General features: G+C 45.6%; 1 protein-coding gene and 2 long non-coding RNA genes across 3 annotated transcripts; 1 reads left to right on the forward strand and 2 right to left on the reverse strand.

Annotated features, from left to right (window-relative positions):
• Positions 1 to 4593: 4593 nt before the first annotated feature.
• Positions 4594 to 12237, reverse strand: LOC306936758. Its single transcript, XR_013791528.1, has 3 exons — positions 12109 to 12237; positions 10002 to 10116; positions 4594 to 6085 (listed from the first exon to the last, which is right to left on the reverse strand). It is a non-coding gene; the product is annotated as an uncharacterized lncRNA (long non-coding RNA).
• A 17221-nt stretch (positions 12238 to 29458) lies between these two features.
• Positions 29459 to 32371, forward strand: LOC306937272 (uncharacterized protein; the record flags this gene model as incomplete). Its single annotated transcript, XM_079520938.1, has 3 exons — positions 29459 to 29588; positions 30290 to 30428; positions 32233 to 32371. Exons 1-3 carry the CDS (start codon positions 29537 to 29539, stop codon positions 32369 to 32371), a joined length of 330 nt encoding a protein of 109 aa, XP_079377064.1. The 5' UTR covers positions 29459 to 29536.
• Positions 32372 to 41120: 8749 nt separating this feature from the next.
• Positions 41121 to 46860, reverse strand: LOC306937687. The gene is made up of 3 exons (XR_013791636.1): positions 46733 to 46860; positions 44613 to 44727; positions 41121 to 41222 (listed from the first exon to the last, which is right to left on the reverse strand). It is a non-coding gene; the product is annotated as an uncharacterized lncRNA (long non-coding RNA).
• Positions 46861 to 61110: the final 14250 nt, after the last annotated feature.

Below are 61110 nucleotides of genomic sequence, written 5' to 3' on the forward strand. Positions count from 1 at the left end.
GAGCCATTTTCTACCAAAAATAAATTCTAAATCTATCTGGAGCCGCAAAGAAAATGTACGCATTATAACACGGCTTGCCAAGCTTTATTATCTCCCGGGTTGCAACGAAACTAGCAGAATTTAGCATGCTTTCCCTGGAAATGTCTTTCAACGTTACTTTTTTTGTTGTTTGATAGCTTCTCACTGCAGATTAAACATACAGGCAGCCAATCTGCATTGTGTTTTTCGTCGGCTATCTTTCTTTTTCTACAGGGTAAACATTATACATTTCCATCGATTTTTTGTAATGCTACAGGGAGCCACTAGGGGTGTGCTCTAGAGCCGCCTGTTGCAGACCCCTGTGTTAACCATATACCAATGTGCAAGCTTTGACAATCACTGTCTATGCTTGCTTACACATCTAGTACATCTTAACACACCCATTAGGCCTGCACTGCAGTACTAGCTGCAGCCGTGTTCTGTTCTTGGGTGGTTCTTTTCCGTTTACTAGACTGCCATGTTTTTGAGTGGTGCTACCACTCCCTTACGGAGTTATGTGGGTGCCTGGCTGGCTGGGTATGAGTACCCAGAACAGCATGGTTGTTTTTCACCACCTGTGCGCAACCTAACACACACACAAACACACTCGCACATATTAACTGTATATATGATGATTTTGGGTGTGCCAGTACAGTACAGTGACAGTACAGTACAGTAGGCTACAGTACAGTAGAGGGTACAGTAGAGGGACCGGCACACGGTAACTCTGTCATTTCTCAACCGTTTCAGACGCAGGGTGGCACGCTGGCCCGGCCCGCCCCCCTGGGCGCGTTCCTGGGGGTCTGGATAATATATGTTTTATGTGATATTTATTTTTACGGAAAAAAAAATCAATTAATTAATCGATTAATAATCGGGAGAGCTGTCAATTAATCGATTTGGCTGATGGTCAGTTGCTGGCATCCCTAGACCAGACAGCACTGCATCTCACTCACCAGGTTGGAATTGGTTCTTATATTCAATACTTTGGTGATGCAAACCTCCTCGACGTCCCCAAAACCAAACTCTGTACGTGGGGTGACAGAGCTTTTGCATTTGCTGCCCCAACCCTGTGGAATGCCCTCCCTAAGGCACTCAGAGATGCTCCCACACTCCAAACTTTCAAAACCGCCCTCAAGACCCACCTCTTCAATATTGCCTTCCCTAGCTAACCCTTTTCACTGTCTTTTAATGTTCTTTAGCTTTTAGTGTTTTTTTTTTAATTTATTTTTTCTAATAAAGTTGTTTTTATTTTGTTGTTACCTCTGTAAAGCCCCCCCATGTAAAGCGTCTTTGGGTACTCAGAAAAACGCTATATAAGTTTGAGATATTATTATTATTATTATTATTGTTCTCCACAGGTGAAGCAGCAATATTATGACACATTTGATCCATGCCAGATACTGCGAAGGTCTGCGAAGGATTAGACTGGGGATTACAGCCATCATCACAGGCCACAGCTAAAATGAACATGTGCACAAACATACTACTAGGTCAGGTGACTCACAGTAGACACGCCATTCTATTTGTGGAGCACATGTTCTCCTGTCTACCACATGGTGGCAGTATATTAATTAGTACACAGCTGAACAGTGACACGGGGAGGTATTAGTATAGGCTACTTTTACTTCTACACAACACCACTACATCTTAGAGGGAAATATAGTACTTTTTACTACTAAAACACACTACCACTTCAGCCGCACTATTTATTGTTACACTTTGATTGCCCTTTCTTGCACTCTTTGCTGTGTTTGCTGTGGTTTTGTTGTTTTGAATGTTATGCTGTCTATGCTGCTGCTTTGTCTTTAAGGAAGCCAAACAAAAACGTTTACTCTTATGTACCTGTACACAATAAGATGGAACAATAAAGTACAACCTTGACCCTTGCTATATATATATATATATATATATATATATATATATATATATATATCGGCCATTTGGAAATAGCAGATCTGCATGTTCACAATGTGACACATTGTGAACTTGTAGATTTGCCATTTGCAAGATTTTTGTATACATTTTGAACTTGTGTAATAATGGGACAAATTCTGCACAATGAGTACTTTTACTTTTGGTGCTTTAGCTATGTTTTTGTTGCCAATACTTTCTTACTTTTACTCAAGCACATTTTCAATCCGGGACTTGTATTTGTACAAGAGTAGGCTGTAATCTACATTGCAGTGTATGTCAGTCGTTTTCATGTCAAGGACTCCCAAAAATAGAATGCATTTGGCCACCGACCCGTATCTGAAAAGATGTTGTTCCAGGGACCTCCCCCAGAAGCAAAGATTTGAGTTAAAAACATTCACTATGAAAGAATATATATATTCAAAGATTTGCGCCACATTTTCACGATTTAAAAAAAAATAGCAGACCTACAAGCTCGTAGAGCAGCTTGTAGATCTGCTATTTTTCAATAGCTAAAGTATAACAGTATAACATAATGCTTAAAACACCAAAAGGGGTTCCCGCCCGAAATGGGTTAAGTAAAACGTTTGAGTTTGAGTACTTTTCTTCCATCAATCATTACTGTTGTCCACCCTGGGAGGATAACAGATAGATTTGTAAATAAAAGTTGGAGAATGCAAACCATAAACACACTCAATAACCATATAGATACAGCAGACAGTGCACAATTCTCTTTATAAAAGTATATTTATTTATTCATTCATTTATCACTATGGATAAAGCAATGCGAGATTCTCATTACAAAAATTATAGTTCTGTCTCTTTGCACACTTGAAATTTGCTCTTTTCTTTTTAAACAATATATATAAATAAATATATATACTCTATCTGCTTCATAATTGCATATTTTCCACTTCCAAATATAGCGACTAAAACAATACATGTGTATGGTACCGTCAGTGAGTTCAAGTTTGCCCTTTTGTGTGTACCGATACTGACATTGTTTTATATGCATAACTTAAATGTAATGATTCAAAATCAGGCGGAAATTCTTTTTTATAAATGACTGCCCTATTTTTATTGTCGCATGACGGTCACGGGTACACGCCGGCATTCCGAAGCCCATTATTCCAACGGATCGCCATTCCGACTCGCCACATTTACGAACCCTGTCCCTAACCCGATCTCGGACCCCAACCAAGGACTATTAACCCATTTAGGCCTGCATGACGTCGAAATTTAAAAAAATGTCTTCTAAATTCTGATATGTTTCTGTCAGAGGTGCTCAATATTTCATGTCAAGGATCCCAAAAATTATATGTAATTGGCCACCGACCTCCATCTGAAAATATGTTATTCCAGGGACCCCCCAGAAGCAAAGATTTGAGTTAAAAACGTTTGCTCTGAAAGAATATATATTCAAAGATTTGAGGCATTTTCACGACTTTTCAAAAATAGCAGACCTACAAGCTCGTAGCGCGGCACTCGGTGCCGCGCTATGAGCTTGTAGATCTGCTATTTTTCAATAGCTAAAGCATAACATAATGCTTAAAACACCAAAAGGGGTTCCCGCCCAAAATGGATTAAAGGAGGACAGGAAGCGAAGACCGTACGGTGGACTCCATGTTGCTCCCTGGAAGGAAAGAAGACCGTACGGTGGACTCCATGTTGCTCCCTGGAAGGAAAGAAGACCGTACGGTGGACTCCATGTTGCTCCCTGGAAGGAAAGAAGACCGTACGGTGGACTCCATGTTGCTCCCTGGAAGGAAAGAAGACCGTACGGTGGACTCCATGTTGCTCCCTGGAAGGAAAGAAGACCGTACGGTGGACTCCATGTTGCTCCCTGGAAGGAAAGAAGACCGTACGGTGGACTCCATGTTGCTCCCTGGAAGGAAAGAAGACCGTACGGTGGACTCCATGTTGCTCCCTGGAAGGAAAGAAGACCGTACGGTGGACTCCATGTTGCTCCCTGGAAGGAAAGAAGACCGTACGGTGGACTCCATGTTGCTCCCTGGAAGGAAAGAAGACCGTACGGTGGACTCCATGTTGCTCCCTGGAAGGAAAGAAGACCGTACGGTGGACTCCATGTTGCTCCCTGGAAGGAAAGAAGACCGTACGGTGGACTCCATGTTGCTCCCTGGAAGGAAAGAAACATGAGCAGTTGAGACCAACATTACTGTCTGTGTGATGATGATCCATGCTGGGTCTTACTTATCCACTTGCTGTTAAAACGTTAATATAAAAAAGGTAAAATACAATGACGTGACATGATATACAAGCATCTCTCCTTTCAGTGGCATCACGCCATCTGCTGGGGCCATTTAATTTGTGCCATATCTATGATTTGTCATGTACAACTTCCTGGTCTCAACTTGCGCATGTTTCTTTCTTTCCAGGGAGCAACATGGAGTCCACCGTACAGCTTCCCGTCTTCTTTAACCCATTTTGGGGCGGGAACCCCTTTTGGTGTTTTAAACATTATGTTATAATTTAGCTATTGAAAAATAGCAGATCTACAAGCTCATAGCGCGCCACCGAGTGGCGCGCTACGAGCTTGTAGGTCTGCTATTTTTGAAAAATCGTGAAAATATTTATTTCAGAAAACTGGAGGATTTAGAAGATTTTTTTTAAATGTTGAGGTCAGGCCTAAATGGGTTAAATAGTCCTTGACGCTAACCCGGGAAAGCCAACGTAGTCTGAATGGCGGTGCGTCGGAATGCCCGCTCCGTCCCCGTCGTATGGCAGTGTCACACGACAACAAGTCGTGAAAATAGCTGATCTACAAGCTCACAAAAAAAGTTTCACTGACAAAAACAAAATAAAGACTAAGCTAGGATGACACAAAAACAATGAAAATATCATAGAGATCCAGTAGAGACAAGTCATTCCACATTTCATTCAAAATGCAAAAGCACACAAGCCGAGGTTACTTTAGGTAGGTAAAGATGGTGTGTTTATGCTAAACCTGAAATATTATTGCAAGCTAAAGAAACCGCTGACCTGACATGGACTGGACTGGTTAGAGAAGTGAATGATGAATGACTTGCTTATCTTATAGTTTGTAAATTAAAAGATTGATTGATATGCTGAATGAGTGTAAATGTTCCACCGTTCTCAAATTGAAACGCATATTAAAACAAGTGAAATTCACGTTTGCAAAGAATGCACGTTTGAGAATAATCCGTCGACTTAAATCAACTGTAAATTTAGTCGCCCACAAATTATTCGGTCTACTAAAACCAAAACATTTCAGATGACTAAAATATGACTTAAAACTAAACTGCATTTTATTCAAAAGACTATGACTAAAACTGACAAAATTAGGCACTGTAACCAATGAAACTAAAACGCTTTTAGACATCGTTATACAGCCCAATTCCTCTCTTTTCATGTCGAATGTCTGTATCAGCTTTAGCCGTTTTCTATTTGCATCCGTTTAAATTGTGATTAGTTTCCCTTGGTTTTGTTTCAAAGTGTAATTTCTCTGTGCAGCACTTTGTGACTTCCGTTTGAGAAAGGCGCTATATAAATAAAAGATTCTATCATAAAGTTATTACACAAGGTTTCCGCCCGAAAGCCAAGACAATTATGTGATAGACTGATCCTGTTTAAATTAAATTATGCTAACCGATTAGCTGTGCGTGTCTGTGTGTGTGAGTGGTCTGTCGCTGCAGCCCAGAGTCTGTGGCCTTGTGGTTAGAGTGTCCGCCCTGAAACTGGGAGGTCGGAGGTTCGATCCCCGGCCGGGGTCATACCAAAGACTGTAAAAATGGGACCCAATGCCTCCCTGCTTGACACTCAGCATCAAAGGGTTGGATTGGGGGGTCAAATCAACTAATCAAATGTTTCCAGAGCACGGCACGGCTGCGGCTCACCGCTCCAAGAGATTGGATCGAATGCGGAGCAGAACAAATTTCACTGCGGTAACGTGTGTGACAAATCGTACGACTTTGACTTTGTGTGCGCGAGAGTGTTCTGTCTCTGCGGTGCCAGAGGGGTCCACGGTCCATCAGAGTCCTGGGCGTCCCAGCGAGGGGCTTTGTCCCAAAACCCATCATCCACTGTCCCCGACGCTGAGCAGAACACACATCAGCTCCGTCCATCCATCCATCCTGGACCTCCATCAGCTCACCTTACTGTCCATCCACCTTGTCTGTGAACAACAGGAGAGGATAAACACACATCATTCACCTCACCTTACTGTCCATCCACCTTGTCTGTGAACAACAGGAGAGGATAAACACACATCATTCACCTCACCTTACTGTCCATCCACCTTGTCTGTGAACAACAGGAGAGGATAAACACACATCATTCACCTCACCTTACTGTCCATCCACCTTGTCTGTGAACGACAGGAGAGGATAAACACACATCATTCACCTCACCTTACTGTCCATCCACCTTGTCTGTGAACGACAGGAGAGGATAAACACACATCATTCACCTCACCTTACTGTCCATCCACCTTGTCTGTGAACGACAGGAGAGGATAAACACACATCATTCACCTCACCTTACTGTCCATCCACCTTGTCTGTGAACGACAGGAGAGGATAAACACACATCATTCACCTCACCTTACTGTCCATCCACCTTGTCTGTGAACAACAGGAGAGGATAAACACACATCATTCACCTCACCTTACTGTCCATCCACCTTGTCTGTGAACAACAGGAGAGGATAAACACACATCATTCAGCTCACCTTACTGTCCATCCACCTTGTCTGTGAACGACAGGAGAGGATAAACACACATCATTCACCTCACCTTACTGTCCATCCACCTTGTCTGTGAACAACAGGAGAGGATAAACACACATCATTCAGCTCACCTTACTGTCCATCCACCTTGTCTGTGAACAACAGCACCAGAACAACCATGGATGTAGTTGGAGCAGAGGACCAAATTACGTTGTTAGGAAAATTCTATACTATCATGCGGTGATATGGAACTGCTATATTAAGAATGATGAAACATGTCCAACATGTACAACGTGTTCCCTCCTCCGCGTCATCAGTGCCCATACCCGAGGCGGGGTTGGCGAAAGGGCCTTTCTGTGTGGAGTTTGCATGTTCCCCCCGTGTCCCCTAGGGTAGGTACCCTCACATGTTCTCCCCGTGTCCCCTAGGGTAGGTACTAGTGATGCACCGAATATTCGGCCACAGAAAATATTCGGCAGAAAATGGCTAAAAATGCATTTTAGGCCTATTCGGTTTCGGCCCGAATAGGCAGAAAATATATCACCGAATAGTGTATGCAATTAATGCATTCAAAAGAGCTGAATAAATGTTGTATGGACCCATAATAGTGATTATTATTTAAGTTAAGTTTTGCCATAACCATTACTTTTGCCATAAATCAGGTAGCTTTAAGGTACGGCCATGACAACAATGGTAGGAAAAAAGATATATAATATTAATCATATTCGGATATTCGGTATTCGGTTTTCGGCCAAGAATTTCCCTTTCGGTGCATCCCTAGTAGGTACCCTCACAAAAAACATGCAGTAACCCCTGGCCAGCCGGGGCGCCTGATGGAGGGGAAAGGAACTGGTTGGAATAACGTGTTCCTTCCACGCGCCATGTCCAACCAGGGAAACTCCCCCATGTCAGGTGTAAAAGGAGCAACTTGGACACTCAGGCATGAGTTCAAGTCCGTTGCTCTCCCCAGGTTGGCGGAGGGTGTGTAGAGCCCAGGATCACATTAGATAATTGACACAGGGGTGAAATGGGTTACAAAATCGTGGGATAAAAATTAAGAAAAAAAACAAAACAAAAAAGAACATGATGACACATAATGACATCTGGAAGGTGACCAGCTACTGGTCACTAAAGGTTTTAAGATGAGGAGACCGGAGATGTTAGGGACATCAGGATATATTAGGATATCGGATATGAGGAAGGAAGAATGGATGCAGGATGCTCAGAAGTTTAAAAACACTTCTTATTGGTAGATAAGAATAGATTTAATTCTGTCTGCCTGGATAAGGAAAGAAAGAGGCTATATATATAAGCAGCCTGGATGCTCTCACTTGCTTAGATTAGACGGAACAGAATACTCGTGTTTGTTGTAAAAACCCACCAAAATGTCCCTCCCCCTTTCCTTTTCTTACCCAGTAGGACTCCAGCAGTTAACCATTAACCCCATTTTGGGCACGTCGTTAAATAGCAGTGCTACAAGCTCAACACTGCATCACAATGTGACACATTGAGAGCTTGTAGATCGGCTATTTATCCACATTCCCTCTGTTTCCCCCACAGTATTATCAACATTTCTGCCATAATTATCACATGCACAAAACAACATGGATGCCAGGCAGTGTTGTTTTCAGTCGACTAAAACTAAGACGAAAAATGTTCGTCGACTACCTTTTTTCACTGACGAAATGTCAATTTTAATGACTTTTTAAAACGCTCTTAAAAAAAAGTAGTCTCTGTGACACATCTAGGGGCCGCAATCTGCATCCTAGAAGCTTTGTCATTGGTCGATTTGCCTGTCTACTTCCTGATTGGTTAGTCATTTCGACCGGGTTTTTTCCCACCAATGACAACGCTTCCAAGAACATATTTGAATGCAGATTGCGGCCCCTAGATGTGTCACAGAGACAGAAAAGAATGTTTGGGAGCGTTGTACTCATTGATGGCTAGCTGTCTGAATCCCCCCCCCCCCCCCCCTCTATTTTAGCATTAAAGCTAAAATAGAATCTCACGACTGACGTTGGTACTGTACTGTACTGTACTGTACTGTACTGTACTGTACTGTACTGTACTGTACTGTACTGTACTGTACTGTACTGTACTGTACTGTACTGTACTGTACTGTACTGTACGGGGCGGCGGTGGCTCAGGGGTAGAGTGCCTGGATGGTAACCGTAAGGTTGCCAGTTCGAACCCGGGCTCCCGCAGAGTTACTGTCGAAGTGTCCTTGAGCAAGACACTGAACCCCTAATTGCTCCCGATGTGCTAGTTGGTGCCTTGCATGGTTTCCGCTGCCATCGGTGTATGTATGTGTGTGTGAATGGGTGAATGTAATGCACAATCTCTGTAAAGTGCCTTGGATAAAGGCGCTATATAAATGCACCATTTACCATTTCTGTTACTGTATGGCCAACTCCTAATGTGTGATTTGTGAATCCATGTGAAAGGAGCCTCCACTCCTACAAAATCATGTTTTAGTAACAGTTCCTGCTGTTAGCCAATTAACTAATTAACCAATTTGGTGAATAATTCACAGATTGAGGGTTTAAACCTGTAGCACTACAATAAACAGTGGCAGGTGCACCTGGCCTGGACTATTAAAATGGCATGGAAGATGTTTCTGGACATATTGCTAGTTTTACGACTTAAAATGCCCTAATCTTAAAAGAACCAAAAATAGCTTATCTACAAGCTCTCAATGCGTCATTGAGCTCTTATAGGCTATTTTTGCTGTGCAACATGCTTCCATAGAAGTACATGCTGGCTTCTATGGAATCCAAATGACGGAGAACAGTCCTGGCGACTGAGAACTTGCATCCATGTAGATAGTAAAAGGAGGAGTAGATGGTAAAAGGAGTCTGCTGGCTATATACTGTAAATGCACTCCTACACCAGCATGCCTATTAGAGCATTTAGACCTGAGGACGATTCTACAAAATGTCTTCTAAATCCTGTTCTAAAAGAAACCTACGTTTCTGTGTCAGTGGTGCTCAACAATTTCATGTCAAGGACGCCCAGAATTATCCGTATTTGGCTGCAGACCCCCATCTGAAAATATGTAGTTCCAGGGACCTCCCAGAAGCAAGGATTTGAGTTAAAAATGTTCGCTCTGAAAGAATACATATTCATTCTTGCACCACATTTTCACGATTTTTCAAAAGTAGCAGACCTACAAGCTCGTAGCGCAGCACTCGGTGCCGCGCTATGAGCTTGTAGATCTGCTATTTTTCGATAGCTAAAGTATAACATAATGCTTGAAACACCAAAAGGGGTTCCCGCCCAAAATGGGTTAGAGCATGAGCCTAGATATAGTGACATTTCTTTCACATAACCACCATCTCCACAGAAGCAGACCGACCGCTTGTACCTTTAGGGACGAACTTCAGTGAGCTGCTGAAGATTCAGAAGCGTGACTGTCCTCTGCCCGGGCCGTCGTTCACAAACTCGTGGCCCAGTCCATTGCCACACTTCCCACAAAGCACCTGGAGAGACATGAATGAATGAATGAATGAATTTATTTGTATAGCACCTTTCCAAACATATAGTTACAAAGTGCTTTACAGACAGGTTATAAAACAGGACACATGACACCAATGTAAGGACGTATGTGTTTGCATCACAGTGACAAAATATTACTCGTCATGTGACCACCGCGCTCTGACTTGACCCATTTAGGCCTGCATGACGTCGAAATTAAAAAAATGTCTTCAAAATCCTGACAGTCTTCTGAAAACCCTTATGTTTCAATATTTCATGTCAAGGACCCCCAAAAATGTAATATGCCCCCCCCCCCCCCCCCCCCATCTGAAAATATGTTGTTCCAGGGACCTCCCCAGAAGCAAAGATTTGAGTTAAAAATGTTCACTCTGTAATAATATATGTTCAAAGATTTGAGGCACATTTTTCAAAATGTTTCAAAAATTGCAGACCGGCACTCGGTGCCGCGCTATGAGCTTGTAGATCTGCTATTTTGCAATAGCTAAAGTATAACACCAAAAGGGATTCCCGCCCAAAATGGGTTAAGGTGCGTTACCCGTTCAAATCATATCATATAAATAACGGTAATGGGTTGCACACACACCAAGACTGCATTTCAATAATGTATTCTTGCATGTTGGACAGGAGACAAACGTTTCGGCTATCCAGCCTTCATCAGTGTCTGATGAAGTAGTAGTAGTAATAGTAGTAGTACAGTAGTAGAAATGAGATACAACACCATCGCTTAGACAAGAATTAAACATGGTGGAAAAGGTTAGGAGACACGACGAGAGTTGAAAAAAGAAAGATAACGCGGAGCCAAACCGAAGAGCTACAACATGTCAGCTCCAGGAGTGAGCGCTGCTGACAATATGCCAGGTTTCCACCGAGGACAAAGAAGGAACCCTGACAGTAAAGGCTTTGTTCAAACCACGTGAGACAAAGCTGCACGTTTGTTTCTCAAAACCGATCGTTAAGACTGAGGTGACTGTCCACACCAGTGTTGTTTTCATCGACTAATACTATGACGAAAAAATGTTCGTCGACTACCTTTTTTCACTGACAAAAACTAAGCCATATGATGACTAAAACTATGGCTAAATATACTGATTTTGTCAACAAATAAAAACTAGACTAAAATTTGAGGAAGGGACTAGTGGACAAGAGATCCAGTATAAGTCATTTTACACTTGGTTGCATGCTGAAAATAGACGATCTACAAGCCCACAACGCGACAGCAAGTCATTACGACGGCATCAAGGCCCGCCAAAATACATTTTGTTCGACGAAAATCAACTGTAGATTTAGTCGACTAAAATCTTATGACATTTAGTCGACTAAAACTAGACTAACAGTAAAACATTCCAGGTGACTAAAATGTGACTAAAACTATTCAAGAGACTGTGACTAAAACCAAAAACAACACTGCAAGGACCCCCCCCCCCCCCCCCCCCCCCCCAAAAAAAAGTATTTGGCCGCAGACTGAAATCTGACAAAAATCGTATAAACCCCACCCCCCCAAAAAAACAGACGCACAAGCTCGCTGTGAGTGTGAGCTTGTAGATCTGATATTTTTTGAAGAGCCCAACAAATAAATGGATACAGTGGTTTTGAAACGATTGTGATGCTGTATATATAACTAATCTAATGTAATGCATGAATTAATTAATTGGACGGCTGAATGAATGAGGGTATGGATAAATAGTAAATGGTGAGTTGGTGACATATAGCGCCTTTCTCCAAGACGCTTTAGATAGATTGCATTACAGTCACCTATTCACACACCGTAGGCGGAGGAAACCATGCAAGGCACCAACCTGCTCATCGGGAGCAATTAGGGGTTCAGAGTCTTGCTCAAGGACACTTCGACACTAACTCTGGGGGAGCCCACAGGGATCGAACTGGGAACCCTCACTGTTCCCATCCGACTGTCCGACTCTACCCCTGAGCCATTGATGAATGAATGACTGAACGAGTGTGTTGTCAGATGAAGTCACCTTATAAGCACCCGGTCTCTCCTGGTGTTTGGAGACACTGTCCTCGAGGATGGTCTCTGTGAAGGCCGGCCACGGGGACGAGTGATCATACTTGGACCTGCTGGAGAACAGCTGGTGCTCACATTTCACACACACATACATGCCTGCAGAGAGAGAGAGAGAGAGAGAGAGAGAGAGTGAGAGAGCATTGATTGATTGATTGATTGATTGATTGATTGATTGATTGACAGTACTACAGAGCAGTGATGTAAATAGGTTTCCAATGTAATGAGTCCCGTGATGCAGGGATGGTCTTTTAGAAATGAGTCCCAGAGACATTTTATGAGTCCCCACTTTAACGACGTTAGGAGTCATATTTTGCCAGTTTTTCAAATTGCAGCATTTAACTCCCATTTCATTTTATAATGGTTATAATGTGGTTTTATTCATGTAGAAAACAGAAGAAGAAATGATTATTATAACTAAAGCTAACAAAATATCGCAATTATTTGTTACGTGTATTATTGTGTACATGCCGAGTACAGTAGTGCATCCCGTGGATGCAGAGGTCGTTGTTTTATTAACTAAAAACTATGTTATAAACTGCGTTTTGGGATGCAAAATGCACCCTATTTTAATACAGGTTAGTACAGTCAAACACTTGGTCTAAAAGTAGAGATGCACCGATAATCGGCCACCAATCGGTGATATTCACTCCGAATGACTCGATCTGTGATCTGCAATTTACCCTATCTGGAGAAACGGATCTTTTTACACCATTTAAGTGGTATAAACGTCAATCAGTACGAGCTGCTGCAACCTGCTGCTGCTAGCAACCTGTGTACCCAATTTACATGAGCAGACCAAACGAGACACGGAACATGACTTTGACTCTTCAAAATAAAAGCATTACAACTTGACACAAATACATGAAATAATGTTTTAAACGTAAATGTGACTTAATTATGAACTTCTTCATTATGAACTTGGAGCTTTTAGGAATAAAGCAAACTATATCACCTATAGTGGCAACAGTTACAATATGAATGTGTTTAAATGCCAGTGTAGCTGGTTGTAGCTGCACACAATGCAGCAGGCATTAGACAACCTGACAGCCACCAACCTGGCAACCCTGAATGAGCCAATCAGCTGCCAGTCTCTGGTGTGTGTGTGTGTGTGTGTGTGTGTGTGTGTGTGTGTGTGTGTGTGTGTGTGTGTGTGTGTGTGTGTGTGTGTGTGTGTGTGTGTGTGTGTGTGTGTGTGTGTGTGTGTGTGAGTGTCACAAGTACTGTGTGGTATCAAATCCCTTTGATGTGTGTGTGTCGTCTCGGACGAGGAGCAGGAGAAAAGAACAAACTCTACCCTAACGTCACTAAAAAGTACATTCAAACCCTTTTTCCTTTCCAAAACAAACACAACGTACATTATGACAATATTTCACCCTTTGCATTGGTAAAATAGACTTTATTTTTTTTTGTCTTCCCTTCCAAAAAAACAAAAAGATAAAATGACCCCAAATCCATGGTTAAGAGTATTCCACGATGGCTCAGTGGTTTGGGCAGCTTCCTACGGTGCCTGCCAGAGGATGCTGGTTCGAGTCAAGATTCGGGACCTCGGACCAAGGACTAAGGATCCAGAATGAATAAATCAAAATAAATCACTCTTTACCTTTTAGTCAAGTAAATGTACTATTGGAATGTATGTTGGCGGACGTAATCCAAGATAATCCACTCTGTCAACTTGTAACAGTCAGCAGTGCCAGTTGTTGCCACAGGGTGGTGCACTGCTCCCTTTTGTTTTGCTTTGTGTAGAAGATCTGACGTCAATTCCACCTCTTGCTATAGATAGACATGACATGACATGATGTGTGTCAAACAATTGTCACACATGGATGGATGATTAGCCGTGTTTATTTATTTATTTCCGGGGGGAATGAATGAATGAATGACTAACCCTGTAAAACCCGGATTAATTTCTACTTGCAAAAAAACGATTTCAACCTTACTACTACTTTTTACTACTAGGACTTATCAGAGGAAATCATGTAAAATAAATTATATATATATTTTTGGCACATTTATAATAATTATTAAAATAATAATAATAAATTAATAATTTACATTTGGGGGACATCTTTCACAATAATAAGGATAAATCCAAATAAATCACACCTTTTAGTCAACAAGTCAAAAGTCAAGACAAGGACTAAGGACTAAGGACTAAGGATAAATCAATCCCGGCCCCTCCATAGGGCCGGGGGTCCGCCGGGGGTCCGCGGAGGGGGTCCGCGGGGGTCCCCGGCCCTATCTCGGCCGTCCCTTGTCCGTTTCGGACGGGGGGAATCTCGTTCGAACCGGGCCGCCGTCCCGGACGCGCTCCCGGGGCTCTCGCGGTGGCAATAGTTGGAAATGACACGTCCACCAAGGGGAAACCTTGACCAGGCTATGGTGAGTATGCCAGTATGGCCACTATATGCGTGTACTATGTTGGCAGCAGTGCTCCGTTCACGTTTGTTTATTATATTAGTGCTGTCTGCCGTGATACCTGGCTTAATATGGTCAATACTGAATCAGTCTAAAATATGCTTTGGCGGACCCCCCCCCCCCCCCCCACCTCTTGCTATAGACAGACATGACTTGACATGACATGACATGATGTGTGTCAAACAATTGTCACACATGGATGGATGATTAGCCTTGTTTATTTATTTATTTCCGGGGGGAATGAATGAATGAATGAATGAATGAATGAATGAATGAATGAATGAATGAATGAATGAATGAATGAATGAATGAATAAATAAATAAATAAATAAATAAATAAATAAATAAATAAATAAATGGATGGATGGATGGATGGATGGATGGATGGATGAATCATATATTCCCGGGGGCATTTCTCTCCAGGTGAGGACAATGCCATCCAGTCAACCAAATATGGATGTCAGACGATCAGGCATCATCTCGTATGTATTACTTCTAATAATACTACACACACACACCCAAACACGCAAATGAAGGGGCATGGTTCCGGCTACTTTGTGGGATTGCTTTATGCAAATGAAGGGGCGTGGCATGCAAATTAAGGGGAGTGGTATGCAAATGAAGGGGAGTGGTATGCAAATGAAGGGCATGTTTCGGCTACTTTGTGGGATTAGTTTATGCAAATGAAGGGGCGTGGTATGCAAATTAAGGGGCGTGGTATGCAAATGAAGGTGCGTGGTATGCAAATGAAGGGGCATGGTATGCAAATTAAGGGGCAGGGTATGCAAATGAAGGGGAGTGGTATGCAAATGAAGGGCATGTTTCGGCTACTTTGTGGGATTAGTTTATGCAAATGAAGGGGCGTGGCATGCAAATTAAGGGGAGTGGTATGCAAATGAAGGTGCGTGGTATGCAAATGAAGGGGCATGGTATGCAAATTAAGGGGAGTGGTATGCAAATGAAGGGCATGTTTCGGCTACTTTGTGGGATTAGTTTATGCAAATGAAGGTGCGTGGTATGCAAATGAAGGGGAGTGGTATGCAAATGAAGGGGCATGGTATGCAAATGAAGGGGAGTGGTATGCAAATGAAGGGCATGTTTCGGCTACTTTGTGGGATTAGTTTATGCAAATGAAGGGGCGTGGCATGCAAATTAAGGGGAGTGGTATGCAAATGAAGGGCATGTTTCGGCTACTTTGTGGGATTCGTTTATGAAAATGAAGGGGCGTGGCATGCAAATTAAGGGGAGTGGTATGCAAATTAAGGTGCGTGGTATGCAAATGAAGGGGCATGGTATGCAAATTAAGGGGCATGGTATGCAAATGAAGGTGCGTGGTATGCAAATTAAGGGGAGTGGTATGCAAATGAAGGGCATGTTTCGGCTACTTTGTGGGATTCGTTTATGCAAATGAAGGGGCGTGGCATGCAAATTAAGGGGAGTGGTATGCAAATGAAGGTGCGTGGTATGCAAATGAAGGGGCATGGTATGCAAATTAAGGGGCATGGTATGCAAATGAAGGTGCGTGGTATGCAAATGAAGGGGCATGGTATGCAAATTAAGGGGCATGGTATGCAAATGAAGGTGCGTGGTATGCAAATGAAGGTGTGTGGTATGCAAATGAAGGGGAGTGGTATGCAAATGAAGGGGAGTGGTATGCAAATGAAGGGGCATGGTTCCGGCTACTTTGTGGGATTAGTTTATGCAAATGAAGGTGCGTGGTATGCAAATGAAGGTACGTGGTATGCAAATGAAGGTGCGTGGCATGCAAATGAAGGTACGTGGTATGCAAATGAAGGTGCGTGATATGCAAATGAAGGGGCATGGTATGCAAATGAAGGTGCGTGGTATGCAAATGAAGGGACATGGTATGCAAATGAAGGGGAGTGGTATGCAAATGAAGGGGCATGGTTCCGGCTACTTTGTGGGATTAGTTTATGCAAATTAAGGTGCGTGGTATGCAAATGAAGGGGAGTGGTATGCAAATGAAGGGGCATAATATGCAAATGAAGGGGCGTGGTATGCAAATGAAGGGGAGTGGTATGCAAATGAAGGTGCGTGGTATGCAAATTAAGGGGAGTGGTATGCAAATGAAGGGGCATGGTATGCAAATGAAGGGGAGTGGTATGCAAATGAAGGGGCATGGTTCCGGCTACTTTGTGGGATTAGTTTATGCAAATGAAGGTGCGTGGTATGCAAATGAAGGGGCATGGTATGCAAATGAAGGTGCGTGGTATGCAAATGAAGGGGAGTGGTATGCAAATGAAGGGGAGTGGTATGCAAATGAAGGGGCATGGTTCCGGCTACTTTGTGGGATTAGTTTATGCAAATGAAGGTGCGTGGCATGCAAATGAAGGTACGTGGTATGCAAATGAAGGGGAGTGGTATGCAAATGAAGGGGCATGGTATGCAAATGAAGGAGCATGGTATGCAAATGAAGGGGAGTGGTATGCAAATGAAGGTGCGTGGTATGCAAATGAAGGGGCATGGTATGCAAATGAAGGGGAGTGGTATGCAAATGAAGGGCATGTTTCTGCTACTTTGTGGGATTGGCTTATGCAAATGAAGGTGCGTGGCATGCAAATGAAGGTACGTGGTATGCAAATGAAGGTGCGTGATATGCAAATGAAGGGGCATGGTATGCAAATGAAGGGGAGTAGTATGCAAATGAAGGGGCATGGTATGCAAATGAAGGAGCATGGTGTGCAAATGAAGGTGCGTGGTATGCAAATGAAGGTGCGTGGTATGCAAATGAAGGGGCGTGGTATGCAAATGAAGGGGAGTGGTATGCAAATGAAGGGGAGTGGTATGCAAATGAAGGGGCATGGTATGCAAATGAAGGAGCATGGTATGCAAATGAAGGGGAGTGGTATGCAAATAAAGGTGCGTTGTATGCAAATGAAGGGGCATGGTATGCAAATGAAGGGGAGTGGTATGCAAATGAAGGGCATGTTTCTGCTACTTTGTGGGATTGGCTTATGCAAATGAAGGTGCGTGGCATGCAAACGAAGGTACGTGGTATGCAAATGAAGGTGCGTGATATGCAAATGAAGGGGCATAATATGCAAATGAAGGTGCGTGGTATGCAAATGAAGGGGAGTGGTATGCAAATGAAGGGGCATAATATGCAAATGAAGGGGCGTGGTATGCAAATGAAGGGGCGTGGTATGCAAATGAAGGGGAGTGGTATGCACATGAAGGGGCATGGTATGCAAATGAAGGTGCGTGGTATGCAAATGAAGGGGAGTGGTATGCAAACGAAGGGCGTGGCGACACCCACTAATTTGCATAAGCGACACCCACTAATTTGCATAGCCCTCACCCACAAAGTAGCCGAAACAACGCCCTTCACATTTTCATAACCCACTCCCACAAAGTAGCGGGAACATACGTACATGTCCCCCACATGATGACGTACATGTTCCATTCGCGACGACGTACATGGTCCCTCCACGATGACGTACATGTTCCCTCCACGATGACGTACATGTTCCCGCCACGATGGCGTACATGTCCCCTTCACGATGACGTACATGTCCCCTTCACGATGACATACATGTTCCCGTCACGATGACGTACATGTTCCCTACATGATGACGTAAATGTTCCATCTACGACGACGTGCATGTTCCCTCCACGATGACGTACATGCTTCCGCCACGATGACGTACATGTTCCCTCCACGATGACGTACATGTTTCCTCCACGGTGACGTACATGTTCCCTCCACGATGACGTACATGTTCCCGCCACGATGGCGTACATGTTTCCTCCACGATGGCGTACATGTTCCCTCCATGATGACGTACATGTCCCCTCCACGATGACGTACATGTCCCCTTCACGATGACGTACATGTTCCCTACATGATGGCGTACATGTTCAATTTACGACGACGCGCATGTTCCCTCCACGATGACGTTCATGTTTCCTCCACGATGACGTACATGTTTCCGCCACGATGACGTACATGTTCCCTCCACGATGACGTACATGTTCCCGCCATGATGGCGTACATGTCCCCTTCACGATAACGTACATGTCCCCTTCACGATGACGTACATGTTCCCCACATGATGATGTACATGTTCCATTCACGATGACGTACATGTTTCCTCCACGATGACGTGCATGCTCCCTCCACGATGACGTACATGTTTCCTCCACGATGACGTACATGTTCCCTCCACGATGATGTACATGTTCCCTCCACGATGACGTACATGTTCCCTCCACGATGACGTATATGTTCCCTCCACGATGACGTACATGTTCCCTACATGATGACGTACATGTTCCCTCCACGATGAGGTACATGTTCCCGCCACGATGGTGTACATGTCCCCTTCACGATAACGTACATGTCCCCTTCACGATGACGTACATGGTCCCGTCACGATGACGTACATGTTCCCTACATGATGTACATGTTCCATTCACGATGACGGACATGTTTCCTCCACGATGACGTACACGCTCCCTCCACGATGACGTACATGTTTCCTCCACGATGACGTACATGTTCCCTCCACGATGACGTACATGTTCCCTTCACGATGGCGTACATGTTTCCTCCACGATGGCGTACATGTTCCCTCCATGATGACGTACATGTTTCCTCCACGACGACGTACATGTTCCCTCCACGATGACGTACATGTTCCCTTCACGATGGCGTACATGTTTCCTCCACGATGGCGTACATGTTCCCTCCACGATGACGTGCATGTTCCCTCCACGATGACGTACATGTCCACGTCACGATGACGTACATGTTCCCTACATGATGGCGTACATGTTCAATTTACGACGACGCGCATGTTCCCTCCACGATGACGTACATGGTCCCTCCACGATGACGTACATGTTCCCTTCACGATGACGTGCATGTTCCCTCCACGATGACGTGCATGTTCCCTTCACGACGACGTACATGTTCCCTACACGATGGCGTACATGTTCCCTACACGATGACGTACATGTTCCCTCCACGATGACATACATGTTCCCTCCACAATGACGTACATGTTCCCTACACGATGGCGTACATGTTCCCTCCACGATGACGTACATGTTTCCTCCACGATGGCGTACATGCTCCCTTCACGATGACGTACATGTTCCCTACATGATGACGTAAATGTGCCATCTACGACGACGTGCATGTTCACTACACGATGACGTACATGTTTCCTCCACGATGACGTACATGTTTCCGCCACGATGACGTACATGTTCCCTCCACGATGACGTACATGGTCCCGCCACGATGGCGTACATGTCCCCTTCACGATAACGTACATGTCCCCTTCACGATGACGTACATGTTCCCGTCACGATGGCGTACATGTTCCCGTCACGATGACGTACATGTTCCCTACACGATGACGTACATGCTCCCTACACGATGACGTACATGTTCCCTCCACGATGACGTACATGTCCCCTTCACGATGACGTACATGTCCCCTTCACGATGACGTACATGTTACATACATGATGACGTACATGTTCCCTCCACGACGACGTACATGTTCCCTACACGATGACGTACATGCTCCTTTCACGATGACGTACATGTTCCCTACACGATGGCGTACATGTTCCCTACACGATGACGTACATGTTCCCTCCACGATGACATACATGTTCCCTCCACAATGACGTACATGTTCCCTACACGATGGCGTACATGTTCCCTCCACGATGACGTACATGTTTCCTCCACGATGGCGTACATGCTCCCTTCACGATGACGTACATGTTCCCTACATGATGACGTAAATGTTCCATCTACGACGACGTGCATGTTCACTACACGATGACGTACATGTTTCCTCCACGATGACGTACATGTTTCCGCCACGATGACGTACATGTTCCCTCCACGATGACGTACATGGTCCCGCCACGATGGCGTACATGTCCCCTTCACGATAACGTACATGTCCCCTTCACGATGACGTACATGTTCCCGTCACGATGACGTACATGTTCCCTACACGATGACGTACATGCTCCCTGCACGATGACGTACATGTTCCCTCCACGATGACGTACATGTCCCCTTCACGATGACGTACATGTTACATACATGATGACGTACATGTTCCCTCCACGACGACGTACATGTTCCCTACACGATGACGTACATGCTCCTTCCACGATGACGTACATGTTCCCTACATGATGACGTAAATGTTCCATCTACGACGACGTGCATGTTCCCTACACGATGACGTACATGTTTCCGCCACGATGACGTACATGTTCCCTCCACGATGACGTACATGTTCCCGCCACGATGGCGTACATGTCCCCTTCATGATAACGTACATGTCCCCTTCACGATGACGTACATGTTCCCGTCACGATGACGTACATGTTCCCTACATGATGATGTACATGTTCCATTCACGATGACGTACATGTTTCCTCCACGATGACGCACATGTGCCCTCCACCATGACGTACATGTTTCCTCCACGATGACGTACATGCTCCCTCCACGATGACGTACATGTTCCCTCCACGATGACGTGCATGTTCCCTACACGATGACGTACATGCTCCCTACACGATGACGTACATGCTCCCTACACGATGACGTACATGGTCCCTCCACGATGACGTACATGTTCCCTCCACGATGACGTGCATGTTCCCTACACGATGACGCACATGATCCCTACACGATGACGTACATGTTCCCTCCACGATGACGTGCATGTTCCCTTCACGACGACGTGCATGTTCCCTCCACGATGATGTACATGTTCCATTCACGATGACGTACATGTTTCCTCCACGATGACGCACATGTGCCCTCCACCATGACGTACATGTTTCCTCCACGATGACGTACATGCTCCCTCCACGATGACGTACATGTTCCCTCCACGATGACGTGCATGTTCCCTACACGATGACGTACATGCTCCCTACACGATGACGTACATGCTCCCTACACGATGACGTACATGGTCCCTCCACGATGACGTACATGTTCCCTCCACGATGACGTGCATGTTCCCTACACGATGACGCACATGATCCCTACACGATGACGTACATGTTCCCTCCACGATGACGTGCATGTTCCCTTCACGACGACGTGCATGTTCCCTCCACGATGACGTACATGTTTCCTCCACGATGACGTACATGGTCCCGTCACGATGACGTACATGTTCCCTACATGATGACGTAAATGCTCCATCTACGACGACGTGCATGTTCCCTACACGATGACGTTCATGTTTCCTCCACGATGACGTACATGTTTCCGCCACGATGACGTACATGTTCCCTCCACGATGACGTACATGTCCCTCCACGATGACGTACATGTTCCCGCCACGATGGCGTACATGTCCCCTTCACGATAACGTACATGTACCCTTCACGATGACGTACATGTTCCCTACACGATGATGTACATGTTCCATTCACGATGACGTACATGTTTCCTCCACGATGACGTGCATGCTCCCTCCACGATGACGTACATGTTTCCTCCACGATGACGTACATGTTTCCTCCACGATGACGTACATGTTCCCTACACGATGGCGTACATGTTCAATTCAAGACGACGCGCATGTTCCCTCCACGATGACGTACATGTTTCCTCCACGATGACGTACATGTTCCCTCCACGATGACGTACATGTTCCCTCCACGATGACGTACATGTTCCCTCCACGATGACGTGCATGTTCCCTACACGATGACGCACATGATCCCTACACGATGACGTACATGTTCCCTCCACGATGACGTGCATGTTCCCTTCACGACGACGTGCATGTTCCCTCCACGATGATGTACATGTTCCATTCACGATGACGTACATGTTTCCTCCACGATGACGCACATGTGCCCTCCACCATGACGTACATGTTTCCTCCACGATGACGTACATGCTCCCTCCACGATGACGTACATGTTCCCTCCACGATGACGTGCATGTTCCCTACACGATGACGTACATGCTCCCTACACGATGACGTACATGCTCCCTACACGATGACGTACATGGTCCCTCCACGATGACGTACATGTTCCCTCCACGATGACGTGCATGTTCCCTACACGATGACGCACATGATCCCTACACGATGACGTACATGTTCCCTCCACGATGACGTGCATGTTCCCTTCACGACGACGTGCATGTTCCCTCCACGATGACGTACATGTTTCCTCCACGATGACGTACATGGTCCCGTCACGATGACGTACATGTTCCCTACATGATGACGTAAATGCTCCATCTACGACGACGTGCATGTTCCCTACACGATGACGTTCATGTTTCCTCCACGATGACGTACATGTTTCCGCCACGATGACGTACATGTTCCCTCCACGATGACGTACATGTCCCTCCACGATGACGTACATGTTCCCGCCATGATGGCGTACATGTCCCCTTCACGATAACGTACATGTACCCTTCACGATGACGTACATGTTCCCTACACGATGATGTACATGTTCCATTCACGATGACGTACATGTTTCCTCCACGATGACGTACATGCTCCCTTCACGATGACGTACATGTTTCCTCCACGATGACGTACATGTTTCCTCCACGATGACGTACATGTTCCCTACACGATGGCGTACATGTTCAATTCAAGACGACGCGCATGTTCCCTCCACGATGACGTACATGTTTCCTCCACGATGACGTACATGTTCCCTCCACGATGACGTACATGTTCCCTCCACGATGACGTACATGTCCCCTCCACGATGACGTACATGTTCCCTACATGATGACGTAAATGCTCCATCTACGACGACGTGCATGTTCCCTACACGATGACGTTCATGTTTCCTCCACGATGACGTACATGTTCCCTACACGATGACGTTCATGTTCCCTCCACGATGACGTACATGTTCCCGCCACGATGGCGTACATGTCCCCTTCACGATAACGTACATGTCCCCTTCACGATGACGTACATGTTCCCTACATGATGATGTACATGTTCCATTCACGATGACGTACATGTTTCCTCCACGATGACGTACATGCTCCCTCCACGATGACGTACATGTTTCCTCCACGATGACGTACATGTTTCCTCCACGATGACGTACATGTTCCCTACACGATGGCGTACATGTTCAATTCACGACGACGCGCATGTTCCCTCCACGATGACGTACATGTTTCCTCCACGATGACGTACATGTTCCCTCCACGATGACGTACATGTCCCCTCCACGATGACGTGCATGTTCCCTTCACGACGACGTACATGTTCCCTACATGATGACGTAAATGCTCCATCTACGACGACGTGCATGTTCCCTACACGATGACGTTCATGTTTCCTCCACGATGACGTACATGTTCCCGCCACGATGGCGTACATGTCCCCTTCACGATAACGTACATGTCCCCTTCACGATGACGTACATGTTCCCTACATGATGATGTACATGTTCCATTCACGATGACGTACATGTTTCCTCCACGATGACGTACATGCTCCCTCCACGATGACGTACATGTTTCCTCCACGATGACGTACATGTTCCCTACGCGATGGCGTACATGTTCAATTCACGACGACGCGCATGTTCCCTCCACGATGACGTACATGTTTCCTCCACGATGATGTACATGTTCCCTCCACGATGACGTACATGTCCCCTCCACGATGACGTGCATGTTCCCTTCACGACGACGTACATGTTCCCTACACGATGGCGTACATGTTCCCTACACGATGACGTACATGTTCCCTCCACGATGACATACATGTTCCCTCCACAATGACGTACATGTTCCCTACACGATGGCGTACATGTTCCCTCCACGATGACGTGCATGTTCCCTACACGACGACGTACATGTTCCCTCCACGACGACGTACATGTTCCCTACACGACGACGTACATGTTCCCTCCACGACGACGTACATGTTCCCTACACGACGACGTACATACCACTCCCCTTCATTTGCATACCACGCCCTTCATTTGCATACCACGCACCTCATTTGCATACCACTCCCCTTAATTTGCATGCCACGCCCCTTCATTTGCATAAACCAATCCCACAAAGTAGCTGGAACCATGCCCCTTCATTTGCATACCACTCCCCTTCATTTGCATACCACGCACCTTCATTTGCATACCACTCCCATTCATTTGCATGCCACGCCCCTTCATTTGCATAAACCAATCCCCTTCATTTGCATGCCACGCCCCTTCATTTGCATACCACGCACCTCATTTGCATACCACTCCCCTTCATTTGCATGCCACGCCCCTTCATTTGCATACCACTCCCCTTCATTTGCATACCACTCCCCTTCATTTGCATGCCACGCCCCTTCATTTGCATAAACCAATCCCGCAAAGTAGCGGAAACATGCCCTTCATTTGCATACCACTCCCCTTCATTTGCATACCACTCCCCTTCATTTGCATACCACGCACCTTCATTTGCATGCCACGTCCCTTCATTTGCATACCACGCACCTCATTTGCATACCACTCCCCTTAATTTGCATGCCACGCCCCTTCATTTGCATAAACCAATCCCGCAAAGTAGCGGAAACATGCCCTTCATTTGCATACCACTCCCCTTCATTTGCATACCACGCACCTTAATTTGCATACCACTCCCCCTCATTTGCATGCCACGCCCCTTCATTTGCATAAACCAATCCCACAAAGTAGCCGAAACATGCCCTTCATGTGCGTGGTATGCAAATGAAGGGGAGTGGCCCCTTCATTTGCATACCACGCACCTTCATTTGCATGCCACGCCCCTGCATTTGCATAAACCAATCCCCTTCATTTGCATGCCACACCCCTTCATTTGCATACCACGCACCCCATTTGCATACCACTCCCCTTCATTTGCATGCCACGCCCCCTTCATTTGCATAAACCAATCCCGCAAAGTAGCGGAAACATGCCCTTCATTTGCATACCACTCCCCTTCATTTGCATACCACTCCCCTTCATTTGCATACCACGCACCTTCATTTGCATGCCACGCCCCTTCATTTGCATAAACCAATCCCCTTCATTTGCATGCCACGCCCCTTCATTTGCATACCACACACCTCATTTGCATACCACTCCCCTTAATTTGCATGCCACGCCCCTTCATTTGCATAAACCAATCCCGCAAAGTAGCGGAAACATGCCCTTCATTTGCATACCACTCCCCTTCATTTGCATACCACTCCCCTTCATTTGCATACCACGCACCTTCATTTGCATGCCACGTCCCTTCATTTGCATAAACCAATCCCCTTCATTTGCATGTCACGCCCCTTCATTTGCATAAACCAATCCCGCAAAGTAGCCGAAACATGCCCTTCATTTGCATACCACTCCCCTTCATTTGCATACCACTCCCCTTCATTTGCATACCACGCACCTTCATTTGCATGCCACGTCCCTTCATTTGCATAAACCAATCCCCTTCATTTGCATGCCACGCCCCTTCATTTGCATACCACGCACCTCATTTGCATACCACTCCCCTTAATTTGCATGCCACGCCCCTTCATTTGCATAAACTAATCCTGCAAAGTAGCGGAAACATGCCCTTCATTTGCATACCACTCCCCTTCATTTGCATACCACTCCCCTTCATTTGCATACCACGCACCTTCATTTGCATGCCACGTCCCTTCATTTGCATAAACCAATCCCCTTCATTTGCATGCCACGCCCCTTCATTTGCATACCACGCACCTCATTTGCATACCACTCCCCTTAATTTGCATGCCACGCCCCTTCATTTGCATAAACTAATCCCGCAAAGTAGCGGAAACATGCCCTTCATTTGCATACCACTCCCCTTCATTTGCATACCACTCCCCTTCATTTGCATACCACGCACCTTCATTTGCATGCCACGTCCCTTCATTTGCATAAACCAATCCCCTTCATTTGCATGTCACGCCCCTTCATTTGCATAAACCAATCCCGCAAAGTAGCCGAAACATGCCCTTCATTTGCATACCACTCCCCTTCATTTGCATACCACGCACCTTAATTTGCATACCACTCCCCCTCATTTGCATGCCACGCCCCTTCATTTGCATAAACCAATCCCACAAAGTAGCCGAAACATGCCCTTCATGTGCGTGGTATGCAAATGAAGGGGAGTGGCCCCTTCATTTGCATACCACGCACCTTCATTTGCATGTCACGCCCCTTCATTTGCATAAACCAATCCCCTTCATTTGCATGCCACGCCCCTTCATTTGCATACCACGCACCTCATTTGCATACCACTCCCCTTCATTTGCATGCCACGCCCCTTCATTTGCATAAACCAATCCCGCAAAGTAGCAGAAACATGCCCTTCATTTGCATACCACTCCCCTTCATTTGCATACCACGCACCTTCATTTGCATGCCACGTCCCTTCATTTGCATAAACCAATCCCCTTCATTTGCATGTCACGCCCCTTAATTTGCATAAACCAATCCCGCAAAGTAGCCGAAACATGCCCTTCATTTGCATACCACTCCCCTTCATTTGCATACCACGCACCTTAATTTGCATAAGCAAATACCACAAAGTAGCCGAAACATGCCCTTCATTTGCATACCACGCACCTTCATTTGCATGCCACGCCCCTTCATTTGCATAAACCACTCCCACAAAGTAGGCGGGGTGACACCCACTAATTTACATAAGCGACACCCACTAATTTGCATATACCACACCCACAAAGTAGCCGGAACCACGCCCTTCATTAGCATAAACTGCTCCCACAAAGTAAGTTAGCGAGAAAAGTCGCGAAATTCGACAGAACAAATCCGAGACCATTACCGCAACCGGGTCGCGGCCCCGATCGCAGCCGTATAGGGTTTGGGCCAAACGGACATACGGTCGTGACAGTAGCCCTGCACGAAAGCCTCGAAATTTGCGACTTTGACGCGAAAGTCGCAGAACAAATCCGAGACCATCACCGCGGCCGGGTCGCGGCCCCGATCGCAGCCGTATAGGTTTCGGGCCAAACGGACATACGGCCGCGGCGGTAGCCTTGAACGAACGCCTACAAATTGCCGACTTTGACGCGCGACAACGCGCCAACGATAAAACATCACGGTCCGACGTTCGGATATGTCGGAGAGCCAGCCGAGACGAACGGTTAGGTGTCTCGGACGTACGCCTCCGACAGTCGTACAAAACGTCCTTCACTTTGGCTCTGTGCATGCAGACACGTCATAGACCCATAGACTCTAACAGCGTCCTGGCTGAAAAAGTGAAACGAGACCGTGCCTCTTAGAAAGGTCGCCCGAGGACGTTCTATAGATCCATGCGTGCGTCTCCGGGAGCTTTATAACATATCCGAAAATCATCCCGGAAGGCCTCACCGTCGTGACGTTCCAGTGAAGCAAAGTTTGACGTTCACGCGCGCCTACGACGACGATCGTAAGTCTGTTCGGGATGGGCCGAACACCTCTGCGATCGCGGCGACGAGCCGATCTTCGTGATGGTCTGAGTTTTTTTTCTGCGACCTCGGGAACCTCAAATCTGACCCGAGGCCTAGCATTGCAGTGTAGTTCCCTTTATCGGACGCTTGTAAGAGTCCCACAAAATCGAGACCAACGCCATTTTATTCGCCATGGCCTGAATATGGATATTCGGGGGTGTTACATATTTAAAAAAATATCTATCACTTATTTGTTAAGGCATTTGGCCCAAAGGTCACCGTGGCAGTCTTTCGGCTGACCTTTGACCTTTGCAAACGTCGTGGAAATTCGAGACCGGTTCCATTGGATTCGACATGTCCTGAATATGGATATTGGAGGTTCTTACATATTTTTAAAAATATATATCACCCCGTTTTTTTAAGAATTTGGCCCAAAGGGTCACCGTTGCAGTCTTTTTGCTGACCATTGACCTTTGCAAACGTCCTGGAAAGTCGAGACCGGCCCCATTGAATTTGGGACGCTCTAAATATGAATAAAATGTCTCGTTTGCGAAGAATAGGGTTAGGGAACATATTTTAAAGGTGTGTTTTGTCTGTTTTCACTTCTGTGGAGAGAGGGGAGAGAGGAGGCAGTCTTTTTGCTGACCATTGACCTTTGCAAACGGCGTGGAGAGCCCAGACCGACGCCATTGGATTCTGCATTTTCTAAATATGAATAAAATGTCTAGTTTGTGAAGAATAACATTAATGAACATGTTGTGTTTTGTGTTTTGTCTGTTCATTCAAAAAGAGAGGAGAGGAGAGGAGGGGAGAGGCATATGGCTTCATGAAATGAAATGAAATGAAATCTATATTTACCCAGGGTATCTGGGCTAAGCTCAAGAACTTGTTTCCAGCCAGGATAGAACACATTTCATCGTAGTGGTTGATGCCTTGTTCAAGGGCATTTCAGCGGTGGTAATTTTAACGTGTCGGACGGCTGATTCGAACTGGGAACCTTCCGGTATCTAGACCGCGCCGCTATCCGTTCGGCCACCGCTGCCACATACATGTGGATGGGCTGTGGCGCTGTTCTGAATTCCACTGGCAGATAACGGTCTTTTCTTTGATTCGTTTCTCTGACTTCCTATGTAAGTGCTGCTATTAAAATGCTTACTTTAAAAAGACTAAAATAGCTAAAATACAACAATTCATGGTCATAAGTTCATAAAGCATAATTCATAATAATGTCATGATACAATAATAAATATGTGGTTCATAATTGATTTCATATGAGGTTAAAAATGTAAACATGATGTGATGATAACTTTCTGAGGCAGAACCAAGTTCCCTGTCTGTCAGTAGCAACACTGGACCATGATTGATTGACTGATTGATGCATGATTGCCTGGCATTGCACACAGGTGGTACAAACATTTCTCTCACTCATTCAGACTCTGGTCTGCACAAGGAAGCACACTCGCAGCAGAGTAGTGTGTTTGAACTGTTTAAAGTTATTAAACACGGTCAAAAGGACATTCAAAGGACTGTATGAAACTCAAGAAGCATCAAGAACCTCTTTACACAACAAGCGGCCAACGAGGTATTATTATTTGAGAGTTATCTTTGTTGTGTTGTATTGTGGTGTTTTGACGGACACGTTCACCTGCGCATCGCGCAAATCTACATGTTTTGTATTTCTTTGTTTGATCAATGACAATATTATGTATTGCGACGTAATTTGTTGATTGTTTATGTGTTTATTATTTTGTGTGAACATAGTTCTCACGGCATGGAACAGCAGAGGGATGAGAAGAATGCCCAATAAATGCCCGTTTATAAAGAACCGACCTGTGTCGTCAATGTTGTGAGAAGAGCTACATCCTACGTGTGTGTTTCGTGTCGTGTCATTCATCATCACTTTGTTTACTTTACTTTATCACAGCTAACAGTCACATCAAGGTCTGTGAAATAGTTAGTAATGAATCAATAGCTGACTGTCGCGATTTTGGCTTTTATGGTGAATGTTTTACAACTATATGAACTTCAACTTTGGCCAGTAGTTGTACAAAGCCATGGGTCTGAATGTAAACAAAGTATATGCTGCTTTATAAGACAACGTTTTATTTTTATATTGAGTGGTGGTGTGATTTGCATGTTATGTAATGAGTCCGAGTTTGTATTGTGCTAAACCAGTCACCAGTAGCATGGATAAGAAGCTAACTATGCTAATCAGAATTAGCATTAAGCTAACTGCATCCACTATAATGTTACACATTATATTAATGTGCTCTGTGTGTTCAGCCATGGCCAGGACGTCGAGGCACGACCGAGAGATGGCGCTGGACGCCAAGAGACGTCTGTGTGTGAGTTCAGATCCCGTGGAGAGGCTGAGGCTGCAGTGCCTGGCCCGAGGGTCGTCTGGCATCAATGGCCTGGGCAGGTGAGTGTGTGCGCGTGCGTGTGTGTGTGCGCGCGTGCCTTCCTCAGGCACAGCAGAGGCGTACATACAGACTGTTGGACTGTGAGGTGACGTGGCAGCCCTCCTCCTCGCCATCACCCAGGAAGCCTTGGAGGTGTCGGCCGGTGTTGCTGGGCTCTATAACATATGAAAATCAGACCGGAAGGCCTTACCGTTGTGGCGTTCTACAGAAGCAAAGGTTTTAAATAGCAGATCTACAAGCTCGTAGCGCGCCACTCGGTGTAGTGGAACGTTCGCGTGTGCCATGTCGACTAGAAAGGTCGCCCGAGGACGTACTACAGTTCCACGTGTGCGTCTCTGGGAGCTCTATAACATATCCGATAATCAGACCGGAAGGCCTTACCGTTGTGGCGTTCTACAGAAGCAAAGGTTTTAAATAGCAGATCTACAAGCTCGTAGCGCGCCACTCGGTGTAGTGGAACGTTCGTGCGCGCCATGTCGACTAGAAAGGTCGCCCGAGGACGTACTACAGTTCCACGCGTGCGTCTCTGGGAGCTCTATAACATATCCGATAATCAGACCGGAAGGCCTTACCGTTGTGGCGTTCTACAGAAGCAAAGGTTTTAAATAGCAGATCTACAAGCTCGTAGCGCGCCACTCGGTGTAGTGGAACGTTCGCGCGCGCCATGTCGACTAGAAAGGTCGCCCGAGGACGTACTACAGTTCCACGCGTGCGTCTCTGGGAGCTCTATAACATATCCGATAATCAGACCGGAAGGCCTTACCGTTGTGGCGTTCTACAGAAGCAAAGGTTTTAAAGTAGCAGATCTACAAGCTCGTAGCGCGCCACTCGGTGTAGTGGAACGTTCGCGCGTGCCATGTCGACTAGAAAGGTCGCCCGAGGACGTACTACAGTTCCACGTGTGCGTCTCTGGGAGCTCTATAACATATCCGATAATCAGACCGGAAGGCCTTACCGTTGTGGCGTTCTACAGAAGCAAAGGTTTTAAATAGCAGATCTACAAGCTCGTAGCGCGCCACTCGGTGTAGTGGAACGTTCGTGCGCGCCATGTCGACTAGAAAGGTCGCCCGAGGACGTACTACAGTTCCACGCGTGCGTCTCTGGGAGCTCTATAACATATCCGATAATCAGACCGGAAGGCGTTACCGTTGTGGCGTTCTACAGAAGCAAAGGTTTTAAATAGCAGATCTACAAGCTCGTAGCGCGCCACTCGGTGTAGTGGAACGTTCGCGCGCGCCATGTCGACTAGAAAGGTCGCCCGAGGACGTACTACAGTTCCACGCGTGCGTCTCTGGGAGCTCTATAACATATCCGATAATCAGACCGGAAGGCCTTACCGTTGTGGCGTTCTACAGAAGCAAAGGTTTTAAAGTAGCAGATCTACAAGCTCGTAGCGCGCCACTCGGTGTAGTGGAACGTTCGTGCGCCATGTCGACTAGAAAGGTCGCCCGAGGACGTACTACAGTTCCACGCGTGCGTCTCGTGGAGCTCTATAACATATCCGATAATCAGACCGGAAGGCCTTACCGTTGTGGCGTTCTACAGAAGCAAAGGTTTTAAATAGCAGATCTACAAGCTCGTAGCGCGCCACTCGGTGTAGTGGAACGTTCGCGCGCGCCATGTCAACTAGAAAGGTCGCCCGAGGACGTACTACAGTTCCACGCGTGCGTCTCGTGGAGCTCTATAACATATCCGAAAAGCAGACCGGAGGGCCTTACCGTTGTGGCGTTCTAAAGAAGCAAAGGTTTTTACGTTCGCGTGCGCCTTGTCTGTGTATAGAATTGACGCCGTGTGCGTTTGTAGTCCACAGCTCAGTACGGCAGTAAGGACGAGATCCTCCTCACGCTGGAAAAACACGGCGGAATATGTGACTGCCAAACATCCAGGTATGTTACCCTACCCCTACCGCGTCTTTCAGGGGCGGCTGTGGCTCAGGAGGTAGAGCAGGTCGTCCAATGATCCCTGGGTCGGCGCTTCGAATCCCGGCTCCTCCTGTCCACATGTCGAAGTGTCCATGGGCAAGACACTGAACCCCACATTGCCTCCAATGAGTCGGTCGGTGTAAGCTTGCCACCATTGGTGTGTGAATGTGGGAAGTGAGGACGCTGGCGTCGACTGTTCGCCGCTTCACCTCCCAATGTATGAATGAATGAACCATTGTAAAGCGCTTTGAGCACTTGGAAAAGCGCTATAAAAATGCAATTCATTATAAATTCATTATTATATTATTTAGACCCGAGGACGATTCTACAAATGCCTTCTAAAACCTGAAGGTTTTCTGAAAAACCCCACGTTCTCAAACATTTTCATCAAGGACCCCCAGAATTATATGTATTTGGCCACGGACCCCAATCTGAAAATATGTTGTTCCATCCAGGGACCCTCCCAGAAGCAAAGATTTGAGTTAAAAACTGAAACTCTGAAAGAATATATACTCACGATTTCACGATTTTCCAAAAATAGCAGACCTACAAGCTCGTAGCGCGGCACCGAGTGCCGCGCTACGAGCTTGTACGAGCTTGTAGATCTGCTATTTTTCAATAGCTAAAGCATAACATAATGCTTAAAACACCAATAAGGGTTACAAGACAGTAATTCTTTTTTTTCGAAAAAATTTCTGTAATGTAATGTGTCTTCTCTCCCTCCTCTAATACTTCCTTCTTTGAGAGACCACTTAACCATTAACATGGCAGCTGATGGGTGGTCAGATGGGTGGGCCGTGCAGCTGATGGGTGGGCCCAGGCTGTGACCCAGGATAAACGCTGAGAACCGCTGGGTAATAAATCACGCTTAAAGTACGCAGAAGTTATAGCAATCAGCGCCGCTATGCCAACAGTACAGCAATTTTAGCTATTAACCCATTTTGGGCGGGAACCCCTTTTGGTGTTTTAAAGCATTATGTTATACTTTAGCTATTGAAAAATAGTTAAAGTATAACAGCGCGGCACCGAGTGCCACGCTACGAGCTTGTAGGTCTGCTAATTTTTTTTAATCGTAAAAATGTGGTGCAAATCTTTGAATATATATATTCTTTCAGAGCGAACGTTTTTAACTCAAATCTTTGCTTCTGGGGGGTTCCCTGGAACAACATATTTTCAGATGGGGGTCGGCGGCCAATTACATATAATCTTGGGGGTACTTAATTGACATGAAAGTGTTTGAGCACCACTGACACAGAAACATAGGTTTTTCAGAAAACTGTCAGGATTTAGAAGACAAAATCGTTCCCGCAGGTAAAAGATGGGTCAAGACCACCCATCTGGGAAATGGGTGGTCTTAATACGTAGAGATATGGTGGTATTAATTATAGAAGCATTTTATATTTTACCATTTCTTTTGACATTTTTAAGTGGAACCCAAACCATAACCACAAGTCTAACCCTGCCACTAACTACCCCAAGCCTGACCTCGCCTCACCAGGCTTTCCACCACCTCGGAGGAAAGCCTGGTCTCTGTTTCAAAAGTCTGTATGATCCGGTCGGGAGCGGATGATATTGTTACGTCATGTTGTAGTATTGTTTTTATTTTTTATTGTTAAACATGAAAACAATAATGCAAATGGTCCTCAACAAGGTCCACTTCAATTGAGATCTACTATACTTGTGGGGACACCTGGCCCTCATAAGTATGATACCTGGGTACACGGGCACGCACACACAAAAACACGCACACACGCACGCACACACACACACACACACACACACACACACACTCTCTCTCTCTACAAGAGTATAGTAGAACATGTGACTGTGGAGGCTCTCATGTGGGGAAACACTGTGGAAATGCGAAGCCAAGATGAGAGAGATGAGCTGCCACAAATTGAAGAGGGCTGGTATGGGAGAAGACGGGGCGGGTTGGGTGTTGTGTGTGCGGGCCTGCGGGGTGGTGTGTGTGTGTGTGTGTGTGTGTGTGTGTGTGTGTGTGTGTGTGTGTGTGTGTGTGTGTGTGTGTGTGTGTGTGTGTGTGTGTGTGTGTGTGTGTGTGTGTGTGTGTGTGTGTGTGTGTGTGTGTGTGTGTGTGTGTGTGTGTGTGTGTGTGTGTGTGTGCAGCAGGGTAAAACATGGCAGTACTATTGTGATGTAAGCAACACACTACAGCTGCAGGCTAATCAAAAGCAACAATGGCTATGATACTAGGACACAGTCCTTTTTTAATGTAGCCTATTGTTTTGTTTTTTTTACTATAATTTTTATCCCACGATTTTGCAACCCATTTTTTCACCCAGTGTCAACCATCTAATGTAATCCTGGGCGCTACACTTCCTCTGCCAACCTGGGGGGGGGGGGCAGCTGACTGACCTCATGCTTCCTTCTATGCATGAGGAGTCCAAGCCGCATCTTTTCACCTGACAGGGGGGAGTTTCCCCGGTTGGACGTAGCGTGTGGAAGGAACACGTTATTCCAACCAGTTCCTTTCCCCTCCATCAGGCGCCCTGGCTGGCCAGGGGGAGGCAGTTTAGAGACCAGGATTGCTGCATGTTTTTTGTGAGGGTATACCTACCCTAGGGGACACGGGGAGAACATGCAAACTCCACACAGAAAGGCCCTTTCACCAACCCCGCCTCGGGTATGGGCACTGATGACGCGGAGGAGGGAACACGCCCACCACAGCGTCCCCAGCAGGAATCGAACCCAGGACCTTCTAGCTGTGAGGCGACAGCACTATGCATCATGTATTGTTAACCCAGGGGTCGGCAACCCAAGTTGTTGAAAGAGCCATTTTCTACCAAAAATAAATTCTAAATCTATCTGGAGCCGCAAAGAAAATGTACGCATTATAACACGGCTTGCCAAGCTTTATTATCTCCCGGGTTGCAACGAAACTAGCAGAATTTAGCATGCTTTCCCTGGAAATGTCTTTCAACGTTACTTTTTTTGTTGTTTGATAGCTTCTCACTGCAGATTAAACATACAGGCAGCCAATCTGCATTGTGTTTTTCGTCGGCTATCTTTCTTTTTCTACAGGGTAAACATTATACATTTCCATCGATTTTTTGTAATGCTACAGGGAGCCACTAGGGGTGTGCTCTAGAGCCGCCTGTTGCAGACCCCTGTGTTAACCATATACCAATGTGCAAGCTTTGACAATCACTGTCTATGCTTGCTTACACATCTAGTACATCTTAACACACCCATTAGGCCTGCACTGCAGTACTAGCTGCAGCCGTGTTCTGTTCTTGGGTGGTTCTTTTCCGTTTACTAGACTGCCATGTTTTTGAGTGGTGCTACCACTCCCTTACGGAGTTATGTGGGTGCCTGGCTGGCTGGGTATGAGTACCCAGAACAGCATGGTTGTTTTTCACCACCTGTGCGCAACCTAACACACACACAAACACACTCGCACATATTAACTGTATATATGATGATTTTGGGTGTGCCAGTACAGTACAGTGACAGTACAGTACAGTAGGCTACAGTACAGTAGAGGGTACAGTAGAGGGACCGGCACACGGTAACTCTGTCATTTCTCAACCGTTTCAGACGCAGGGTGGCACGCTGGCCCGGCCCGCCCCCCTGGGCGCGTTCCTGGGGGTCTGGATAATATATGTTTTATGTGATATTTATTTTTACGGAAAAAAAAATCAATTAATTAATCGATTAATAATCGGGAGAGCTGTCAATTAATCGATTTGGCTGATGGTCAGTTGCTGGCATCCCTAGACCAGACAGCACTGCATCTCACTCACCAGGTTGGAATTGGTTCTTATATTCAATACTTTGGTGATGCAAACCTCCTCGACGTCCCCAAAACCAAACTCTGTACGTGGGGTGACAGAGCTTTTGCATTTGCTGCCCCAACCCTGTGGAATGCCCTCCCTAAGGCACTCAGAGATGCTCCCACACTCCAAACTTTCAAAACCGCCCTCAAGACCCACCTCTTCAATATTGCCTTCCCTAGCTAACCCTTTTCACTGTCTTTTAATGTTCTTTAGCTTTTAGTGTTTTTTTTTTAATTTATTTTTTCTAATAAAGTTGTTTTTATTTTGTTGTTACCTCTGTAAAGCCCCCCCATGTAAAGCGTCTTTGGGTACTCAGAAAAACGCTATATAAGTTTGAGATATTATTATTATTATTATTATTGTTCTCCACAGGTGAAGCAGCAATATTATGACACATTTGATCCATGCCAGATACTGCGAAGGTCTGCGAAGGATTAGACTGGGGATTACAGCCATCATCACAGGCCACAGCTAAAATGAACATGTGCACAAACATACTACTAGGTCAGGTGACTCACAGTAGACACGCCATTCTATTTGTGGAGCACATGTTCTCCTGTCTACCACATGGTGGCAGTATATTAATTAGTACACAGCTGAACAGTGACACGGGGAGGTATTAGTATAGGCTACTTTTACTTCTACACAACACCACTACATCTTAGAGGGAAATATAGTACTTTTTACTACTAAAACACACTACCACTTCAGCCGCACTATTTATTGTTACACTTTGATTGCCCTTTCTTGCACTCTTTGCTGTGTTTGCTGTGGTTTTGTTGTTTTGAATGTTATGCTGTCTATGCTGCTGCTTTGTCTTTAAGGAAGCCAAACAAAAACGTTTACTCTTATGTACCTGTACACAATAAGATGGAACAATAAAGTACAACCTTGACCCTTGCTATATATATATATATATATATATATATATATATATATATATCGGCCATTTGGAAATAGCAGATCTGCATGTTCACAATGTGACACATTGTGAACTTGTAGATTTGCCATTTGCAAGATTTTTGTATACATTTTGAACTTGTGTAATAATGGGACAAATTCTGCACAATGAGTACTTTTACTTTTGGTGCTTTAGCTATGTTTTTGTTGCCAATACTTTCTTACTTTTACTCAAGCACATTTTCAATCCGGGACTTGTATTTGTACAAGAGTAGGCTGTAATCTACATTGCAGTGTATGTCAGTCGTTTTCATGTCAAGGACTCCCAAAAATAGAATGCATTTGGCCACCGACCCGTATCTGAAAAGATGTTGTTCCAGGGACCTCCCCCAGAAGCAAAGATTTGAGTTAAAAACATTCACTATGAAAGAATATATATATTCAAAGATTTGCGCCACATTTTCACGATTTAAAAAAAAATAGCAGACCTACAAGCTCGTAGAGCAGCTTGTAGATCTGCTATTTTTCAATAGCTAAAGTATAACAGTATAACATAATGCTTAAAACACCAAAAGGGGTTCCCGCCCGAAATGGGTTAAGTAAAACGTTTGAGTTTGAGTACTTTTCTTCCATCAATCATTACTGTTGTCCACCCTGGGAGGATAACAGATAGATTTGTAAATAAAAGTTGGAGAATGCAAACCATAAACACACTCAATAACCATATAGATACAGCAGACAGTGCACAATTCTCTTTATAAAAGTATATTTATTTATTCATTCATTTATCACTATGGATAAAGCAATGCGAGATTCTCATTACAAAAATTATAGTTCTGTCTCTTTGCACACTTGAAATTTGCTCTTTTCTTTTTAAACAATATATATAAATAAATATATATACTCTATCTGCTTCATAATTGCATATTTTCCACTTCCAAATATAGCGACTAAAACAATACATGTGTATGGTACCGTCAGTGAGTTCAAGTTTGCCCTTTTGTGTGTACCGATACTGACATTGTTTTATATGCATAACTTAAATGTAATGATTCAAAATCAGGCGGAAATTCTTTTTTATAAATGACTGCCCTATTTTTATTGTCGCATGACGGTCACGGGTACACGCCGGCATTCCGAAGCCCATTATTCCAACGGATCGCCATTCCGACTCGCCACATTTACGAACCCTGTCCCTAACCCGATCTCGGACCCCAACCAAGGACTATTAACCCATTTAGGCCTGCATGACGTCGAAATTTAAAAAAATGTCTTCTAAATTCTGATATGTTTCTGTCAGAGGTGCTCAATATTTCATGTCAAGGATCCCAAAAATTATATGTAATTGGCCACCGACCTCCATCTGAAAATATGTTATTCCAGGGACCCCCCAGAAGCAAAGATTTGAGTTAAAAACGTTTGCTCTGAAAGAATATATATTCAAAGATTTGAGGCATTTTCACGACTTTTCAAAAATAGCAGACCTACAAGCTCGTAGCGCGGCACTCGGTGCCGCGCTATGAGCTTGTAGATCTGCTATTTTTCAATAGCTAAAGCATAACATAATGCTTAAAACACCAAAAGGGGTTCCCGCCCAAAATGGATTAAAGGAGGACAGGAAGCGAAGACCGTACGGTGGACTCCATGTTGCTCCCTGGAAGGAAAGAAGACCGTACGGTGGACTCCATGTTGCTCCCTGGAAGGAAAGAAGACCGTACGGTGGACTCCATGTTGCTCCCTGGAAGGAAAGAAGACCGTACGGTGGACTCCATGTTGCTCCCTGGAAGGAAAGAAGACCGTACGGTGGACTCCATGTTGCTCCCTGGAAGGAAAGAAGACCGTACGGTGGACTCCATGTTGCTCCCTGGAAGGAAAGAAGACCGTACGGTGGACTCCATGTTGCTCCCTGGAAGGAAAGAAGACCGTACGGTGGACTCCATGTTGCTCCCTGGAAGGAAAGAAGACCGTACGGTGGACTCCATGTTGCTCCCTGGAAGGAAAGAAGACCGTACGGTGGACTCCATGTTGCTCCCTGGAAGGAAAGAAGACCGTACGGTGGACTCCATGTTGCTCCCTGGAAGGAAAGAAGACCGTACGGTGGACTCCATGTTGCTCCCTGGAAGGAAAGAAGACCGTACGGTGGACTCCATGTTGCTCCCTGGAAGGAAAGAAACATGAGCAGTTGAGACCAACATTACTGTCTGTGTGATGATGATCCATGCTGGGTCTTACTTATCCACTTGCTGTTAAAACGTTAATATAAAAAAGGTAAAATACAATGACGTGACATGATATACAAGCATCTCTCCTTTCAGTGGCATCACGCCATCTGCTGGGGCCATTTAATTTGTGCCATATCTATGATTTGTCATGTACAACTTCCTGGTCTCAACTTGCGCATGTTTCTTTCTTTCCAGGGAGCAACATGGAGTCCACCGTACAGCTTCCCGTCTTCTTTAACCCATTTTGGGGCGGGAACCCCTTTTGGTGTTTTAAACATTATGTTATAATTTAGCTATTGAAAAATAGCAGATCTACAAGCTCATAGCGCGCCACCGAGTGGCGCGCTACGAGCTTGTAGGTCTGCTATTTTTGAAAAATCGTGAAAATATTTATTTCAGAAAACTGGAGGATTTAGAAGATTTTTTTTAAATGTTGAGGTCAGGCCTAAATGGGTTAAATAGTCCTTGACGCTAACCCGGGAAAGCCAACGTAGTCTGAATGGCGGTGCGTCGGAATGCCCGCTCCGTCCCCGTCGTATGGCAGTGTCACACGACAACAAGTCGTGAAAATAGCTGATCTACAAGCTCACAAAAAAAGTTTCACTGACAAAAACAAAATAAAGACTAAGCTAGGATGACACAAAAACAATGAAAATATCATAGAGATCCAGTAGAGACAAGTCATTCCACATTTCATTCAAAATGCAAAAGCACACAAGCCGAGGTTACTTTAGGTAGGTAAAGATGGTGTGTTTATGCTAAACCTGAAATATTATTGCAAGCTAAAGAAACCGCTGACCTGACATGGACTGGACTGGTTAGAGAAGTGAATGATGAATGACTTGCTTATCTTATAGTTTGTAAATTAAAAGATTGATTGATATGCTGAATGAGTGTAAATGTTCCACCGTTCTCAAATTGAAACGCATATTAAAACAAGTGAAATTCACGTTTGCAAAGAATGCACGTTTGAGAATAATCCGTCGACTTAAATCAACTGTAAATTTAGTCGCCCACAAATTATTCGGTCTACTAAAACCAAAACATTTCAGATGACTAAAATATGACTTAAAACTAAACTGCATTTTATTCAAAAGACTATGACTAAAACTGACAAAATTAGGCACTGTAACCAATGAAACTAAAACGCTTTTAGACATCGTTATACAGCCCAATTCCTCTCTTTTCATGTCGAATGTCTGTATCAGCTTTAGCCGTTTTCTATTTGCATCCGTTTAAATTGTGATTAGTTTCCCTTGGTTTTGTTTCAAAGTGTAATTTCTCTGTGCAGCACTTTGTGACTTCCGTTTGAGAAAGGCGCTATATAAATAAAAGATTCTATCATAAAGTTATTACACAAGGTTTCCGCCCGAAAGCCAAGACAATTATGTGATAGACTGATCCTGTTTAAATTAAATTATGCTAACCGATTAGCTGTGCGTGTCTGTGTGTGTGAGTGGTCTGTCGCTGCAGCCCAGAGTCTGTGGCCTTGTGGTTAGAGTGTCCGCCCTGAAACTGGGAGGTCGGAGGTTCGATCCCCGGCCGGGGTCATACCAAAGACTGTAAAAATGGGACCCAATGCCTCCCTGCTTGACACTCAGCATCAAAGGGTTGGATTGGGGGGTCAAATCAACTAATCAAATGTTTCCAGAGCACGGCACGGCTGCGGCTCACCGCTCCAAGAGATTGGATCGAATGCGGAGCAGAACAAATTTCACTGCGGTAACGTGTGTGACAAATCGTACGACTTTGACTTTGTGTGCGCGAGAGTGTTCTGTCTCTGCGGTGCCAGAGGGGTCCACGGTCCATCAGAGTCCTGGGCGTCCCAGCGAGGGGCTTTGTCCCAAAACCCATCATCCACTGTCCCCGACACTGAGCAGAACACACATCAGCTCCGTCCATCCATCCATCCTGGACCTCCATCAGCTCACCTTACTGTCCATCCACCTTGTCTGTGAACAACAGGAGAGGATAAACACACATCATTCACCTCACCTTACTGTCCATCCACCTTGTCTGTGAACGACAGGAGAGGATAAACACACATCATTCACCTCACCTTACTGTCCATCCACCTTGTCTGTGAACAACAGGAGAGGATAAACACACATCATTCACCTCACCTTACTGTCCATCCACCTTGTCTGTGAACAACAGGAGAGGATAAACACACAGCATTCAGCTCACCTTACTGTCCATCCACCTTGTCTGTGAACAACAGGAGAGGATAAACACACAGCATTCAGCTCACCTTACTGTCCATCCACCTTGTCTGTGAACAACAGCACCAGAACAACCATGGATGTAGTTGGAGCAGAGGACCAAATTACGTTGTTAGGAAAATTCTGTAGTATCATGTGGTGATATGGAACTGCTATATTAACCCATTTTGACCTGAGATCAGATTCTAAAAATGTCTTCTACATCCTGACAGTCTTTCTGAAAAAGCTATGTTCTGTCAGTGGTTCTTCGATTTTTCAAAAATAGCAGACCTACAAGCTCGTAGCGCGCCACTCGGTGGCGCGCTACGAGCTTGTAGATCTGCTATTTTTCAATAGCCAAAGCACAACATAATGCTAACACCAAAATGGGTTAAGAATGATGAAACATGTCCAACATGTACAACGTGTTCCCTCCTCCACGTCATCAGTGCCCATACCCGAGGCGGGGTTGGCGAAAGGGCCTTTCTGTGTGGAGTTTGCATGTTCCCCCCGTGTCCCCTAGGGTAGGTACCCTCACATGTTCTCCCCGTGTCCCCTAGGGTAGGTACTAGTGATGCACCGAATATTCGGCCGCAGAAAATATTCGGCAGAAAATGGCTAAAAATGCATTTTCGGCCTATTCAGTTTCGGCCCGAATAGGCAGAAAATATATCACCGAATAGTGTATGCAATTAATGCATTCAAAAGAGCTGAATAAATGTTTTATGGACCCATAATAGTGATTATTATTTAAGTTAAAGTTTTGCCATAACCATTACTTTTGTCATAAATCAGGTAGCTTTAAGGTACGGCCATGACAGCAATGGTAGGAAAAAAGATATAGAATATTAATCATATTCGGATATTCTGTATTCGGTTTTCGGCCAAGAATTTCCCTTTCGGTGCATCCCTAGTAGGTACCCTCACAAAAAACATGCAGTAACCCCTGGCCAGCCGGGGAGCCTGATGGAGGGGAAAGGAAGTGGTTGGAATAACGTGTTCCTTCCACGCGCTACGTCCAACCAGGGAAACTCCCCCCTGTCAGGTGTAAAAGGAGCAACTTGGACACTCAGGCATGAGTTCAAGTCCGTTGCTCTCCCCAGGTTGGCGGAGGGTGTGTAGAGCCCAGGATCACATTAGATAATTGACACAGGGGTGAAATGGGTTACAAAATCGTGGGATAAAAATTAAGAAAAAGAAGAAACTGGAAGGGTCACAGTGACCAGCTACTGGTCACTAAAGGTTTTAAGATGAGGAGACCGGAGATGTTAGGGACATCAGGATATATTAGGATATCGGATATGAGGAAGGAAGAATGGATGCAGGATGCTCAGAAGTTTAAAAACACTTCTTATTGGTAGATAAGAATAGATTTAATTCTGTCTGCCTGGATAAGGAAAGAAAGAGGCTATATATAAGCAGCCTGGATGCTCTCACTTGCTTAGATTAGACGGAACAGAATACTCGTGTTTGTTGTAAAAACCCACCAAAATGTCCCTCCCCCTTTCCTTTTCTTACCCAGTAGGACTCCAGCAGTTAACCATTAACCCCATTTTGGGCACGTCGTTAAATAGCAGTGCTACAAGCTCAACACTGCATCACAATGTGACACATTGAGAGCTTGTAGATCGGCTATTTATCCACATTCCCTCTGTTTCCCCCACAGTATTATCAACATTTCTGCCATAATTATCACATGCACAAAACAACATGGATGCCAGGCAGTGTTGTTTTCAGTCGACTAAAACTAAGACGAAAGATGTTCGTCGACTACCTTTTTTCACTGACGAAATGTCAATTTGAATGACTTTTTAAAAGTCTCTGTGACACATCTAGGGGCCGCAATCTGCATCCTAGAAGCTTTGTCATTGGTCGATTTGCCTGTCTACTTCCTGATTGGTTAGTCATTTCGACCGGGTTTTTTCCCACCAATGACAACGCTTCCAAGAACATATTTGAATGCAGATTGCGGCCCCTAGATGTGTCACAGAGACAGAAAAGAATGTTTGGGAGCGTTGTACTCATTGATGGCTAGCTGTCTGAATCCCCCCCCCCCCCCCCCCCCCCCCCAAAAAAAAAGAAAAAAAAGTTCATTACATTTTTGAGAAATATTGCTTATAGCAGCATTAAAGCTAAAATAGAATCTCACGACTGACGTTGGTACTGTTACTGTATAGCCAACTCCTAATGTGTGATTTGTGAATCCATGTGAAAGGAGCCTCCACTCCTACAAAAATCATCTTTTAGTAACAGTTCCTGCTGTTAGCCAATTAACTAATTAGCCAATTTGGTGAATAATTCACAGATTGAGGGTTTAAACCTGTAGCACTACAATAAACAGTGGCAGGTGCCCCTGGCCTGGACTAATAAAATGGCATGGAAGATGTGTCTGGACATATATATTGCTAGTTTTACGACTTCAAATGCCCTAATCTTAAAAGAACCAAAAATAGCTTATCTACAAGCTCTCAATGCGTCATTGAGCTCTTATAGGCTATTTTTGCTGTGCAACATGCTTCCATAGAAGTACATGCTGGCTTCTATGGAATCCAAATGACGGAGAACAGTCCTGGCGACTGAGAACTTGCATCCATGTAGATAGTAAAAGGAGGAGTAGATGGTAAAAGGAGTCTGCTGGCTATATACTGTAAATGCACTCCTACACCAGCATGCCTATTAGAGCATTTAGACCTGAGGACGATTCTACAAAATGTCTTCTAAATCCTGTTCTAAAAGAAACCTACGTTTCTGTGTCAGTGGTGCTCAACAATTTCATGTCAAGGACCCCCAGAATTATCTGTATTTGGCTGCAGACCCCCATCTGAAAATATGTAGTTCCAGGGACCTCCCAGAAGCAAGGATTTGAGTTAAAAATGTTCGCTCTGAAAGAATACATATTCATTCTTGCACCACATTTTCACGATTTTTCAAAAGTAGCAGACCTACAAGCTCGTAGCGCAGCACTCGGTGCCGCGCTACGAGCTTGTAGATCTGCTATTTTTTCGATAGCTAAAGTATAACATAATGCTTGAAACACCAAAAGGGGTTCCCGCCCAAAATGGGTTAGAGCATGAGCCTAGATATAGTGACATTTCTTTCACATAACCACCATCTCCACAGAAGCAGACCGACCGCTTGTACCTTTAGGGACGAACTTCAGTGAGCTGCTGAAGATTCAGAAGCGTGACTGTCCTCTGCCCGGGCCGTCGTTCACAAACTCGTGGCCCAGTCCATTGCCACACTTCCCACAAAGCACCTGGAGAGACATGAATGAATGAATGAATGAATTTATTTGTATAGCACCTTTCCAAACATATAGTTACAAAGTGCTTTACAGACAGGTTATAAAACAGGACACATGACACCAATGTAAGGACGTATGTGTTTGCATCACAGTGACAAAATATTACTCGTCATGTGACCACCGCGCTCTGACTTGACCCATTTAGGCCTGCATGACGTCGAAATTAAAAAAATGTCTTCAAAATCCTGACAGTCTTCTGAAAACCCTTATGTTTCTGTATCAGTGGTGCTCAATATTTCATGTCAAGGACCCCCAAAAATGTAATATGCCCCCCCCCCCCCCCCCCCCCCCCCCATCTGAAAATATGTTGTTCCAGGGACCTCCCCAGAAGCAAAGATTTGAGTTAAAAATGTTCACTCTGTAATAATATATGTTCAAAGATTTGAGGCACATTTTTCAAAATGTTTCAAAAATTGCAGACCGGCACTCGGTGCCGCGCTATGAGCTTGTAGATCTGCTATTTTGCAATAGCTAAAGTATAACATAATGCTTTAAAACACCAAAAGGGATTCCCGCCCAAAATGGGTTAAGGTGCGTTACCCGTTCAAATCATATCATATAAATAACGGTAATGGGTTGCACACACACCAAGACTGCATTTCAATAATGTATTCTTGCATGTTGGACAGGAGACAAACGTTTCGGCTATCCAGCCTTCATCAGTGTCTGATGAAGTAGTAGTAGTAATAGTAGTAGTACAGTAGTAGAAATGAGATACAACACCATCGCTTAGACAAGAATTAAACATGGTGGAAAAGGTTAGGAGACACGACGAGAGTTGAAAAAAGAAAGATAACGCGGAGCCAAACCGAAGAGCTACAACATGTCAGCTCCAGGAGTGAGCGCTGCTGACAATATGCCAGGTTTCCACCGAGGACAAAGAAGGAACCCTGACAGTAAAGGCTTTGTTCAAACCACGTGAGACAAAGCTGCACGTTTGTTTCTCAAAACCGATCGTTAAGACTGAGGTGACTGTCCACACCAGTGTTGTTTTCATCGACTAATACTATGACGAAAAAATGTTCGTCGACTACCTTTTTTCACTGACAAAAACTAAGCCATATGATGACTAAAACTATGGCTAAATATACTGATTTTGTCAACAAATAAAAACTAGACTAAAATTTGAGGAAGGGACTAGTGGACAAGAGATCCAGTATAAGTCATTTTACACTTGGTTGCATGCTGAAAATAGACGATCTACAAGCCCACAACGCGACAGCAAGTCATTACGACGGCATCAAGGCCCGCCAAAATACATTTTGTTCGACGAAAATCAACTGTAGATTTAGTCGACTAAAATCTTATGACATTTAGTCGACTAAAACTAGACTAACAGTAAAACATTCCAGGTGACTAAAATGTGACTAAAACTATTCAAGAGACTGTGACTAAAACCAAAAACAACACTGCAAGGACCCCCCCCCCCCCCCCCCAAAAAAAGTATTTGGCCGCAGACTGAAATCTGACAAAAATCGTATAAACCCCACCCCCCCAAAAAAACAGACGCACAAGCTCGCTGTGAGTGTGAGCTTGTAGATCTGATATTTTTTGAAGAGCCCAACAAATAAATGGATACAGTGGTTTTGAAACGATTGTGATGCTGTATATAACTAATCTAATGTAATGCATGAATTAATTAATTGGACGGCTGAATGAATGAGGGTATGGATAAATAGTAAATGGTGAGTTGGTGACATATAGCGCGTTTCTCCAAGGCGCTTTAGATAGATTGCATTACAGTCACCTATTCACACACCAAAGGCGGAGGAAACCATGCAAGGCACCAACCTGCTCATCGGGAGCAATTAGGGGTTCAGAGTCTTGCTCAAGGACACTTCGACACTAACTCTGGGGGAGCCCACAGGGATCGAACTGGGAACACTCACTGTTCCCATCTGGCTGTTGTACCGGAAAGTGTGTGATGTGATGTGTGAGAGTGTGATGATGAAGTCACCTTATAAGCACCCGGTCTCTCCTGGTGTTTGGAGACACTGTCCTCGAGGATGGTCTCTGTGAAGGCCGGCCACGGGGACGAGTGATCATACTTGGACCTGCTGGAGAACAGCTGGTGCTCACATTTCACACACACATACATGCCTGCAGAGAGAGAGAGAGAGAGAGAGAGAGAGAGAGAGAGAGAGAGAGAGAGAGAGAGAGCATTGATTGATTGATTGATTGATTGATTGATTGATTGATTGATTGACAGTACTACAGAGCAGTGATGTAAATAGGTTTCCAATGTAATGAGTCCCGTGATGCAGGGATGGTCTTTTAGAAATGAGTCCCAGAGACATTTTATGAGTCCCCACTTTAACGACGTTAGGAGTCATATTTTGCCAGTTTTTCAAATTGCAGCATTTAACTCCCATTTCATTTTATAATGGTTATAATGTGGTTTTATTCATGTAGAAAACAGAAGAAGAAATGATTATTATAACTAAAGCTAACAAAATATCGCAATTATTTGTTACGTGTATTATTGTGTACATGCCGAGTACAGTAGTGCATCCCGTGGATGCAGAGGTCGTTGTTTTATTAACTAAAAACTATGTTATAAACTGCGTTTTGGGATGCAAAATGCACCCTATTTTAATACAGGTTAGTACAGTCAAACACTTGGTCTAAAAGTAGAGATGCACCGATAATCGGCCACCAATCGGTGATATTCACTCCGAATGACTCGATCTGTGATCTGCAATTTACCCTATCTGGAGAAACGGATCTTTTTACACCATTTAAGTGGTATAAACGTCAATCAGTACGAGCTGCTGCAACCTGCTGCTGCTAGCAACCTGTGTACCCAATTTCCATGAGCAGACCAAACGAGACACGGAACATGACTTTGACTCTTCAAAATAAAAGCATTACAACTTGACACAAATACATGAAATAATGTTTTAAACGTAAATGTGACTTAATTATGAACTTCTTCATTATGAACTTGGAGCTTTTAGGAATAAAGCAAACTATATCACCTATAGTGGCAACAGTTACAATATGAATGTGTTTAAATGCCAGTGTAGCTGGTTGTAGCTGCACACAATGCAGCAGGCATTAGACAACCTGACAGCCACCAACCTGGCAACCCTGAATGAGCCAATCAGCTGCCAGTCTCTGGTGTGTGTGTGTGTGAGTGTCACAAGTACTGTGTGGTATCAAATCCCTTTGATGTGTGTGTGTCGTCTCGGACGAGGAGCAGGAGAAAAGAACAAACTCTACCCTAACGTCACTAAAAAGTACATTAAAACCCTTTTTCCTTTCCAAAACAAACACAACGTACATTATGACAATATTTCACCCTTTGCATTGGTAAAATATACTTTTTTTTTTGTTGTCTTCCCTTCCAAAAAAACAAAAAGATAAAATTACCCAAAATCCATGGTTAAGAGTATTCCACGATGGCTCAGTGGTTTGGGCAGCTTCCTATGGTGCCTGCCAGAACACGCTGGTTCGAGACAGTCAACAAGTCTGCAGTCAAGATTCGGGTCCTCGGTCCAAGGACTAAGGATCCAGAATGAATAAATCAAAATAAATCACTCTTTACCTTTTAGTCAAGTAAATGTACTATTGGAATGTATGTTGGCGGACGTAATCCAAGATAATCCACTCTGTCAACTTGTAACAGTCAGCAGTGCCAGTTGTTGCCACAGGGTGGTGCACTGCTCCCTTTTGTTTTGCTTTGTGTAGAAGATCTGACGTCAATTCCACCTCTTGCTATAGATAGACATGACATGACATGATGTGTGTCAAACAATTGTCACACATGGATGGATGATTAGCCGTGTTTATTTATTTATTTCCGGGGGGAATGAATGAATGAATGACTAACCCTGTAAAACCCGGATTAATTTCTACTTGCAAAAAAACGATTTCAACCTTACTACTACTTTTTACTACTAGGACTTATCAGAGGAAATCATGTAAAATAAATTATATATATATTTTTGGCACATTTATAATAATTATTAAAATAATAATAATAAATTAATAATTTACATTTGGGGGACATCTTTCACAATAATAAGGATAAATCCAAATAAATCACACCTTTTAGTCAACAAGTCAAAAGTCAAGACAAGGACTAAGGACTAAGGACTAAGGATAAATCAATCCCGGCCCCTCCATAGGGCCGGGGGTCCGCCGGGGGTCCGCGGAGGGGGTCCGCGGGGGTCCCCGGCCCTATCTCGGCCGTCCCTTGTCCGTTTCGGACGGGGGGAATCTCGTTCGAACCGGGCCGCCGTCCCGGACGCGCTCCCGGGGCTCTCGCGGTGGCAATAGTTGGAAATGACACGTCCACCAAGGGGAAACCTTGACCAGGCTATGGTGAGTATGCCAGTATGGCCACTATATGCGTGTACTATGTTGGCAGCAGTGCTCCGTTCACGTTTGTTTATTATATTAGTGCTGTCTGCCGTGATACCTGGCTTAATATGGTCAATACTGAATCAGTCTAAAATATGCTTTGGCGGACCCCCCCCCCCCCCCCCACCTCTTGCTATAGACAGACATGACTTGACATGACATGACATGATGTGTGTCAAACAATTGTCACACATGGATGGATGATTAGCCTTGTTTATTTATTTATTTCCGGGGGGAATGAATGAATGAATGAATGAATGAATGAATGAATGAATGAATGAATGAATGAATGAATGAATGAATGAATGAATAAATAAATAAATAAATAAATAAATAAATAAATAAATAAATAAATGGATGGATGGATGGATGGATGGATGGATGGATGAATCATATATTCCCGGGGGCATTTCTCTCCAGGTGAGGACAATGCCATCCAGTCAACCAAATATGGATGTCAGACGATCAGGCATCATCTCGTATGTATTACTTCTAATAATACTACACACACACACCCAAACACGCAAATGAAGGGGCATGGTTCCGGCTACTTTGTGGGATTGCTTTATGCAAATGAAGGGGCGTGGCATGCAAATTAAGGGGAGTGGTATGCAAATGAAGGGGAGTGGTATGCAAATGAAGGGCATGTTTCGGCTACTTTGTGGGATTAGTTTATGCAAATGAAGGGGCGTGGTATGCAAATTAAGGGGCGTGGTATGCAAATGAAGGTGCGTGGTATGCAAATGAAGGGGCATGGTATGCAAATTAAGGGGCAGGGTATGCAAATGAAGGGGAGTGGTATGCAAATGAAGGGCATGTTTCGGCTACTTTGTGGGATTAGTTTATGCAAATGAAGGGGCGTGGCATGCAAATTAAGGGGAGTGGTATGCAAATGAAGGTGCGTGGTATGCAAATGAAGGGGCATGGTATGCAAATTAAGGGGAGTGGTATGCAAATGAAGGGCATGTTTCGGCTACTTTGTGGGATTAGTTTATGCAAATGAAGGTGCGTGGTATGCAAATGAAGGGGAGTGGTATGCAAATGAAGGGGCATGGTATGCAAATGAAGGGGAGTGGTATGCAAATGAAGGGCATGTTTCGGCTACTTTGTGGGATTAGTTTATGCAAATGAAGGGGCGTGGCATGCAAATTAAGGGGAGTGGTATGCAAATGAAGGGCATGTTTCGGCTACTTTGTGGGATTCGTTTATGAAAATGAAGGGGCGTGGCATGCAAATTAAGGGGAGTGGTATGCAAATTAAGGTGCGTGGTATGCAAATGAAGGGGCATGGTATGCAAATTAAGGGGCATGGTATGCAAATGAAGGTGCGTGGTATGCAAATTAAGGGGAGTGGTATGCAAATGAAGGGCATGTTTCGGCTACTTTGTGGGATTCGTTTATGCAAATGAAGGGGCGTGGCATGCAAATTAAGGGGAGTGGTATGCAAATGAAGGTGCGTGGTATGCAAATGAAGGGGCATGGTATGCAAATTAAGGGGCATGGTATGCAAATGAAGGTGCGTGGTATGCAAATGAAGGGGCATGGTATGCAAATTAAGGGGCATGGTATGCAAATGAAGGTGCGTGGTATGCAAATGAAGGTGTGTGGTATGCAAATGAAGGGGAGTGGTATGCAAATGAAGGGGAGTGGTATGCAAATGAAGGGGCATGGTTCCGGCTACTTTGTGGGATTAGTTTATGCAAATGAAGGTGCGTGGTATGCAAATGAAGGTACGTGGTATGCAAATGAAGGTGCGTGGCATGCAAATGAAGGTACGTGGTATGCAAATGAAGGTGCGTGATATGCAAATGAAGGGGCATGGTATGCAAATGAAGGTGCGTGGTATGCAAATGAAGGGACATGGTATGCAAATGAAGGGGAGTGGTATGCAAATGAAGGGGCATGGTTCCGGCTACTTTGTGGGATTAGTTTATGCAAATTAAGGTGCGTGGTATGCAAATGAAGGGGAGTGGTATGCAAATGAAGGGGCATAATATGCAAATGAAGGGGCGTGGTATGCAAATGAAGGGGAGTGGTATGCAAATGAAGGTGCGTGGTATGCAAATTAAGGGGAGTGGTATGCAAATGAAGGGGCATGGTATGCAAATGAAGGGGAGTGGTATGCAAATGAAGGGGCATGGTTCCGGCTACTTTGTGGGATTAGTTTATGCAAATGAAGGTGCGTGGTATGCAAATGAAGGGGCATGGTATGCAAATGAAGGTGCGTGGTATGCAAATGAAGGGGAGTGGTATGCAAATGAAGGGGAGTGGTATGCAAATGAAGGGGCATGGTTCCGGCTACTTTGTGGGATTAGTTTATGCAAATGAAGGTGCGTGGCATGCAAATGAAGGTACGTGGTATGCAAATGAAGGGGAGTGGTATGCAAATGAAGGGGCATGGTATGCAAATGAAGGAGCATGGTATGCAAATGAAGGGGAGTGGTATGCAAATGAAGGTGCGTGGTATGCAAATGAAGGGGCATGGTATGCAAATGAAGGGGAGTGGTATGCAAATGAAGGGCATGTTTCTGCTACTTTGTGGGATTGGCTTATGCAAATGAAGGTGCGTGGCATGCAAATGAAGGTACGTGGTATGCAAATGAAGGTGCGTGATATGCAAATGAAGGGGCATGGTATGCAAATGAAGGGGAGTAGTATGCAAATGAAGGGGCATGGTATGCAAATGAAGGAGCATGGTGTGCAAATGAAGGTGCGTGGTATGCAAATGAAGGTGCGTGGTATGCAAATGAAGGGGCGTGGTATGCAAATGAAGGGGAGTGGTATGCAAATGAAGGGGAGTGGTATGCAAATGAAGGGGCATGGTATGCAAATGAAGGAGCATGGTATGCAAATGAAGGGGAGTGGTATGCAAATAAAGGTGCGTTGTATGCAAATGAAGGGGCATGGTATGCAAATGAAGGGGAGTGGTATGCAAATGAAGGGCATGTTTCTGCTACTTTGTGGGATTGGCTTATGCAAATGAAGGTGCGTGGCATGCAAACGAAGGTACGTGGTATGCAAATGAAGGTGCGTGATATGCAAATGAAGGGGCATAATATGCAAATGAAGGTGCGTGGTATGCAAATGAAGGGGAGTGGTATGCAAATGAAGGGGCATAATATGCAAATGAAGGGGCGTGGTATGCAAATGAAGGGGCGTGGTATGCAAATGAAGGGGAGTGGTATGCACATGAAGGGGCATGGTATGCAAATGAAGGTGCGTGGTATGCAAATGAAGGGGAGTGGTATGCAAACGAAGGGCGTGGCGACACCCACTAATTTGCATAAGCGACACCCACTAATTTGCATAGCCCTCACCCACAAAGTAGCCGAAACAACGCCCTTCACATTTTCATAACCCACTCCCACAAAGTAGCGGGAACATACGTACATGTCCCCCACATGATGACGTACATGTTCCATTCGCGACGACGTACATGGTCCCTCCACGATGACGTACATGTTCCCTCCACGATGACGTACATGTTCCCGCCACGATGGCGTACATGTCCCCTTCACGATGACGTACATGTCCCCTTCACGATGACATACATGTTCCCGTCACGATGACGTACATGTTCCCTACATGATGACGTAAATGTTCCATCTACGACGACGTGCATGTTCCCTCCACGATGACGTACATGCTTCCGCCACGATGACGTACATGTTCCCTCCACGATGACGTACATGTTTCCTCCACGGTGACGTACATGTTCCCTCCACGATGACGTACATGTTCCCGCCACGATGGCGTACATGTTTCCTCCACGATGGCGTACATGTTCCCTCCATGATGACGTACATGTCCCCTCCACGATGACGTACATGTCCCCTTCACGATGACGTACATGTTCCCTACATGATGGCGTACATGTTCAATTTACGACGACGCGCATGTTCCCTCCACGATGACGTTCATGTTTCCTCCACGATGACGTACATGTTTCCGCCACGATGACGTACATGTTCCCTCCACGATGACGTACATGTTCCCGCCATGATGGCGTACATGTCCCCTTCACGATAACGTACATGTCCCCTTCACGATGACGTACATGTTCCCCACATGATGATGTACATGTTCCATTCACGATGACGTACATGTTTCCTCCACGATGACGTGCATGCTCCCTCCACGATGACGTACATGTTTCCTCCACGATGACGTACATGTTCCCTCCACGATGATGTACATGTTCCCTCCACGATGACGTACATGTTCCCTCCACGATGACGTATATGTTCCCTCCACGATGACGTACATGTTCCCTACATGATGACGTACATGTTCCCTCCACGATGAGGTACATGTTCCCGCCACGATGGTGTACATGTCCCCTTCACGATAACGTACATGTCCCCTTCACGATGACGTACATGGTCCCGTCACGATGACGTACATGTTCCCTACATGATGTACATGTTCCATTCACGATGACGGACATGTTTCCTCCACGATGACGTACACGCTCCCTCCACGATGACGTACATGTTTCCTCCACGATGACGTACATGTTCCCTCCACGATGACGTACATGTTCCCTTCACGATGGCGTACATGTTTCCTCCACGATGGCGTACATGTTCCCTCCATGATGACGTACATGTTTCCTCCACGACGACGTACATGTTCCCTCCACGATGACGTACATGTTCCCTTCACGATGGCGTACATGTTTCCTCCACGATGGCGTACATGTTCCCTCCACGATGACGTGCATGTTCCCTCCACGATGACGTACATGTCCACGTCACGATGACGTACATGTTCCCTACATGATGGCGTACATGTTCAATTTACGACGACGCGCATGTTCCCTCCACGATGACGTACATGGTCCCTCCACGATGACGTACATGTTCCCTTCACGATGACGTGCATGTTCCCTCCACGATGACGTGCATGTTCCCTTCACGACGACGTACATGTTCCCTACACGATGGCGTACATGTTCCCTACACGATGACGTACATGTTCCCTCCACGATGACATACATGTTCCCTCCACAATGACGTACATGTTCCCTACACGATGGCGTACATGTTCCCTCCACGATGACGTACATGTTTCCTCCACGATGGCGTACATGCTCCCTTCACGATGACGTACATGTTCCCTACATGATGACGTAAATGTGCCATCTACGACGACGTGCATGTTCACTACACGATGACGTACATGTTTCCTCCACGATGACGTACATGTTTCCGCCACGATGACGTACATGTTCCCTCCACGATGACGTACATGGTCCCGCCACGATGGCGTACATGTCCCCTTCACGATAACGTACATGTCCCCTTCACGATGACGTACATGTTCCCGTCACGATGGCGTACATGTTCCCTCCACGATGACGTACATGTTCCCTACACGATGACGTACATGCTCCCTACACGATGACGTACATGTTCCCTCCACGATGACGTACATGTCCCCTTCACGATGACGTACATGTCCCCTTCACGATGACGTACATGTTACATACATGATGACGTACATGTTCCCTCCACGACGACGTACATGTTCCCTACACGATGACGTACATGCTCCTTTCACGATGACGTACATGTTCCCTACACGATGGCGTACATGTTCCCTACACGATGACGTACATGTTCCCTCCACGATGACATACATGTTCCCTCCACAATGACGTACATGTTCCCTACACGATGGCGTACATGTTCCCTCCACGATGACGTACATGTTTCCTCCACGATGGCGTACATGCTCCCTTCACGATGACGTACATGTTCCCTACATGATGACGTAAATGTTCCATCTACGACGACGTGCATGTTCACTACACGATGACGTACATGTTTCCTCCACGATGACGTACATGTTTCCGCCACGATGACGTACATGTTCCCTCCACGATGACGTACATGGTCCCGCCACGATGGCGTACATGTCCCCTTCACGATAACGTACATGTCCCCTTCACGATGACGTACATGTTCCCGTCACGATGACGTACATGTTCCCTACACGATGACGTACATGCTCCCTACACGATGACGTACATGTTCCCTCCACGATGACGTACATGTCCCCTTCACGATGACGTACATGTTACATACATGATGACGTACATGTTCCCTCCACGACGACGTACATGTTCCCTACACGATGACGTACATGCTCCTTTCACGATGACGTACATGTTCCCTACATGATGACGTAAATGTTCCATCTACGACGACGTGCATGTTCCCTACACGATGACGTACATGTTTCCGCCACGATGACGTACATGTTCCCTCCACGATGACGTACATGTTCCCGCCACGATGGCGTACATGTCCCCTTCATGATAACGTACATGTCCCCTTCACGATGACGTACATGTTCCCGTCACGATGACGTACATGTTCCCTACATGATGATGTACATGTTCCATTCACGATGACGTACATGTTTCCTCCACGATGACGCACATGTGCCCTCCACCATGACGTACATGTTTCCTCCACGATGACGTACATGCTCCCTCCACGATGACGTACATGTTCCCTCCACGATGACGTGCATGTTCCCTACACGATGACGTACATGCTCCCTACACGATGACGTACATGCTCCCTACACGATGACGTACATGGTCCCTCCACGATGACGTACATGTTCCCTCCACGATGACGTGCATGTTCCCTACACGATGACGCACATGATCCCTACACGATGACGTACATGTTCCCTCCACGATGACGTGCATGTTCCCTTCACGACGACGTGCATGTTCCCTCCACGATGATGTACATGTTCCATTCACGATGACGTACATGTTTCCTCCACGATGACGCACATGTGCCCTCCACCATGACGTACATGTTTCCTCCACGATGACGTACATGCTCCCTCCACGATGACGTACATGTTCCCTCCACGATGACGTGCATGTTCCCTACACGATGACGTACATGCTCCCTACACGATGACGTACATGCTCCCTACACGATGACGTACATGGTCCCTCCACGATGACGTACATGTTCCCTCCACGATGACGTGCATGTTCCCTACACGATGACGCACATGATCCCTACACGATGACGTACATGTTCCCTCCACGATGACGTGCATGTTCCCTTCACGACGACGTGCATGTTCCCTCCACGATGACGTACATGTTTCCTCCACGATGACGTACATGGTCCCGTCACGATGACGTACATGTTCCCTACATGATGACGTAAATGCTCCATCTACGACGACGTGCATGTTCCCTACACGATGACGTTCATGTTTCCTCCACGATGACGTACATGTTTCCGCCACGATGACGTACATGTTCCCTCCACGATGACGTACATGTCCCTCCACGATGACGTACATGTTCCCGCCACGATGGCGTACATGTCCCCTTCACGATAACGTACATGTACCCTTCACGATGACGTACATGTTCCCTACACGATGATGTACATGTTCCATTCACGATGACGTACATGTTTCCTCCACGATGACGTGCATGCTCCCTCCACGATGACGTACATGTTTCCTCCACGATGACGTACATGTTTCCTCCACGATGACGTACATGTTCCCTACACGATGGCGTACATGTTCAATTCAAGACGACGCGCATGTTCCCTCCACGATGACGTACATGTTTCCTCCACGATGACGTACATGTTCCCTCCACGATGACGTACATGTTCCCTCCACGATGACGTACATGTTCCCTCCACGATGACGTGCATGTTCCCTACACGATGACGCACATGATCCCTACACGATGACGTACATGTTCCCTCCACGATGACGTGCATGTTCCCTTCACGACGACGTGCATGTTCCCTCCACGATGATGTACATGTTCCATTCACGATGACGTACATGTTTCCTCCACGATGACGCACATGTGCCCTCCACCATGACGTACATGTTTCCTCCACGATGACGTACATGCTCCCTCCACGATGACGTACATGTTCCCTCCACGATGACGTGCATGTTCCCTACACGATGACGTACATGTTCCCTCCACGATGACGTACATGCTCCCTACACGATGACGTACATGGTCCCTCCACGATGACGTACATGTTCCCTCCACGATGACGTGCATGTTCCCTACACGATGACGCACATGATCCCTACACGATGACGTACATGTTCCCTCCACGATGACGTGCATGTTCCCTTCACGACGACGTGCATGTTCCCTCCACGATGACGTACATGTTTCCTCCACGATGACGTACATGGTCCCGTCACGATGACGTACATGTTCCCTACATGATGACGTAAATGCTCCATCTACGACGACGTGCATGTTCCCTACACGATGACGTTCATGTTTCCTCCACGATGACGTACATGTTTCCGCCACGATGACGTACATGTTCCCTCCACGATGACGTACATGTCCCTCCACGATGACGTACATGTTCCCGCCATGATGGCGTACATGTCCCCTTCACGATAACGTACATGTACCCTTCACGATGACGTACATGTTCCCTACACGATGATGTACATGTTCCATTCACGATGACGTACATGTTTCCTCCACGATGACGTACATGCTCCCTCCACGATGACGTACATGTTTCCTCCACGATGACGTACATGTTTCCTCCACGATGACGTACATGTTCCCTACACGATGGCGTACATGTTCAATTCAAGACGACGCGCATGTTCCCTCCACGATGACGTACATGTTTCCTCCACGATGACGTACATGTTCCCTCCACGATGACGTACATGTTCCCTCCACGATGACGTACATGTCCCCTCCACGATGACGTACATGTTCCCTACATGATGACGTAAATGCTCCATCTACGACGACGTGCATGTTCCCTACACGATGACGTTCATGTTTCCTCCACGATGACGTACATGTTCCCTACACGATGACGTTCATGTTCCCTCCACGATGACGTACATGTTCCCGCCACGATGGCGTACATGTCCCCTTCACGATAACGTACATGTCCCCTTCACGATGACGTACATGTTCCCTACATGATGATGTACATGTTCCATTCACGATGACGTACATGTTTCCTCCACGATGACGTACATGCTCCCTCCACGATGACGTACATGTTTCCTCCACGATGACGTACATGTTTCCTCCACGATGACGTACATGTTCCCTACACGATGGCGTACATGTTCAATTCACGACGACGCGCATGTTCCCTCCACGATGACGTACATGTTTCCTCCACGATGACGTACATGTTCCCTCCACGATGACGTACATGTCCCCTCCACGATGACGTGCATGTTCCCTTCACGACGACGTACATGTTCCCTACATGATGACGTAAATGCTCCATCTACGACGACGTGCATGTTCCCTACACGATGACGTTCATGTTTCCTCCACGATGACGTACATGTTCCCGCCACGATGGCGTACATGTCCCCTTCACGATAACGTACATGTCCCCTTCACGATGACGTACATGTTCCCTACATGATGATGTACATGTTCCATTCACGATGACGTACATGTTTCCTCCACGATGACGTACATGCTCCCTCCACGATGACGTACATGTTTCCTCCACGATGACGTACATGTTCCCTACGCGATGGCGTACATGTTCAATTCACGACGACGCGCATGTTCCCTCCACGATGACGTACATGTTTCCTCCACGATGATGTACATGTTCCCTCCACGATGACGTACATGTCCCCTCCACGATGACGTGCATGTTCCCTTCACGACGACGTACATGTTCCCTACACGATGGCGTACATGTTCCCTACACGATGACGTACATGTTCCCTCCACGATGACATACATGTTCCCTCCACAATGACGTACATGTTCCCTACACGATGGCGTACATGTTCCCTCCACGATGACGTGCATGTTCCCTACACGACGACGTACATGTTCCCTCCACGACGACGTACATGTTCCCTACACGACGACGTACATGTTCCCTCCACGACGACGTACATGTTCCCTACACGACGACGTACATACCACTCCCCTTCATTTGCATACCACGCCCTTCATTTGCATACCACGCACCTCATTTGCATACCACTCCCCTTAATTTGCATGCCACGCCCCTTCATTTGCATAAACCAATCCCACAAAGTAGCTGGAACCATGCCCCTTCATTTGCATACCACTCCCCTTCATTTGCATACCACGCACCTTCATTTGCATACCACTCCCATTCATTTGCATGCCACGCCCCTTCATTTGCATAAACCAATCCCCTTCATTTGCATGCCACGCCCCTTCATTTGCATACCACGCACCTCATTTGCATACCACTCCCCTTCATTTGCATGCCACGCCCCTTCATTTGCATACCACTCCCCTTCATTTGCATACCACTCCCCTTCATTTGCATGCCACGCCCCTTCATTTGCATAAACCAATCCCGCAAAGTAGCGGAAACATGCCCTTCATTTGCATACCACTCCCCTTCATTTGCATACCACTCCCCTTCATTTGCATACCACGCACCTTCATTTGCATGCCACGTCCCTTCATTTGCATACCACGCACCTCATTTGCATACCACTCCCCTTAATTTGCATGCCACGCCCCTTCATTTGCATAAACCAATCCCGCAAAGTAGCGGAAACATGCCCTTCATTTGCATACCACTCCCCTTCATTTGCATACCACGCACCTTAATTTGCATACCACTCCCCCTCATTTGCATGCCACGCCCCTTCATTTGCATAAACCAATCCCACAAAGTAGCCGAAACATGCCCTTCATGTGCGTGGTATGCAAATGAAGGGGAGTGGCCCCTTCATTTGCATACCACGCACCTTCATTTGCATGCCACGCCCCTGCATTTGCATAAACCAATCCCCTTCATTTGCATGCCACACCCCTTCATTTGCATACCACGCACCCCATTTGCATACCACTCCCCTTCATTTGCATGCCACGCCCCCTTCATTTGCATAAACCAATCCCGCAAAGTAGCGGAAACATGCCCTTCATTTGCATACCACTCCCCTTCATTTGCATACCACTCCCCTTCATTTGCATACCACGCACCTTCATTTGCATGCCACGCCCCTTCATTTGCATAAACCAATCCCCTTCATTTGCATGCCACGCCCCTTCATTTGCATACCACACACCTCATTTGCATACCACTCCCCTTAATTTGCATGCCACGCCCCTTCATTTGCATAAACCAATCCCGCAAAGTAGCGGAAACATGCCCTTCATTTGCATACCACTCCCCTTCATTTGCATACCACTCCCCTTCATTTGCATACCACGCACCTTCATTTGCATGCCACGTCCCTTCATTTGCATAAACCAATCCCCTTCATTTGCATGTCACGCCCCTTCATTTGCATAAACCAATCCCGCAAAGTAGCCGAAACATGCCCTTCATTTGCATACCACTCCCCTTCATTTGCATACCACTCCCCTTCATTTGCATACCACGCACCTTCATTTGCATGCCACGTCCCTTCATTTGCATAAACCAATCCCCTTCATTTGCATGCCACGCCCCTTCATTTGCATACCACGCACCTCATTTGCATACCACTCCCCTTAATTTGCATGCCACGCCCCTTCATTTGCATAAACTAATCCTGCAAAGTAGCGGAAACATGCCCTTCATTTGCATACCACTCCCCTTCATTTGCATACCACTCCCCTTCATTTGCATACCACGCACCTTCATTTGCATGCCACGTCCCTTCATTTGCATAAACCAATCCCCTTCATTTGCATGCCACGCCCCTTCATTTGCATACCACGCACCTCATTTGCATACCACTCCCCTTAATTTGCATGCCACGCCCCTTCATTTGCATAAACTAATCCCGCAAAGTAGCGGAAACATGCCCTTCATTTGCATACCACTCCCCTTCATTTGCATACCACTCCCCTTCATTTGCATACCACGCACCTTCATTTGCATGCCACGTCCCTTCATTTGCATAAACCAATCCCCTTCATTTGCATGTCACGCCCCTTCATTTGCATAAACCAATC

The sequence above is a fragment of the Electrona antarctica genome, assembly GCF_951216825.1.
Source record: "Electrona antarctica genome assembly, chromosome: 14".
Taxonomy (NCBI): Eukaryota; Metazoa; Chordata; class Actinopteri; order Myctophiformes; family Myctophidae; genus Electrona; species Electrona antarctica.